Consider the following 70,808-nt stretch of genomic DNA (forward strand, 5'->3'; position numbering starts at 1 on the left):
ACTCTTGAGTCATAGATAAGTTCAAGTCTCCACATACCTTTTAGTCGATGAAGATCCACCAGTTCCTTGAGTAGTCCTTCGTCTTGTATGATGATTTCCATGGAGTTCTTGAGATCAACTACACTTTCTATCCTAGTCCGAGACCTTAGCTATGGTTGACTAGAAATCAAGACTTATAGTTTTGATCACTAACATTGACAAACATGCTTGAGATAGCAACGCATGCAAGTTCGACCGAGGAATGCTCTAACAATCTCCCCCTTTGTCAATTTTAGTGGCAAAACTATCAATACATGTGGAATACAAAAAATATATAAATAAACGTTTGTAACTCTTATTCCACATGCCTAATCTTCAACAATACTCGAAATCTTCATCACTTCCAAGTACTCCAATGATCCCAAAGGTTATAAGTTTAGCATCATCGTTGTTGAAAATCCTTAGCTATAACAACGAGAAAACAAGAGTTCTCAATCATTGTTATACAGTGTCATTGTATCATTACACAGCATCAAAGTTCAATTGTATCACAACTTTAACAACAATACTATGGTGATATGTTACTCCCCCTTAGTCAATACTCCATCTCACATGGAAACCACTCCCCCTTACATAATGATCCGAAAACCATATGTATATGTAGTGTGAACTACATATTAATTCCCCCCCCCCCCTTTTTGTCAATAAAATTGGCAAAGGTACAAGAACGGGATCCTAATGAAATTTCCGAAAGAGACATTTCATGACCAAAAGAAAGCATATATCATCTTATTTAGATGCAATCATAAATTCGAAGCTAAATGCATTCATCAAGGAGTTTAAAGATACAAGATAACCCCTATAATATTCCACAGTCGCACTCCCCACAAATATTTGGCAATTAAGCACAAGTTCAATTAAGAACTCTCCCCCATGAAATGTCATTCCCGAAAGAACAACAAGAGCGACCTTAATTTCAAAAAGAAAAGAAGGATTTCTTTGGACATAAAAAATCATATATGAGTATGAATTTGAATCCAAAAAATTCAATTAAATTAACCATAAGAGAACCCATGATTAAATTTAATCAAACATGCTCAACATAAGTAAACTTATGGAGACTTAAAAAAACACTCAATTAGATTAATCACAAGAAAACCCATAATTAATCTAATCGAAATACACAACTAAACTAATCACAAAAGTAATCAATTTAATTGGTCATGCTCGACACAAAGTATCTCATGGAACAATAACTATGTCAAAACAATGACTCAGTCGATAGAGCTCAACATAAGACACTTTATGGAACAACACGGTAATACATAATAAATTATGGATCATGGAAGATCAATACCGCGGAATACACAAGGATTCATTCTATTTTCCATCACTATTTGCATAACAACATACAATAGACATAGTCCTTGCAAACAAAAGATTTTTAACCTATCTTCCATCAATAATTGACATAATAGGCTTAACTTTTGTATTTGTCAAAAGTCCATTCATTCTTTTACCAATATGTGAATATCGACTTACGAAAGACTTTACTTTTGACAAAGTATGGGACAATCAAGTTCACGTACGTATACACACATATCCCATAACAATATTACAATATATAAAACCATAAATATTAATACTGCAAAAATCATCTTCCAAACAATTTTTTAGAATTTAAACAAATAAACCTAAAACACATGAAGATGAAAATGTTGGACATAGCTATGTATAATCACAATAATGGCTATTCCAAAATCTAGTTATTCTTCTAATTAAAACAAGAAAATAGAAGATTTACTAGGAAATGTAGAGCTTTCTCAAGGCATCTACCGAGAATTCCTTCTCATTATTAAAAAACCATTGATTATGGGATCATTCAATTCCTCCAAATCTTCAGAAATATCAGTTAACTCACTGAGTTATCTTTTTGATCATGCCTGGTGTTCTTGGTTAGAGACAACATTTCTTCATAGTGAGTTATCTTTTCCAAAAAGGAAACAATTTGAGATTTTAAATTATTTCTCTTATTGATGAAATCTTTCATCATGCCTCTAAAATTATTATCAAAATGACAACCAGATAAGAGACAGTTAGAGGAAGAACCTTCTCTATTATTTGTAACCTTCAGTTTCTTCACCCTTGAGGAAGAAATTACTTTACACAGATACACGTTATCTGCCTCGACTGCATTCCTGCTTGTGGTGCCTCTAGTTACAGGAGCCATGAAACTGTATCTTTTAAGAAAAGGGAAGTTTACAAATATTTTTATAGATAGACTAATGAACGACTAAACCCTAGAAGAACAAGTCTTTTGTGGTTTAATGATCAAATATCTATATTGTTAGGAGAATATTTTCTTAACAAAAAAAAATACAATACTTGAGCCAGAAAGAGGCAAAACCTCATTTTCTCAAGTTAAAGATGAGGATGCGAACGTCTCTGAGACTAGACAGTGACGTTGTGAGCCAAATTCTCCCCTTGTTTATCACATAGTGATTTATCAAGGTTTGTTGTATAAACAGAATTCCTACCTCTTCTGATTCTGGAAGCATTGGTTTTATGAGACCCATGTTGATTTTCCAGATTCATCTTTTGCATGTTTCTTTGCAGTCTGGAAATTCTTTTGTTGTTCCTCTTGAATCTCCAACACGTGCTTTGAACATGATTTGCATTTCCACAAAACGAACAAATAAAGGATTCTTTGTCTTGTTGAAGTGCCTTATGCTTATCACAACTTCCAACCTTTATTTTTCCAAGACAAGTAGAAACAACGGGGTGACAATGTCTGCAATCTTGCTTTTAAATCCTAAACCATTTGTATTTCCAAAGGATTTCTGACCAGATAACATTGCTGAGATTTTATCAGAACTTCTGGATAATCTTTGTAGATCATCCTTGAAAATATTAGTCTCTTTTTTCTTTAGAGCAACGGTTCTGGTAAGTTCATCATTAAGACGGTCTATCTCAAGATCTTTCACCTGGATCAATGATTCTAGTTTCTTCAATGAAGCTTTTAATTGAAGATTTTCTTGAAGAACCTCTCTATTCAAGAATTCGAAAATCTCTGTGTCAGACTCAAATTCTGAATCAGACTTTGAATTTGTGGATGTTTCTGTCGCATGACATGAGGGTTCATCACATTCATCAGACGTTTTCAAATCTCTGACACTTAAGGATTTTTCTTTCACAGAATCATTAGCAGCAAGAGCTGACAGAAGATGTTTATCACATCTAATGCTTCTTTTTACAATTTTTTTGATCTTTTATGTTATTAATGGTTTATTGAACCAAACACCATTTGAGCAACATTCATCAGCCCAAGACAAGTTAGAGGTTTCACTTGTGTCGGAAACAACGTTGAATGCGAAGGTTTGAACAAAATTTTGATCAAGAATTTTTACCTTTCCAAGGGAGGCATTATTGGAGAGGGTGTTGAGGTTATTTCCTCCATCGATGACATGCTTCTTAGAAACGTATTTATTGTCTTTAAATATAGTTTCTAAGATATACCAGACATCTTTAGACTTAGTGAAAGTAGACACATAGTGCTGAAGGTCTGTGGTAATGGCTTGTCTGATAGCATTTAATCTGTCAGAGTTTTGCAATGCAGTAAGAGATTCTTCAGGACTATAACTACCAACATCCTTAGGTATAGATACATCGCCTTCTGTATTAACCAGAGGATAATAGCCATTAACGACATGTACCCAGGTTCGAAAATCACGAGCTTGAAGAAAAGAACTCATAGAAATTTTCCACCTTGGGTAATTTAAGCCATCGAAGACTGGTGGTACGTTTATTGAGATAGCACCTCTGTCCATAGAGTTAGATCGCTACAAACACAGACTTGTAAGGTCTTAAACGTGTTTGCCTGCTCTGATATCAATTGAAAAAGCGGGGGTCTAAAAACCACACCCAATATTTCGTTTAGCAATCTGTATGGACAAACTCCAATATACTCTCTAGAGAATCAACTAGACAGTCAGACTCAATCTAGATAAAAAGCATATCAAAGATTTTATATCTCAATCTCTCTATTTGATATATACTCAAGCAAATAGAAATCTGCGAGTCTTTATCAAATACTAGAGAGATAACTTGGATGGTACCAAAGACCAATATCCAAGTGTCAATCAATTTAAATCAACAACCAAAAGGTCGGATATTCTAATTGATTGAACAACGCACAACCTGTGATATTTCAATTATATAACAAAATATAATGTGGAAAGAAATAACACATACACCAGAATTTTATTAACGAGGAAACCGCAAATGCAAAAAAAACCCGGTACCTAGCCCAGATTGAACATACACTGTATTAAGCCGCTACAGACACTAGCCTACTCCAAACTAACTTCGGTCTGGACTGTAGTTGAACCCCAACCAATCTCACACTGATCCAAGGTACAGTTATACTCCTACGTCTCTGATCCCAGCAGGATACTACGTAATTTATTCCCTTAGCTGATCTCACGCACAACTAAGAGTTTCTATGACCCAAAGTCGAAGACTTTAATAAACAAATCCGTATCACACAAAAAAGTCTATGGTAATAGATAAATTCGTCTACCTACAAGTTTTGTTCCGTATTTTGATAAATCAAGGTGAACATGAACCAATTGATAATCCGGAATTATATTCCCGAAGAACGGCCTAGTATTATCAATCACCTCACAATATTTTTAATCGACGTAGCGAAAAAAGATATTGTGGAATCACAAACGATGATACGAAGATGTTGGTGATTACTTTTTATCTTGTCTATCGGAGATAGAAATATCAAGCAAATTATTATAATTGTACTCGTACGATAGAAACAACAAGATCATATCACACAACTACGATAAAGTAGTATCGATCTGGCTTCACAATCCCAATGAAGTCTTTAAGTCGTTAACCCGGTTTGAGAAAAGAAAACCAGAGGTTAAAGGAGAATCGACTCTAGCTTAGCACAACTAGTATCACACAGAATGTGTGGGTATTAGGTTTCCAGTTTTTAGATTTCTCCCTTATATAGTCTTTCAAATCAGGGTTTGCAATCAATGTTAGCTTGGTAATAAAGCATTTAATATTCACCGTCAGATGAAAACCTGATTAGATTCAACCTAATATTTATCAACCGTTATATCGAAAACATAGCTTGTTATACACAAATGAAATGCACGTTTCTAGGCTTGTGTAATCGTACCCAAACTTTTACATTAGTTGGTTCAACAATATTTAACCAAATGGTTAGCCATATGATCACTTTCATATCAACCATATTCTTCTTCACCACAACTAGTTCAAATGACTCAAATGAACTAGTTAGAGAGTTGTTCAATTGCAAGGAAATCTCATGTACTACACAAGACACAATTGAAGCAAAGACGATTTGATTCACTCGAATCGGTTCATGAACTATATATCCACGGTTTGCAATTAGCATTCCTTAGTTAATATGAATAAGTTCACAATCATCATTTTTAGATATAACCTACTCAAGTTCGCGGACTTAAGTTCCCGTATGGAGTTCACAAACTCCATCCGAAATTCTCGGGTTTGAGAACTTTGCCAGTTCGCGGACTGGGTTCGCTGACTGAGTTCGCGGACTTAGCTCACACAGTACTCCGGTTCACTTGATCAACAAAGTTCGCAAATTTCGGTTCAAGGAATAAAGACTTATACATACATGTGTTTCCACAACAATGCTTATATCCTCCAATGGTTATATAATCTAAACTCTCATTTCAATCATTCAAACATTCTCAGAGGACGTTATATAGTTGTTATTCACAAACCATTTTTCGTCAGAGCAATTTTCAAAGTGATTGAAACATAACATGACTTTAGTCACTAGGTAAAGATGAACTTGGCTAAAGCGAAAGCTTACCAACACATATTTCGAGAAATAGATAGGCGAGATAAACTCGGCTCGAAATACCAGATGCGTATAATCTAAGTCTATATAGCAAAACGACTTTTGTCTCAAGATAGGAGATAAATAGACTCTTGAGTCATAGATAAGTTCAAGTATCCACATACCTTTTAGTCGATGAAGATCCACCAGTTCCTTGAGTAGTCCTTCGTCTTGTATGATGATTTCCATGGAGTTCTTGAGATCAACTACACTTTCTATCCTAGTCCGAGACCTTAGCTATGGTTGACTAGAAATCAAGACTTATAGTTTTGATCACTAACATTGAAAAATATGCTTGAGATAGCAACGCATGCGAGTTCGACCGAGAAATGCTCTAACACGTCTCTTGACTAGTCTAATAGCGTTGACGTGCTTGAGGGTCCTTACATTCTACCCACCTTATTCATTTTCGTCCTCGAAAATCAAACCATCCTTCTGGTCTTAAAAAAAAACTCCCCACCTTATAAATTAATCTCATCTCTTGTCCAAGCGCAAATACATAAAACAAAGCACAAACCTATATGGATATACAACTAAAATCTAAAATTTGTAGCTCTAGGTTCAACTATGCTGATTTTAAGTTCTTTCTATCCAATAGGGAAGCCTAAGTTCTTAACCTAATTTATACATTGGAAAACTATAAGTTTTAGTCACTAAGATCCATACACTAATTTATAAGATACTTCTCTAACTTCCAGGAAGAATCCGACGAATCTTTCTAGGTGAGGTTGGACTATCGGTTCTCTAAAATAACTAAATCATACTTCTATGATCGATCATCTCTGAATGCAGTTGCCCTGTCAAGGTTGTCCAGACCCAAATATGCCTTCCTATGAACAGAGAAACCATAACCTTTACTATTCCCCAGTGCTAGATTATTAAATGCTAACTTATTACAACTAACTAATCTCTATATTTTTATGTTAAATGGTTTAACCTGCAATTTTTACTTCATAATTTATAAAAGAACATACGAATACAAAACAAAGAATAAATAATCAACATGTTATACAAATCAATTCAATTCATCTTTTAGTTATTGATAGTTTTTAGTGAATTAAGATTTATCTCACATCCCAACCCCGTTCTAAACTAATCTAGTTCACTAACTGGCACTGGCTATTCCTATTATTTCCCATATAAGATCTAATAATGATCTCTGATACCAACACTAGCGCCCTCAAAGCTAGTTGCTGACTAATACAAGATATTAACTAAATAAAGAAGCACTACGAAACTAAATCAAATAATTAAGCAATCAATTAAGAAATCTGCTACAAAAACTTAACCCAAGAACTATCCCCTCTCTGAAATATATACAAGAATTCCTCTCAATTGATACATATACAATAGTCATTTGGTTTGCAAATAGAATACACAACATAATAAACATAGCAGAAGTTAACTAATTAACGAAGTCAATTCCTCGGAGCTTTCGCTGCACAACTCTGATCTGTCTCTGAAACTGAAAGTGGGAAAGGATGAGCACATCATCCCTAAAAGGGGTGCCAAGCAGGAATAACATTTAATTTTAAAGAAATCATGAGCAAGATTTGGAAAACAATTCATGTTTTCCCAAACATCAAAGTGACTAAGTCAGTGGAAACGCACAAACACTGTATATGGACAAACTCCTTCTTCAAACAATTTATATTAGTGATGCCGGGTTTTTCCACACCTACATAGCTATATTGATGCCGGGTTGTTCCACACCTAATAAGCATAAAATTTGAAAGTAAATAGAATATGAAGGAGCGTATCCTATATACCACACGTGGAAATTATCATTTCCCATAACAATTCATAATGACGAGAAACATTACAAGTCCTTTCCAATTCATGGAAAGATTCAAAGACTCAACAGAACAATCATAACATAAACTAAACAGTGCATGAAATGCACGAACAGACAATGCATGAGTTTGTTAAACATAAACTTTTGTAAAAGAAACAACAATGGTTTCAAAAGAGTTAAAAGTATTCCCACCTCTTTTGATGACAATCCAAGCCTACCTCGAGTTCCACGATCCACTGGTTCATCCTTGAATCGATCGTTGTTAATACAGACTAATTGTTAATCACACAAGAACTCTAAGAGTTTACCCAAAAGGCTCACATAAGAAATCACACAAGTCTTTCTGATTCTAGGCCCATTTAGGGTTCTACACATTTTATTTAGCATAACTAAGAGTTTACTAATCCAATTAGATTGATTCTATAGTCCATTAGCTAAGTCTTAAGAATGTCTATAACTTTGTAGAAGAATCCAAAGGCTAATTTGGACCATAAGGGGTCCAAAATATCGATTTAGGAAAAAAGAGACATCCTAGTCAACTAACAATCACTAACGGTCAAACTGACAGTCCAAGGTCAACTTAACAGTTAACGTCTAGGTCCCCCTCAGAGTCTAGTCAAGGTCAGGCCAAAGGGTTAACTCGGTCAAGGTCCACTGAGTCAAGTCTGGTCATGTCTAGTCACTGAGTTAACTCAGTCAGATATATATTAAGTCAATTAAACAGATTGAGTCAGCTAGACTGACTGGGATGACTAATCAGCCTAATCGTATTGCAGTTACAAGAACACAAGTAACCTGATTCTATTCATTACAACATTACACAAATACTTTACTTAAACAGAATTCCAATACATCTGTAATTTAAGATTACCTTGATCTGCATTTGCAGTACAATCTACTTCAGCTTGCACATCCTGAAACAGTAGTTGCGAGCTTTTAGTAAACTATCAACTACAACTTCACAACTACTAGCAAATCCACTTCAAAATAACACCACCAACCCAACACTACCTATGCAACTCAGATCAACAACAACCCAGTCCAACTACATCTTCTTTCAATACCACAAGTCAACATCTTTATCAAATCTGTAACTTCTTCCATATCCTGTAATTTACACAACCACTTCCACCATCCTACAGTTGAATACTACTCAGCATAAATAATTCATACACATATCAGTTCTTCTTGAGCAACACTAACACCTGCATAACTTATGTCTTAACACCATTTCATCTCAAATTAAACAACCAGACCAACTCTAATTTCATCTCCATTACTAATCACAGTACAACATACTTTAAATCTGCATCTCTAAACATTTAAAGCTCCATTGGTTATCTAACATATCTACTGCAATCATAATGCTAATAACCACAACACCAGACCAATATCATCACCGTTTGTACTTACCGACAACAACATACCAATACCTTTGAAATTTCATCACCAACAGCTCCACGTAAACCTTCAATCCAGTCAAGACTCAATCATATAATTCAATTCAATTACAAATTAAAGTATTACCTTAGACCCAAGTCCAATCTCAGCCAATTAAACAATCTGCACTTCTAACTCAGTTCGACTCTAATCAACACCAAATACCCGCCTCTTACTTTCTCAATCACTAGCTTCTCCATCTTAAATTCCATCTTCAACAGATTGTATTTGGACCCTAATTCCATTCTTAAATCTTCTTTTCTCTGATTAAAACTCAAACTTCAAACAAACTCTTCAAAACAATCAAACCTATCTTTTAATTCAATCCCCTAACCAACAACTTCATCTTTTGGTTCTTCATCTGAATTTCCAACTCAAACCCTGATTCACAGAGACATAATTCATCACCTGAAATCTTAATACGATATGTAGTTTCAACCTAACCTTCGATTAGTTCAACACCCAACCCCAATACATCTTCTAACTCCTCAATTTACTCTTAATTGAATTCCAAATCAAACTACAGAAAACCCTAATAATTTCTCATCAATGAATCGCCACTGAATCAACTTCAAACATCTAATTCAACTACAACCCTTTTATTCTTCATCTAGCAGCAACCCAAATCACCTCTCAGTTCTACACAAACCCTAACTTGATTTCTTCAATTCATTACTTCAAATAAAACTCTGATGATTCTTAATCATGCTCCTTGATGATCAAAAACACCACCAACTCCTACATCATCATAACATCTTCATCGATTAACCCTCTCAAATTGATTCTCACACTTCTCTCAGAATCAGCAGTCGTGAAGAACAGAGGAAATAAAGAGAGACGAGGAGAAGAAGAAGAAGAAGAATAAGAAGAAATATACGCTTATCTTCTCAACTTGGTCTTGATAAGTCCGACCAGATTCACTAAAGGGACCCGACCAAAATATAAGGGAAGCCAGGTCGGTAAAATCACAGAATGAGCACTTTGCTCTTCACATGGTTCTGAAGATATCTTCTTTGTACGGTATCTGAATGGCACGTTCCAGTAGTCCATACTGCGTAACTTTTCGAGCTCTATCTAATGATACTAGTTTCGCATCTAGATTGTTGTTAGATTAATTTCTATTAATTAACGTTCGTGTTATACTAATCGAGTTATTATCGGCTAATACTTCTCTTGACTAGTCTAATAGCGTTGACGAGCTTGAGGGTCCTTACAATACTCTCTTTCGCAGCATTCCTTTCGACTTCAGAGTCTGACTCGTCGGAAAGGTAGTCAGGAAAACAGTTGTCAATGCAGGTCTGTTTCATTGGAACACATATGGTAGTAAGGGTCACCACCGATACTCAACCTGCTTCACCAAATTTCCCAGAAAAAGAAAATGAACCTTACCTAGTTGCAGAAGTTATCTTGGGAGGCTACTACAAGCTCGTTATTACTGACAAGCTGGAAGGATACACGCGTGGTGGTTCAAGCCTTTCAGTTCCTAGAATGTCATGTCATCATTTCTCTAGTACTTCCTTGTTTTATGCAATATTTTTAATTCCTTCAAAATGTTTGCACCACCTTGCATTCATAGTTAGGATTTCAATTTATTAGTCAAGTAAAACATCATTTCATTCACAAAGCAAGAATCTTCTTTCAGAAAGCAATTATATGTTTGTTCAAAACCAAATCAAAACATCCCCTGTCTTCCAAAACATCTACGAAAAAAAATTTCTAAGCAGATAATAAAAGCATTCAAGGGATATCAACTAGTGCATCCTTCTTGGAAAACACACTCACCATGTAGAGAACGCTTCTTCAACTCCAGTCAATCTTATTGCCTCATGAAATCACTAGAGGGAATCATAACAGTTGCAGTCTTCAGCTCCCTGGCGATACTAATTTTTCAACAAAACCAAGGTGCATGGAGTTCAAATCCCTCACGCATAGTCAGGTAGTACACCCCGTACGTGACTGGTCTTATCATGTTACCCATCTCGGCCATTGAAGACGAGATCCCCTCTACATACTTCACCAGGTTGATGAAGTTCTTCGACTTTTGATTGCGGCAAACATACTTCTTCCGTACTTGGTCATACGATAAGAACATTGCCTGCAAGGGGAACATCAAATAAAAATTCGAATACCAGGTTTGTGGTTGAATCCTCAACCATTATCACTGTTTTCTCTACTTCAGATTTGTTGTCACTAGGGTTACTTGTATTAAATGTCATTGTGGAGATGGTACCCCATTCTCATGAGAAGAAATCACATGCCTCATAGTCTTGTTGGGTATCACTACTTTTGTGTTATCTTTCTATGTGCAACATCATCTCAACAAGTTTGAAGACTCGAATCACAAGATCAAGATATCGATCATGAATTTCATAACAATAAACATTACGATGGAACAAGACACTAATGTTCAAGCACCGCCTGAAGAAGCAAGCAAGTAGAGAGATGAAAGTGCATGTTCAATAATTCTACCTGACGTATTGCTACCGTATCCTATAAGGGAATGGGAACCAGAAGGATTTTATATGAGAATTATATAAAGATCCTACTGAAGGATGTTACGTCTGAAATTTCAAAATATTATGAAATCTTTCGTGAAATTGGATTCCTTAATCGGGAGAGATTCACCCATTCGATTGGAAAAAAAAAAATGATTAAAGAATTGTTATTCGAATAGGTCCTGACTCCATATGTATGAAGCAAGACTACTAAAATATTAAAAAAGCATCTACAAGATACGGAAGATAAAGATGTTCATTTACTAAGGAAATCGTGATAACAAAAGATCTAGCTAGCACGATCATCGCCACCTTCATTGGAGTTTATTTCAGAAACTACTTTGATATCCTCTTAAGAATTTTCTTCAGGAAGGGGTTCATCAACATCAAAGTACAGAATCATAACGCTGTTATGAATGGGATATTCATGTTTATCTAGAAAATTTTCCTGCTCAGCTCGTCACCGCTTCTGACAGGCAACGAATCTTTCAGCTCTGGCACTCGTCTACTGAGATGCTTCATCACGTCTCCACTTTTCTTCCATATTCACCGAAGCCAAGAAATCATGAACGGGTTCTGGAACGATATTCAGATGCGCAAGGGACATACTCTATATGGCTTGTCCAACTTCACGGAATGGGCGATCTATTTTGGCCAATGCATGTACTCAGTACACGAAACGAATTAGCTATATGTCGAAAAACAGATTTTTGGTACGCATATTATATGCACACTTTTGAAAGTCTGGGAACTCGTGGATCCGGATTGGTACGCGTACTAGAAAAGAACTGTGGGTTACGGAACCGGTTTGGTATCCACACCGGTACACGTACTGGAAAATTTCTGTGGAGTCCAGAATATGGCTATGTTTAAATGGTATCTATACCAGTACACGTACCACAAAAGTTCTGTGGACTCCGGAACTCGTTATTTTCAATGGTATCCATACCAGTACGTATACCGAAAAAGTTCTGTGAACTCTGGAACTTGGTTATGTCTTAAGGTTTACATATCGGTACACGTACCGTGACATATATTCACGATAGTACCTTGTACGCCTACTTACCATGTCGATTAAATTCATATGCACAAATTATTTCTCCGAGATAATTTGCATTTGAATAATCTCTAAAAACACCATGGACATATTTGATCACTTGATTGTGTTTCGAGTTAAGTCTTAAGTATTTATGATAATGCTCAAGCTTATAGTTCAGGTATATAGTTTCGGCTAACCATTCATGAGCGTGGACTTATACACGGTTCGGTTAAGGTTCATCCTAACCATTTGAGTGTATATCTTGTTATGTAAATCAGATTCAAAGATTCATCTAACGGTGGATATTGTTTGCTTGGTTCCAAATCTATCTTAGGTTAAACCTAAAGCAACATATGCTTTGAATGTCTATAAAAGGGGAACTTCAAGCAATTAGGATCTTTGAATCCCGACACTACTTTCCTTGGTGTGTTCTAGTTGTAACTAGAGTCTTCCTCTTCCTAAACCCTTTTATGGTTTAGCGACTACAAATACTTCATAGGGATTCGTGAAGCCAGGTCCAGCTATTGTTTATCTTGATAGCTCGAGTATCCTGATCGTGTCCCATTTTTAAGCTGCTCACTTGAACAAGATAGATATAAATCATCAAAGTTCTCTTCGTCTCAGACTTTGTTGATTCCACGAGTTTTATACTTGTAAGGTGAATAAATCTAGGTTGCACTTCGGGTTGCATAAGTCCGGATTTTGAGGTTAGCTAGACTTTGTCTATTGCTATCGATTTTCATCACCTTGATCTAACTTTTTGATCGCAAAAGAACTCACATATAGTCTTATCTGTGGGAGGAAGATTGGTTTAAAGTCTTCAATTGAGTTGAAGCAACTCTTAGTTGGTGTGACGTCAGCTAAGGGAATCAATTTCGCAGAGTCCTGCTGGGATTTAAGAGGCGTAAGGAGCGTGACTGTAATTGAATTGCTGGGAGGGTTTAATTTGGTCTCAAATACATTCCAGTCTGAAGTTAATTGGTAGTAGGCTAGTGTCTGTAGCGGCTTAATATAGTTTGGTGTTCAATCTGGACTAGGTCTCGTGGTTTTTTTGCATTAGCGGTTTCCTCATTAACAAAACGTCTGGTGTCTGTGTTATTTCTTTTTCCGCATTATATTGTTTATATTTATAATTGAAATATCACAGGTTGTGCGCTAATCAATCAAAGTAGATACACCCTTCCTTGTTTGTTGGATACGACTTGATTGATACTTGGAAATGGATCTTTGGAATCACCAAGTACTCTCATCTGGAAATCAGGTTCACGGACTTGTCTTTGTAAACGTTGTGATTGTGAAAGATAGAGATATAACTTTGGATATTCTTTCTTGATTGAGATTCATTAATTTGAACTCTCGGAGTTGAATTTGATTTTGTCCATATAGGTTGCCTAAGAAAAAGTTGGTGGTGTGTTTTGGTACCCCCGTGTTTTCAGTAACATTCTGATTGCGAGAGAAAGAGATATGAACTCTTTATATCTTTCCTGATTGAGATTCACTAAGTTGAACTCTCGAAATTATATTTGAGTTTTATCTATACAGTTTTCTTAAGAAAAAGTTGGTGGTGTGAGGGCTAGCTTTTTACTGTGAGGTTTATTTGAAATTCATCTTCTTTATTTATTTTCAGTGCTCTTTAATTATGAGTAGCTAAGCTTTTAATTGGTTAGGGATGATTTCAAAGTCCTGAACAATGAAGCATCATTTTCTTTAACCACGTTTATTTCGAGTTTTATTTTATTGTTGATTATCTTTATTATTTTTAGTGTCTAAGAATATTGCGGGGTTATTTAAAATGATCAATTAAATTAACCAATCAATATTTCTTCTACTAGTTTAGAGTTGTGTGATACGTGTAAGTGTCACAACAACTCTTTACACAGTAGTAAATCGCAAGAGCTAACAGAGGGATTTTGTTAAGCAATTGTGTGTAAAGATAACACTAGTAAGCAGACCGAGCCTATGCCTCTGATGCTGGGATCAACCTGATTCATAGAGTGTAAAGCATTCGACTAACTTACACCTTGAGAGATTATTCTTGGTGGGTTGGTTGGATAGAAGCTGGTAGTCAAGCGCTTCCGTATCCAGTGACAGTAGGAATCCGGAGGATAGCAGAGCTTATTGTTATTCTACTGTTGGTAACAATATAAATTTAATAAGAGATAAATTTCATTTAATTAAGCTTCGGTTCAGTGATGGCGAATGATTCCTTAATCATCTTTATTATTAATCTAATTTAGACCAATATTTACTATTTTGTTTTATTAGTTACTTTAATTTAAAATCTAAGACCCCCTTTTGGTTACTTTTAAGCAACTAGAAACTCCCTGCTCTTCGTGGGAAGGAACTCCTTGCCATTATATTACTAGTTAATTGTGTGGAAAGAAGTAATTAATTTGTTGCGTAAACGACGCGCACCAATTGGTAGAACCGATTGAACCCATATATGTGATTTGGTATTTGATCAATCACACAGTAGTATTGGAAAACAGGCGAACCAATTCTAAACTTGTTTGGAAGTGTGGTATAACCGATTCCAAGAATGCAAATCCATGTAAATATGAAATAAGAATTTGCAGTGAAAAGATGCCAACATACTTTGAACACGAGCAATAACTCTTATCATTTATTGTTCAAATATATTCCTTATTAGTCAAGGTGATCCTATACCGAAATATATTAAGAATATTTTGCTTAAGGTTTCTGATTTTATATACATCAATTACCAGCAACTAATGTATAGCTCCAGAAAATAAAAATTATTAATGTGCATTTACTAGTTGGAGATTCTCTATTGAGAGATTTCGGATATATTGGACAAGCATTTATTGGAATTATGAAAACTGAATTTTTCCATTCATTGCATATCTTTAGAATATTTTCGGTTTTGGAAATTCCTTGGTGTCCGAACATCCTTGGTTTACAAATACCTAATTTCTAGCAAACTATCCTAAGATCTATGCAAACTTCGTTTCTTGTTGTTTCTGGTGGAGCCGTCTATTCGGAGAGGAAAGTATCATAATTAGGTGAAATCTCTTACGAACGCTCGTATAAATACTTTTGTGGGATCAATAAGCTCTACGAGTACCGCTGGTGGGAAACTAGATATTGTGGTGTTATTAGTTTTCTATTGATTTGATTGATTAACGGTTGTTGAAACTTTGATTGCACCTAGTTTGTTTATGCTTGAGAATCTTCTCTTCCGATATAAGATTCACTCAAACTAGGTCAGAGTATCGACGAGATCTTTGGAACTGATTGTAGATCTAAAGATATCTTGTGATAATCCATTGTTAACATACTCCGAATTGCGTGATTGATCACAAGATATTCAAGTGGTGTTGTGCAGGTTATTGAAGATTAAAGAGGATTTGAAGACGAAGAAGATTTCTTATTAGTTTCGTATCTTGTGAATTGTGTACACAAACCTCGATCAGCTGGGATCCAACTAGAATCGAATTTATTCGATTGATTAGTTGTGTGAGATCGGCATTCTCTCTATATCTCTTTTAAGATTTATTTTGATTGAGTGTGAATCTAAACTTGACTACTTTCGTAGTTATTGGATAGATTGATCTAACCATACAAAAGAGATTATTAGATTAAACGGAAGATCCTTTGTCAACAACTAATCTAAATCTTGTTTCAAGATTGATTAGAGTGGTTACCAAACAGATTATTCCTTTGTTGTTCGGAATACTATCCAAAGGACCTGCTATTCACATGCGTGACTCTAGAAGTCGAAGGCGCATAGATACTGAGGGAACTAAGTGGCTCCGGGAGTCTGCTTGGTCTCAACAATACGAAATTGGTATTAGATTTTGTATAGCGGCTTAATTCTGAGAGCATTCAAAACTGGATTAGGTCCCGGGGTTTTTCTGCATTTGCGGTTTCCTCATGAACAAAATCTTGATGTGTCGTATACTTTGATTTTCGCATTATAATTGTTTATTATAATAAAGTAAAATGCATATATACGTTAACTCCGCATTACTTAATAGTGAGATTATAGAGTTTGGTTATCACCGAACCTATTATCAAGTAACACACTTTGTTGTAGTATTGTCTCGATCTTGTATCCATAGTCAATCATGAAAAGACGAGGGTGCCCAAATGTACCTCAATCTAGAACTTTTCCACCTATAAGTCCTTTCTCCGAAAGTGATTGCCTATGGACTGAGTCGAGACAATACAAAAAATCGGTTCACACTTCGTGTGATCGTTTATGGATACGAGATCGAGACAATACGGCAACAAGATAACTTGCATGGTTGACTATGGATACAAGATCGAGACAATATAACAACGGAATATGATTATTTGATAAAAGGTTCGGACTTAACCAAACACTGTAGGATTTCTATCAAGTAATTAGGAATTAACTTTTGTGTATTTTACTTCTAATTATAATAAATCAATTATAATTGGAAATAGAAAAGTAAAAGACACAACAAGATTTTGTTAACGAGGAAACAGTAATTGCAGAAAAACCCTGGGACCTTGTACAGAATTGAATACTCTCAGAATTAAGCCGCTATACAAAATCTAAACCAACTTCGTATAGTTGAGACCAAGCAACTAAACCTATAGTTCACCTAGTTTCCTCAGTATCCTTGCGCCTCCAACTTGCAATAAGTCACGCACTTGGAACAATTCCTTTGATTCGTATTCCAAACAGTAAAGGAACAACAAATCTGTTTGGTAACAACTCTTTTCAAACAACGTGATATGAGTTTGACAAAAGGCTCTTCCGTTTAACCAATAAACTCCTTTGTCGGGTTCTCAGATCAATCTATTTAACATCTACCAAAGTAATTGTTTAGACTATGCAATCAATATTATTTACCACAAAGAAATGTACTAATGTCGATCTACGCAACTAATTAATCCAATCTATCAAAAGATAAACCGATTATAGTTGGATCCCTATGCCGATCAAGTTTTGTGCACACCAAAGATTATGAACTCAAATAAGAAATATGCTTTGTCTTCAAATCTTCTTAGATCTTCAATAAATACCTGCACACAACAACTTGAATCTCTTGTGATCAATCACACACATAACGGAGTCTGTTAATGACGGATTATCACAAGACGTCTTTAGATCTACAAATAGTCTAAAGATCCCCGTCGATACTTCGATCTAGTTTGAGTGAATCTTATATCAGAAGAGAAGATTATCAAGCATAAACAAACTAGGTGCAATCAAATTTCAACAACCGTTAGTCAATCAAATCAATCAAAAACTAATAATAAACTGCAACTATCTAGACTCCCACCAACGATACTCGTAGAGCTTCTCAATCCCAAAGAAGTCTTTAAAACGAGCGGTCGTAAGAGATTTTGCCTAATTAGGTTACTTTCCTCTCCGAATAGATGGCTCCACCAGTAACAACACAACTAGGTAGTTTTGCTGGCTCTGAGGATTAGTTTGCTCGAAATGAAAACTTCAATGTTTATAGACCAAGGAAGTTTGGACACCAAAGAATTTCCAAAACCGAATATTCTCAAAGATATGCAATAAAGCCAAAATCGGTTTTCATAATTCATGGAAATTCTCTATCCAAATATTGACCGAAATTTCAGTAGAAAACTCGACTTAGTAAATGCACATTACCAATTTTTATTTTCTAAAGATATGCATTTAATTGCTGGAAATTAAAAGCATATAAAATTAAAAACCTTAATTAAAAGATTCTCAATTTATTTCGATCTGGGATTCTCCTTTAGTTATCAAGGAATATCTCTGAACAATAATAGATAAGAATTATTGCACATGTTCAAAGTATGTCGACATCTTTACTTTGTAAATCCTTTTTCATATTTACAATCTTAGAACTGATTTGCCACACTTCCAAACGAGTTTAGAATCGGTTCATCTGATTTCCAAGAACTATGTGATTTATCAAAACATCCAATCACCATTCATGGGTTTAACGGTTCTACCAAACACAACTTCGGTTCTACCTCCAAGTGGCTAATAGGATCGGTTACACTGGTTTCCATAAAATGGATAACCAAATACCAGGATCGATTACTACTTATCTATGGTACTTACTTGTGATCGGTTGCACAAGTTATAGGATCGGTTGCACCAATTACTAAAACTTGTAAACCTACTACAAGGATCAATTACACATCTTTTTTTTTAGTCCCACCAAGTTCTAGGATCGGTTACCCAATGACTAGGAATGGTCACACCAATTACAAATACCAATCATACCATCTCAGGTGATTACTTAAGATTGCTTCACTAATAAAAGTCATACTGATACATAAGTCAGGCATTGTGAATAGTTTTACCAAGATACATAAACAAGTTATAAACGGTTATACTAACACACATATTAGTAATCCAAAGATTTGCAATGAATAACAATACCAGTAAGCCTAGCGATTTCTCTTTCGATTCACAAAATAAGTTTATGAATGTACTTCCTTCAAACGAATGTAAAACATTGTTTCCTAGGACGGAATCTTCACCCATACTCATACATATAATCACAATAGCATTCATACGATTATGTCGATGTCTTATATATGAAGTTCAAAAGATAGGCGTTATACTTCGTATTATAATTCCTTAATACTACGTCTAACTAGAGTATAATCATTCACAACTTCGTAGTTATGTTTTCAATATAATACGACTTGAAAGATACGTAAGGAATGAAACAGTTCAAGTCAAAATATTACTAACCTCAATAGGAAGGATGATGTCGTCGGTGTATCTCTTTACTTCTTCACATTCTTCAAGTCTTCGAGTAATACTTGTATGTCTCATATCCTAATAACTTTCTAGCTAACCTATACGAAGTTGACTATAGTAGATAATCAAGCGACTCTTTAAATGATTTTTGCTTCACTAAAATATGACAACCAAACGTGACATACCAACGCTTGGTGGGTTCATCCGGGCTATGCTCTAATAATCTCCCCCTTTGTCAATTTTAGTGACAAAACTCTTACTTCATATAGATAAACAAATTACAAGAATTCATTATACATACGCTTGATTCCAAGTTTCAACTGCACGATAACCTGTATACATTCAATCCACAAACGTCGCTGTTGACATTATAATAACAAAGCTAATACTCCCCCTAAAGGTAAGATAGGTAGATTTTCAATCCGCACATCTTTGTTATTCCCTTTGTAGTTAAGATAACCACAAGTATCAATATATGGAGTAAACAAGTGATACCAAATCACTTGTTTACTCCATATATTTCTCCCCCTTTTTGTTACAAAATGACAAAGGTACGAGCAAATAAAGGACAAACCGAAAGGATCTTACAAATCTTAAAAGACTTGCAACCTATAAGAGTTAAGAATGAGGGTTCCACACACCATTTTAGATAACCAATATCAAAACCGAAAGTACAAAGTAATTTTATTTTGATATGTTACCAAGGAAACAATATCCCGAAGCAATTTTCCCTAATAGTTTAGCAAATCAAAAATTGACTAAGCACCCTAGTTCTCTTGCTAAACTGATTGTAAAAATACAATTGCTTGTTTGATAAGACCAAAATAAAGATCAAAATTAACTTTATTTTTCTCATCAGGTTCTAATTATTCGAACAATAACTTAGACCTTTCACTTTAAACAAGACAAGTACTGGGTTAGTTAACTGGTATTTCTTGTTAAGGCATTCGATTAGACTTGAATAACCGAATCCTACACTTTGATAAGTCTAACTTAGTTAAGACCAAAATAAAGATCAGAATTAACTTAGTTTCTCTTATCCAGAATCGAATTGGACTAAACAATTGATCCCGAAAACTCTTTTTGCTAAGCCATAAACAATGCATACAAACCAAATAAATCAACTTGCATAATTATTTATCTCAACCGGAAGCAATTGAAACAAACATAGACATTATAGCACCGAAATTTCGTTAAGCCTAAACAATTGATACCAAACAATAAAGCAAGATAATAATAGTTTTTCTCAACCGAAAACAATTGAATCACACACACACACACATCCATACACACATAATGAAATAAACATCAATTGTACCGAAATTTTGTTAAGAAAAAGCAAAATATATGAAATAAAATCAGGCTTTTCCTAAACAGGAAAACGATTAAATAACAAATTTGTTACCTCAAGATCCGCATCCTCTTCTCCCCCAAAAGATATGTCATTAAGCGCAAGTTCACATTAGAACTCTCCCTCATTAATGTTGTCATCCTCTCACAAGACAAAATAACAACAACAAAAGGCAACCTTTGCCAGAGAAAGGTTGAAAAACGGTTTTAACTAATACATAGCAAAAGTTGAAAACCGGAAATACATATGCTTTTATACTAAACCAAAAACGATTCAACATATTGTGACTTTTTCACACATGAGTTTCAATCGGAACCCCTTATGATCCTTTGATAAAGCCTACCAATATAGGCTAGAACTCAATCCCGCTAAATCAAAAAGTCATTCAAACCATAAGGGTTCACACAATATGAGATCGAATATTAAGGTTATGAAAACCGAAATCAAACATCCCATAAACAGAATTTGCAATACACCCTAAATATTCAACAGAAAATCACGCATTATTATTACCTCAATCTTGTAGGGAATTGAATTACGAAACCAACGCAAAAAGAATGAGGTCATTCCGAGTTCGGAGGAAGAAGTTATAGGTAAAACAATTTTACACTTCTTCGTATGAACCAATCACTAGGACTGGTTATCGTACCAGGTTATGATACCAGGTCATGATAGCAGGTTATACCAACTAGGTTATGATACCAGGTTATACCAACCACCAGGACCGGTTACAACATGAATCCATACACAAAACCTTTTTAGGCATAACTTTTGCATACGATGTCCGAATTCAGTGATTTTTGGCTCGTTTTAACCATGTAAACAAGATCTACACATATATGATCAGTAGATATCAACATCATAAAGTACAAATTACCGTTTCTATCAAAAGTTAAAATATAGATAGAGAAGTTATGAGTATAGAAGAGAAGAAATCTTCCTAGACATGTTAATTAGTCATATAATAACCGAGAGATCATGTGCTCAGTTTTCATGTGCTTCCTCACCTTTTCAAAAGATTGAGCACCAAGGTGAGCATGCACATTCTAAAACAACTAGGTTGTGTTGAGTTGAGCCATGTCTTGTTCGTCACGAGTGACTAAGACAGAATCATCATTCTTGACCTCTTGCTTGGTTTGTTTTCTCTTGTTTCATCTCTTGTTTTTATTATTTGACTTGTGATGAATAGTGTCATTATCACAACATCCACTAGTACAAGAGAATTCAGACATGATGTCTCTCTTTATTCTTTCAAGACAACTCTTGTAATTATTGTCACCAACAATTAACAGCTGAGAGTAATTCTTGTGACTAACTTTTGGTCCCTTTTTGGCTATGGAGGATTTTGGGACCCATTTAGAGGAGGGTTTCACAGGAGCATCTTTCTCCTTCATACCATTAGGACGATTGTACTTTTGAATACTTTGCGAAACAACTTTTTTCCAATTTGGAACATCAGATCTTGACTTAACATTTACAAAGTCATCCCTCTTTCTATATTCGGGTCTTTCATAAGATGACCTTGTCGAGCGATATGCAAAATTTGAATTATCATTATAATAATTCTTTTACCTAAACTTTGGAAAATATCGATCCGAGTTCCTTTTGGGAGCAATCTTAGCCAATTCGTTTGATATAAAAGAAAGTGTATCTTCTATCTTATGAATCTTCCATCCTCATTCCACATGACCGTTATTACCACAATAACAACAAAGCTTAGTAACATACGAAGTATGAGTTTTAATGTTACCTTTTTGTGGATCCTGTTGCATTGGAGCTCGACGAGTTTTCTTCTTCTTCTTCTTCTTCTTCTTATCTTTGTTGAACGTTGTTGCTTTCTTATCACTAGCAGAAGTGCTCTCTTTGATGGTTGCTCTTGATGATTCTGGTTGAACACAATTCTTAGGCATGACAGGCTTTTCTTCTTTAGAAGAAATAGGAGCATTAGTGGAAGCCTCTGGTTGAGAAGAATTTGTTGCTTTAAATTTTTTTACCTCTTTGCTAATATTTGAAGCATTTATTCTCTTATAGCCCAATCCTCGTGTATCACAATGATTTCTACTTGCTTCTAACATTGAGGTTATATTGTTTGAGCTATCAATGCGCTTTTTCAAGTGCAAATTTTCTTCTTCTAGCTTCTTGAATTTATCAAGAGCTCCTGTTAGATTGGTCTCAAGGTGTTTTTGTCGAGATAGGTATACACCTTCTTTCTCTTGAAAGCTTACTTGTTGAGAGTTAATCCTTGCTTCATATTCAACAAGTTTCTTTTCTAACAAATAGACTTTTTCAAGAGCAGCATTACGATTTTTCTCTAAAAGTTCCGCTCGAGAAAGACTAGCACTTACTTTGTCCTCAAGATTCTGTATATGCTTAGAATTATTTTCAACCTTTGAGGAGGCAAGATCAATAACAAATTGATCATTCTTGGCTTGCAGACATCTTATATTGTCTAGAAGCTTTCCTTCTCTTTCTAATGCATAAATTAGTTCGGTTGAACATGAAAGAAAATTTTCATATAATTCTTTTGACTGAGATGTTTCTATATTCGAAGAAAAAATGTTTTTCTCGTCATCCAGAGTTAATTCAAAACTCTTGGTGTCTTGTATTACGTTACCAGAATCAGTCATTAGATTCAATTCTTATATGTTGGATCTCACCAAACACAGATGGTTAGATCTTTTCGTGTTTTCCTGCTCTGTTACCAATTGAAAAGACGAGGGTGCCCAAATATGCCTCAATCTAAAACTTTCCCACCTATAAGTCTTTTCTCTGAAAGTGATTGTCTATGGACTGAGTCGAGACAATACAAAAAATCGGTTTACACTTCGTGTGATCGTATATGGATACGAGATCGAGACAACACGATAACAAGATAAATTGCATGATTAACTATGGATACAAGATCGAGACGATACAATAACGAAGTATGATTACTTGATAATAGGTTCAGACTTAACCAAACACTATAGGATTGCTATCAAGTAATTAGAAATTAACATTTGTGTATTTTACTTCTAATTATAATAAATCAATTATAATTGCGGAAATATAAAAGTAAAAGACACATCAAGATTTTGTTAATGAGGAAACCACAAATGCAGAAAAACCCCGGGACCTTGTCCAGAATTGAATACTCTCAGAATTAAGCCGCTATACAAAATCTAAACCAACTTCGTATAGTTGAGACCAAGCAACTAAACCTATAGTTCACCTAGTTTCCTCGGTATCCCTGCGCCTTCAACTTGCAATAAGTCACACACTTGGAACAATTCCTTTGGTTCGTATTCCAAACAGTAAAGGAACAACAAATCTGTTCGGTAACAACTCTTTTCAAATAACGTGATATGAGTTTGACAAAAGGCTCTTTCGTTTAACCAATAAACTCCTTTGTCGGGTTCTTACATCAATCTATTTAACAACTACCAAAGTAATTTTTTAGACTACGCAATCAATACTATTAGTCACAAAGAAATGTATTGATGTCGATCTACGCAACTAATCAATCCAATCTATCAAAAGATAAACCGATTATAGTTGGATCCCTAGCCGATAAAGTTTTGTGCAAACCAAAAATTATGAACTCAAATAAGAAATCTTATTTGTCTTCAAATCTTCTAGATCTTCAATAAACACTTGCACACAGATAACTTGAATCTCTTGTGATCAGAACAAAGTCTGTTAACGATGGATTATCACAAGATGTCTTTAGATCTACAAACAGTCTAAAGATCCCCGTCGATACTTCGATATAGTTTGAGTGAATCTTATATCATCAGAGAAGATTCTCAAGCATAAAAAAACTAGGTGAAATCAAAGTTCAACAACCGTTAGCCCATCAGATCAATCTAAAACTAACAATAAACTACAATTATCTAGTTTCCCACCAACGGTACTCGTAGTGCTTCTCAATCCCAAAGAAGTCTTTAAAACGAGCGGTCGTAAGAGATTTCGCCTAATTAGGTTACTTTCCTCTCCGAACAGACAGCTCCACCAGTAGCAACACAACTAGGTAGTTTTGATCGAAATCTTAGTAGAAAAACTCCAATTAGTAAATGCACATTACCAATTTTTATTTTCTAAAGATATGCATTTAATTGCTGGAAATTGAAAGCGTATAAAATTAAAAATCTTAATTAAAAGATTCTCAATTTATTTCGATCCGGGATTTTTCTTTAGTTATTAAGGAATATCTCTGAGCAATAATATATAAAAATTACTTCACATGTTCAAAGTATGTCGACATCATTACTTTGTAAATCCTTTTTCATATTTACAATCTTGGAACCGATTTGCCACACTTTCAGACGAGTTTAGAATTGGTTCATCTGATTTGCAAAAACTGTGTGATTGATCAAAAACATTCAATCACCATTCATGGGTTTAATGGTTCTACCAAACACAAGTTTGGTTCTACCTCCAAGTGGATACTAGGATCGATTACACTAGTTTACATAAAATGGCTAACTAAGTACCAGGATCGGTTACCACTTATCTATGGTACTTACTCGTGATCGGTTTCATAAGTTATGGGATCGGTTGTACCAATTACTAAAACTTGTTAACCTACTAAAAGGATCGATTACACATCTTATGATTAGTCCCACCAAGTTCTAGGATCGGTTACCCAATGACTAAAAATGGTCACACAATTACAAATATCGATCATACCATCTCAGGTGATTACTTAAGATTGGTTTCACTAATAAAAGTCATACCAATACATAAGTCAGGCATTGTGAATAGTTTTACCAAGATACATAAACAAGTTATGAGCGGTTATACTAAACACACATATTGGTAATCCAAATATTTGCAATGAATAACAATACCAATAAGCCTAGCGATTTCCCTTTCGATTCACAAAACAAGTTTATGAATGTACTTCCTTTAAACAAATGTAAAACATTGTTTCCTAGGACGAAATCTTCACCCATATACATAATCACAATAGCATTCATACGATTATGTCGATGTCTTATATACGAAGTTCAAAAGATAGGCGTCATACTTCGTATTATAATTCCTTAATACAACGTCTAACTAGAGTATAATCATTCACAGCTTCGCAGTTATGTTTTCAACATAGTACGACTTGAAAAATACGTTAGGATTGAAACAGTTCAAGTAAAAATATTACTAACCTCAAGAGGAAGGATGATGTCGTCGTTGTAGCTCTTTACTTCTTCACATTCTTCAATTCTTTGAGTAATACTTGTATGTCTCATATCCTAATAACTTTCTAGCTAAGCTACACGAAGTTGAATCTAGTAAATAATCAAGCGAATCTTTAAATGAGTTTTGGTTCACTCAAAAATGACAACCAAACTTGACATACCAACGCTTGGTGGGTTCAACCAAGCTATGCTCTAACAAATCACACAAGTTATCTTGTTGTTGTATTGTCTCGATCTCGTATCCATAGAAAATCACACGAAGTGTGAACGGAATTGTCGTATTGTCTCGATTATGTCCATAGACGATCACATTCGGTAGAGGACTTATAGGTTGAAACAAAAAGAATGTGGTGTATTTGGGTACCCTCGTCTTTTCAATTCTGATCTTGTATAATTGGGTACATACTAGGTTGATATTGGATATTGATTTTTGAGATCGTTTAAGAGCTCTTGTACACAATTAGTTAGACATATATTTGGTCTACACATAATGATTGCACAAGAAAAATAAAAAACTTTATATTTAACCATATACTAGGATCTTTATTGTTGGTTTACTTGTTAATTGTATTAGGTTTTGTCCATATAGGATCAGTCCGCCGATAATCAAAAATAAAGACTGCTTTTCACAAAAAAATGTCGTTGTGTAGGTCATTTAAATCCATCTTATCAATACTACACTAAATCAAGTATGATAAGCGGTAAATAAATAAATAAATATATGGTTGAGAATCAAAAGGATTTGCATATACATAATATAATTTATGAGACAAAATAAAGAGTTAGCTCATATAAATTAGATGTAAAAATAAATAAAATTGAACCTAATTAAAAAATTAGGATTTTAGTTTCCACAAAAACAATGGAAAACAACGAAATATTTTCTAGAAAACTAAAAAAAAAATATCGATCATAAAAACCTACTAAGTGATCAAAGCATGTTGGTAACATGTTATAAACTAAAAAGAGAAATAGAAAGTAGAAAGAACAAAAAAAAGAGAATTCTCATTAGATTTGTCTATTACAAAGGAAACGAGTCTCAATTTATAAACAAACATTCTCATTAGATTTGTCCATTACAAAGGAAATGAGTCTCAATTTATAGACAAACATAAGAGAATGTGGTAAAACTAACATTAACAATATAGGAGTAACGGATTGCATGTCCATTACTAGAGGTATTAAACTTAAGTTATGACACTAGTTGTGGAAGTTACAAAGTAGCGGAGAATGTAGAAGAATAAAGAAGGAGACATAAATTGGTGGTGGGTGGGGGTGTGGGGGGAGTGTGGTGTAAATCCACCAAATATTTATTTACAACAATAACATTTTATTTCACAAAGTTTTTGACGCAATGTCGTCCTTTAGCTGTAATTCTTACAAAGTTGAAAATGTATGGACTTTATTGTTTCCTAATAACAAACTTCATATGGATTCATCTAATGATGAATCAAATCCTGCTCCAAATCTAAGTAATGATATTCGTTGTGGAGATCTGTCATCTCTTCATGATAATCATCTTAAGAATCTTTCTCCAAAATTATATATGATTTTATGTGAGGTTCGAAACATGGAAAAGGATTTGCGGAGAGAAGTGAAGAAATTTAATAACAATCTTGTAAGTCTTAAATCAAGATCGGTGATCATTGAACAAGACTGGAATTCCTTAGGTTCTGTGGAGATTGCTCTGAAATTACTGAAATATCGCAAAAGTAGTTCTTGTTGAATTCACATCTTGAAATATAGATTACAAGTCTTGTGCTTATTGGAATTTTGATCCTGTACAATCAAAATTTGAGATGAAAAAGGATTGCAAACTTGCAATTCAAAATTTAAATCAGGTCTTGATTGTTGATCCTCGAAACTTCTATTTAATAGACGAGTCAAGTGTATGTTTTTGTCCCTAATTATTTATTGGTTTATTTTGACGAACTTAACTCCAAATTATTTTTATTTTATTTTTCTTTTGGTGCGCATATTTCAGTAAAAAGTGTTGAATTACCCTTTTGCTTTACAATAATAAAGATTTGAGGGAAAACTGAGTTCCCGACATCATACAATCAAGTACCATAGGTTGGACCCCAAACATCTTAAGGAAAACAACAACAATTTACATAGGTTGGACCAAACCAGAACCAGACTGGATCAAGATAAATACTGACGGAGCAGCTAGAGGACACCTAGGTATGGCAGTAGCAGGATCATATGCAGAAACTCAAGCGCGTCTACGGTTCTGGCTATTGCACAACCTTTAGGAATAACGGATGCAATCACCGCTGAGACGTGGGAGACGCTTCTAGCTACCAGAGCGGCGACAGAGAGACAATGAAACAAAGTGCTTTTCGAAATGGATTCAGAAAATCTCATGAGATTCATAAAGACACCAACTGAAGCTCCATGGTATATTTCAGAAATGATTGCAGAAATAAAGCAAAGAATGCGCCACATCCCAGTATGCGATATCCAACACACATATCGAGAAGGAAATCAAGCAGCAGACGGTCTAGCAAATGAAGCGGCGGATGGAAGACAATCAACAACCTTCTCGACCAAAATTTGGGACCAAGCTATCCCTCCGTGCATAAATCAAATTTCTTTAAATGATGCAGTGAGTATAAAATTCCCTCGTGCAATAACACTCTAGTCGTTTTTAAGTTTTGGATGCTTCTAAAAAAAAGAAAAAAAAAAATCAAGTACCAATATGCTTGCATTTTTTTCCAACCCTTGGCTTAGCCAAGGTGCACCATAAGTATCACCACCCATGGTTCAGACAAAGTCCATTCATAACCCACGGTGCTCTAAGGTTACTCACTAACCAGACTTCTATTTATAAGCCATCTCGCAATTTTTCAGCCGTTTGTTTCGAGCACAACAACAAACTCCCCTTCCTCTCTACTTTCACTCCTCTGTAATGAGTCACCGACTCCAAAGCATCACTACATTTAACCTAATAACTTGCCGGAACATTACTAGCTTTTCTAAACTAGGTATACTTCCGTTTCCCATCAAAACCAGGTTCGCAGTATACTTCTCCTTTTCTCTATCTTCTCCATATTTATTGGACAAACAACTACTGTAATAAAAATGTCTGATTTCTTTATGCTCGATAAATCTTTGTTTTACATTATCGCGGCATTAAAACATATATCTACTTGCATTTGAACATGAATACTGATATTAATTTATGATTCTTGCTTGGTTTGTGTTTATGTATCTAGGGTTTGGTCTTGTAAGAGTAGTTACAGAACTGGAGTTGAAATGGAAAAACCAACTTCTTTTCAAGCTTTTGATGTTGTAATTAATGAACCCGTTTCTCTAAACAAGAAGAAAGCTGCAATCCGTAATGCCGGTCCAGCAAAACTCCAGGTTCGAACCCATTACTCACTTTTTCTTATTTTCCTTTGTTATTCAGTAAATTTTTCGCTTTTAGTTCTTACATGTTTTGATGCTTATATGTGTAATAAATAGGTGATTGCTGATTTTGATGCTACGCTAACGAGGTATTGGGTCGATGGGAGCCGAGGAAATAGTAGGTTTTTCTTTCTCAATGTTTGAAGATAATATTGGATTCTGTATTGCCACAATTTTGTCCAATGGTCACTAATAACATGGTTAGGCAGTCATGGCTTATTGCAGCAGGAGAATCCTGAGTTTGATCTCAAGAGGGAGGAATTATTTAGATATTATCATCCATTGGAGTTCTCTCCTACACTTTCCATTGAAGAAAAAACAAAGCTCATGGAAGAGTGGTATGTAATTGTTAATCCTTTTCATCCATATTAACTGTGATTAGCTGATAATATTAAGCAAGGTTATCAAACATATATGAAGATTAATATGAGCTTGAGAGATTGTTTGAATTTATTATATATGTCAATTGTAGAGATGCTAATAACATTCGTCATTCATCACTGCAGGTGGGAGAAAACGCACTCTCTTCTTATCGAGGGAGGTGTTACTTATGATGCCATAAAGAAGTCTGTATCTAGTGCAAACAACATAGCTTTCAGGGAGGGGGTAGTTGAACTATTTGAGATTTTGGAGGTAAAGAACTCATCTGCTTGGAAATTTCTGTCATATGATCTAAACTATTAACATAGATTAGAAGTGTGTACCATCAACTGTTTGAAAATATGGGGCCTACAAGTAAGGGTTCGGAGGCATGGACATAGAGTATTATGAATCAAGTTTAACAACTGGCTCATGTTTAAGTTAGCAGAGGTAATTGGTGAATAAACTCAATGTTGATGTGGTTAAGATCAAGCTGAGGGTCTTTTCATTGTCTGTTGAGTGACTTAAGGTTGTGTGATTTCTTATCTGTGTGATCTTCGCTCAGAGACTTCACCACTTGGGTGTCGTATTTTGAATCACCACTTGGGTATCATATTTTGAATTATACTAGTGAAACCACAATCACTAGAATTTTTTCACAAGTTTTCTCCTTAAGAGTTTTAGTATATGACAACCTCCGAGTTCTAACAAAGGGAAAAGTAACTGCATACAAGTATGTTGCATTGTTTTGCGAAGCAATGATTGTTTATTTTGGTCCAGCCTATTTACGGAAACCAACTGATGCAAATGTTAAAGAAATATTAAAGCAAAATAAGGAAAGGGGATTTCCAGGAATGTTGGGTAGTCTTGACTGTATGTATTGGGTATGGACAGGTTTCCCTACCTATCGGGTCGTTCAGTATAAGTGTCACTACGCAAAACCAACTGTTATCTTTGAAGCTGCTTATTCTTGTGATTGTTGGATATGGCACGTTTTTTTTTGGTCTTTTGAGGTCTCAGAACGACATAAATATTTTGCACAAGTCACGTTTGTTTGGAGATTTAAAGTATGAAATTAGTCTTAAAGTAAATTTCACTATCAATGGTCATCGTTACACTCATGGGTATTATCTTGTAGATAATTTATCCAAAATTGTCAACTTTAGTTCAATATCATCGTCAGCCCCCTGCAGGTGAATTAGGTCCTTCATACACATATTTTAATATTATACAAATGAAATTGAGGAAGGATGTGGAACGGGCTTTTAGGAACTCTAAAGCGGAATTTCACCCATCATTTTTGGGTATTATCGTGTTTTAAGTGCTCGTGAAATGCATAAGACCATGCTCACTTATATATTATGCATAACATGGTAATCCAGGAAACCCGTTGTAATAAGGATTGGAATAACCATGAAGATGAAGATTTAAGGCCTAAGGTTCAACCAAAAAGAGGATTACCTGCAAGGATCTATGCACAATGACTAGTCACATTGAGAACAAATTTCTGTATGACAGGTTAAGGGACAATCTGGAATCGAATATGTGGGTTGAGTTTGGAAGAACAGGAAGGCGGGTGGATTAATTTTATATCATATTTTTTCTTGTAAAAATTGTTGTAAGTTTATTTGTTTAGTATTGAAATTGTTCGAATCGTTTTAAGTTTTCAAATATATGGTTAATACTACCTAAATTGTTTGAATTGTTTAAGGTTCTAGTTTACGTTTTTCACTTGAATGAGCAACCTAGCAGGCATCGAGCGCCCTAGGATGCATTGAGCGGCCTAGACTATATCTCCAAAAATCCCTATATATACCTATCAATTCAGCCATTTCAAAATCACACCTCCATTCAAGATTTTGTCTACTTTTTCTGTAATTTATGGATGATCCTGCTAGCTTTACTGAAGATGAAGATTTATCTCTTTATAGAACTATGTAATATACTACCCAAAGAAAGGTGAAAACGACATAATGGTTTACCCAGTATGAGTTATTGGGGTAAAATTCATGAAACTTTCTGCACATACACATGTGATCCTCACAACCTGGATCATTCTAGCTGCTTTGTTTTGTTGATTCATGACTATAAAAAAGAAGTTGTGGATTTTATAACTATGAGATGGATTGTCAATCGATATCCTCTTAGAGATGAAACCAATGCTGACATGGGAGTCCGAGCTCGAGACGAATGACGAAGATGGAAAGGATTTTTTTGAATAAGTAGCACATTTCCGAATTCTTAAGGAGAATCTCATAACTCGTAGGTGATGTTAGTTTTAGTGAGATGTTGCCAAGTTTAACTTTCAATGAGATGTTGTATAATTTTAATTTTATGTATTTTTTCATGCAAACCATTTATGTAATTCAAAATCCAAGTAATGGAAAACTATTACAACTTCATTACTCTTAACAACCTATTACATTTTATTAAATTAAAGATTGATACATTAATTAATGAAGTAGTTCTACTTAATTGTGTTTTGATTCATCATCATCTTAATCTTCATTTGACCTCCAAATTGTTGTTCCAAATTTCTCTTGTTACGTTTTTCTTCCAACTTTTTTGCTAACCTGTTGTTACGTTCTACTTCCAACTCTTTTGCTAACTTGTTTTGCACTGAGAATCTTATTCCTGTCATAGTATGAAACAAACCTGTCTTGAGTTTGACGATGTTTTTCATCTTCATAATCATGAATTTTCGGTCAAATGCTTTATGTTTTTCGATGGTTTTCTGATGATTCATAAAATTTTCTAAAAAACTTTCAGTTGCTTCTCCTTCTGCAACTTTTCTCGCTGCTTTTGTATTATTTCTTCCTAAATGTTGTTTCTTAATCGCAGCATTGAGATTCAAGTTGGAATTTTGATTTTTTGTGGTGTCTGGTGAAGAAAAAGGAGTATCTGGAGGGGGTTGAGATGATTGGGATGGTTGTGAACTTGGTGTTGAAGGAGAAGAAGTGCATGGTGACCTTTCAGGTACATGTTGTAAATTTGATAGCACATCTGGATTATGTATAGGTAACACTTATAAAATATGATAACAACTTTCATATGCAAATTTTTCCCCATGTTGTGGTGCCAATCATTTCGACACTTTCGTTCCACATCAACATCGACAAGACCGCTCGCTCGAGCACGAACAACTTGCATTATAATAGCAGCTTACAAGGAAACCTGGGCGTTAATTGTAACGAAGCGACCCGACAATCCATTTGCATCACAATCGTTGATGTTTATTGTTTCTTCACAAAATTTATGAAATATGTTATCCCTCAACTTGTTACTTGGTTGTTGGGCACCATTGATACTATCTTGTGTAAAAAAAATCATAATTTCTGCAAATGCTTTCATCTTCGGTCATGGTAAATTTTTCATTCCTAATTTTGTTACGCTTTTTGATTCGAGAATCGAATTGAAAATCCATATTCAGAAACTTACACAACAATAGTGAATTGTAGAGAACATGGGAGTTGGATGATGAAATTTGTGTTAGATTATCATAAATGTTAAAAATGAAAAAAGTAGAGAAGACGCGAATTGAAATGAAATTAGAATCGGGTGTTTATAGGGGATGAATTTATGGTCGTTGAATCAGATATACCAAGCGTGTAACTTGCACCGACCGGTCAAGTCTTTAACACTGGCCGCCTACACGGCGGCCTACACGTCCAGGCTCCACCGCTCGGTGAAACTAAACCTCACCTGACTAAGTAGCAAATTCGCCACTTAGCCAAATCTGCATCCCATTTTGCGGTGCGTATAATGGGTGCAACAGTGGCAAATTTAGGGCTTTGCCATGCCCATAGGAAGGGACTAAACAGGAGTTTATTTGGCAATTACCGTTACGGGTCGAACTCCTACCTCCGATTTTATACCAAATTGGGTTTGTGTTCTTCTTCATTAAGTGTTCTTCTTGCTTATACCGTGCTATTTTTTCGTACATACCTGAAGAAAACCAGAAGGATCAAACAGCACACAAAGAGGAATCAAAATTAACAAGGTTTAAACTAAATTTCAATCCTTATGTTCGTATTCCGAGTTCTATTGCTGTGTAATTATGTTCGCTGTTTGTGGTCGATTACTTTATCAATGGCTGAGTTGTGGAATAATTTAGGGTTTTCATTTAATTTAAGGTTGTATGAGTATTACAAGTTTATATCTTGAGGAGATTTAAAATTCAATGGGAGGTTTTGAATTTCGCCTGCTTGCATTGTTTTTGGTAAACTCTCTAGGGGTTTTATTGGTAGTGCATTGTTTTTATAGGGAATGCTTGGTTTTGTTGTGCTTCTTATCAGAATTAGAGTTGGTCAATTAATGTTTAAGGTTGCAGGTGTTTAAGCAGTAGGAGGATTGAGCTAATGGGTTCTCACACTTTTGTTGTTGTGCTAAATACAATCTAACATAAAAGAAAAGGTTAGGTGAAAATCCAAACTCTGGAAATAACTAGTTTCTGAAAAGAATTCCTTGTTGAATAGTGAATTTAACATGTTTCAGAGAACTAGGAGTTTGTGGATTTTGTGTCAACTGCCGTTAGTCTTGAATGAGATTAAGTTTCATTTTCTTGGAGGTGTATTATTCCCTTGCAAAACTTACTTTATAATGTTCTGTTGCCTGTTTATATTTCGTTCCCTTTTCTTGTGTAATCTTGAAAACATCAGTTTGTTCTTAACGGGTCCCGCTTAACTGGATCATTGTGTTTAAATGTCTTTGTTAAGTGACATATATATTTGTTCAGGTGAGGGTGAAAGATGAGGCGGCCGGGACAATTTTCTGAGCCTGGTTTAAATTCGTATGTTACTTCTCAAATGCAGCATATGTCTGCACAGAGAATGCAACAAGGTTCTGGAACAAATCATTTCTCAGGAAGGCCAGATGCTTTACCCGGTGATGAAGAGCATCCTTACGTGCCTTCAAAACCAGAAGGACCATGGCAGTCTCATGCTTTTGAAGGCAAGTGGTATTCATTTTAATTGTTGTTAGCTTTGTACTTCTACTATGTGTTTATACTTTCTGATGATATATTTAGGATTATGCATTATGGATCTGATTTTACCATTTAATTTGGCTGGGGGATGCATTTTGTAAGTTGAGCTAAAAAATTCATATCCAAACCGTATTAAGTCAACTCATATATTAAGTTTGCATCTTAACATTCAATCTCAAACTTAACACAAGGTCATTCAGCATGCTCAATATGAGGATTCCTTATATTTGTCCAATTCTCAGATTCATGCCTTCCACGAAAAGGTGGTGTAGTTAGTTCCTGTGAGCAAAACATTGCTGTAACTTCTCATGACTTATCAATAACTTGTACTACTTTTCAAGTACTTCTGTCACATATAGGTATCTGATATTTGCTCACTCCCCTTGTGCTGATTGTAAGTTGTGGAAAAGAAATCGAGTTTACAATATATTTTTAGTTTTCATCTGAAAATCAAATTCGGGATATTCAGCTGTATTGTTACTAACTGCCGAAGCCTCTCAAGTAGAGTGGCAAAATCAATGGGTGTTGATGCCCACAGTTGAAGTTTAAACTCACCAGCACACTTTTTCCTACCGTTGATAAAAAAAGAATAACCACTAACTTGTACTGTATTTGCAGGTCAACGAGGTGATGCACCTAGAGCCTTATATCAGGGTCAAAATAGGCTGGATTCACAATCGGGTTTACAGAAAGCAGTCATCAACGACCAGAGAGTGCAAATCCATGAGCAAGATACGGAAATCGGATACGATGAAAGTTCTCACTCCCAAACTTTTGAAGTTCTTGAGAACAAATTTCACGGCGATATTATAAAACTAACCAAGGAACAAGATGAAGCGGAAGATGCAGAAAATGCTAGGCATAAGGAGGTGAGTTATATCACATAAATGTATCAGTTCTTTTCCTTTTCTTTCCAATCATGAAACTTAGAAACTGGACATTTTCCTTTTGTCAACCTCAACATGATGGAACTCAATTCTTTTTGTTCTTGGTTCAGAAAATAGTTGAAATCAATGCGAGGTATCACGAGAAACTAACGGCTCTTCGAAGCCAACACGCCAGTAGAAGGGAAGATTTTCTCCGCAGAGAATCACAAGGACGACAAAGTCATTATAAGCAGTTGATATTGGATCATTTTCCAAATCAGACAGGACCAAATGACCCTCGTGGATATGGTGGGTCTGCAACTGCTGTAGCTGCTGCAGAAGCAGCAATTGGAGAAGGTCGCCGGGCCTATGCCGCAGCTGAAGCAGCAGTGGGGGAAGGACGGCGAGCCTATGCAGCAGCCGAAGCAGCAGCTGGAGAAGGACGTCGAGCTTATGCTGCAGCAAGTCAGTTTGACTCATACAGAGAGAGAGCTCAGTATCTTCAGGAAGCTAGAAATCATGGGGGTTTTGAACCAACGGCCAGGAATCCTTATCCTGGTGGCCGCGCTTACAACAATAACTCTCGATTATACTGATGTGACAGAAACCAAAGTACTGAAACACTGAACTTTTGTTTCTGCACCCTTTATTATCCAATGATGTTTGTTGAGTGTGAAATAGTGTAGCAATGGAATGCCTACCTCGTGTACCTTCAGTTTTCCAAGTTTGTATATTCATCATTCTGGTGCCAAGATGACTAAACCTCGCCCAATGATTTACATTATGGTTTCAACTTTAGGGGATGTCTCTGCAAAAATAGTTTCACATGACAGACAATGGACGTCCAAATCATACTTCATATGTGGCCTTGGCAATGTACCTGCCACTGGCGCCTACGTTGAAAGATGACGGCCACTGCTTCTCTTAATAGACAGACCATGTAGCCTCGGCCATTCTTTTTTTGCTACCCAAGCCACCATCAGTCTCAATGATTGTTTATTTGCATCGCTATTGGAAGTAAAAAAGTCTCAATAGTTGTTTTATTTGCATCGCTATTGTAAGTAAAAAAGTCAGAACAAATAAAAAAAGATCAAAAATTAGTGTGTACACGGTTTCAGAATGACTTTTAAAAATAAAAAAATAAATCTTTTGTCATGTAAAAACATTTTGCTTTTAACTTCCACACTTATACTTCTGGAATCCAAAAAAAACTATAACAGACAAATATATTCCATTTTATGTACTTAAGAAGTACTAGAAAGATGGGTAAAGTACTGGAAATATTGGTAAAGACTGGCTGTTGATTCTCCCATACCAATGAAATCCCATTTAACTACCTAATCCCAGTTAATGAACACTTTTTAAGTAGTTGAGTTGAACTAAATCCTTAAAAACGGACCACCGCAACTACAGTAACACGATATGAATCCAACGATCATCGTCTTACTGAGAATTCTAAACTCATCAAAATAACGGTAGATGATACAGCGCTAAGTAAGCTGGTGAAACTAAGTAGTACTAGATCATCATTATACATTTTAGGTAAAATTCATCTTACTCGTCCTCCATTTTTCTGTCCGTACATTTCCTCTCGTTTCCCTCCTTGATAGTTGAAGTTGATGATTCCTCTTCACTAATAAAAAAAACCCTTCACCCCCCTCCCCCTCTTTCTCTCTCTGTCTCTCCAAATCCGCCATTTTCTTCTCCTCTATCCGGCCTTCATATTCTGTCGAGATTCTAGAAATCCCCCTTTCAAATGGAGGTATCACCTTCAGAAGATTCAATTGATGGCTCCCAGCTACTCCCTATTACAGGAGAAGACAGGGTTTACGTTGTTCCTTATAAGTAAATTTCTCTATCCCCCTTGCTTCAAACTCAAATTTGATTGATCTGGTTAATAGATCTTTAGTTTTTTTTTTCTAGGTTCTGAATTTGCATACATAAATATTGCTTTCAGGTGGTGGAGGGAGGCGCAAGATTCTTCGACGTTTAGTAATGTAGATGACAATAGAGGGATCTTATATACAGCATCTTCGACGGCTTCATCTTATGGTGCTTTTAAGATCATTAATATATTTTACTCGGATCTTTCTTTTAATCTTAAGAGGGAAGAGGAATCTATGCAAAATGGTCATCCTGAAGAGGGGATCTCAGGGAGGGATTACGCGTTAGTTCCTGGTGAGATGTGGTTACAAGCACTTAAATGGTGAGAACTATATAATTAATTGTTTGATTCCAGTGATTCTATTGTGGTGTTCACTTACTCAGAGGATTATCTTGATTTGGTACAGTGAAACTGTCTGTACCCTAATCAATTTTCGCCCAAACAGAAACATAACGAGCAACATTACTTCCTTAGCGATATGATTTTGTGTTGTTACTTGTTTGATGCATTTGTACAGCTTGAAATTCAAGTGTTTGTTAATTTTATTAGGATTCTCAGATAGGTTTAGTCCACTCACTTATGCCTGTGTTTTGTAAGTCGGATTAGTATGATGTAGTGCTGAAATTGATGTGCTTGAGTGTAACTATCAAAAGGAATAATAATACGTACTTCAGTTGACACAAATTTAACAACTATCAAACGGAATAATAAGGAGTAAGTCAGAAACAAACAATGGGTGATTTCTTTCAGTTTTGCACAACAGCGGAAATCTCGTTTTGTTAAGTATAAGGGCTTCTTATTATTTTCTTTTCTTTCAGTTCATGGCATAGTATGTGTCATTCCTGAGATGCTTCCATCACATTTTTTTTAATGAATTGTATTCTTTTTCCTGTAGGCACAGTGACTGCAATGTGGCAGCAAAAAATGCAGGGAGTTTTTCAGGTGCAGAAGAAGATATGGCAGATGTTTATCCTGTACAATTAAGGCTTTCTGTCCTGCGGGAAACAAATTCACTAGCAGTAAAAATATGCAAAAAGGTCAGTTCTTGTAATCATGTTAGTGAACTTTCTTTTATGTTTTTGACATAGTTACTTTTGGGGATCATAAACATAGTTATGGGTTGTCAAATTTTGTCCTCCATCTATTGTACACCTATTAAAGTATTTCCTTTTGAGAAACATTGCCATGGATGTTGATTCTAGATGCACGGTTTTGTATGTTTGATCGAACAATTGGTCACCTTTTGTTATGGAAATGCAAACCATCTCTAAATCATATTAGTTTCTTTGGGTAATGATTTTTATAACTCAGTGTTTGGAGGTGAATGTTGGTTTGTTAATAGTGTTTTTGGTATCCACCTTCACAAACACCAATTTTGGAAGCTGAATAGGGTATCTCAGTAGTCCTTGACTGTTACCGAAAATCTGGTTATGCATATCATGTCATTCCTTGGTAGAGAAACTTAGCTATTCAGGAGATACAGAACATCCATGTGTCTATGTTTTATCAGTTTTCGGGCTACAAGAAGTCATTTTCATTTTTCAGTATAGTTACATAAGATTTTACATATTTAATAATAAGAGAGAGGGACAGCTGTACTGTTGGGCGTTTGCTTCCTCTTGGTGTGTTCACTGATGTGTATTAGAATTTAGGTACCTATCGAGGCACCACTAGTTTTGTTCAGTCCAGTGGCTTCTTATTTTCTTGACTCTGGTTGGTTTTCTGTCAGGACAATTCACTGGAGCTTTTCAAAAGAGCTTTGAAGATCTTTAGTGTTGAGTATGAGCAAGTAAGCATCTTAAGCGCCGTCGTACATTTTTTATTTACTTTTTCCTTAAACAAGGAATAAACCTTGACACTGTATGGCTGCTTTTTGTACAGCTACGCATATGGGATTTTTCTGGGCAGACAACTTTGTTTTTCATGAGAGATAGAAATAATTTCCCCAAAGATTGTCAGCGTCAGTCAGATTCAGAGGTAATTACTTGATGTGTTTGAGTTACTTAATAAAAAAGGGAAGTAATGAAAGAAATTATGCGTTAATATAGTTTTCTATTTTACTTTGCTTTTTCTTTAGCTAGCATTTAGCGGCAGTGTGATGGATGTAATCTACCCTGTTAAAGAGAATTACACAACTTTTAACAATCACTACTGACTGTCCAAGTTAACCTTGTCTCTAATAATTCTTCTGTTTTTTGGGTGATAACAATTAAGAAGATACATTGAAGGTTGTTTTCAGCACCACACTTTGAGTGATTTACAATTACAGTGAAGTTAGTCCATCTTTTTTCTTCTGAATGTGAGCTTTGTGTTTGGCCTCTGATGTGATTATGCCATTAAGGACATTTCATATGGATTCAGATCTCACAGTGAGGTATTAGATTTTAGTTAGGTTCCTAGAGAAGCATAATTTCCTACAGCGTTTGAATTGACCTTAGACACTTTGTTCAAGGGAGTGTGGTCGTATCTTCTCCTTCTAATATTATACAATGGTTGTGTCCTAGTTCAAAAATGTTCTAGGCTCCATTTGCTATAGACAGTAAGGATAATACTATAATGAAATAGACCGATCACTTGTGCTTGTAGATTTGTTTTCATGTCTTCCACCCTGAATGACTGGTATACATCTGGGCAGATTTTCCTGGAGTTGCAAGTGTACGGGTTGTCAGATTCCATGAAGTGCAAAGAAGGAAAGAAAGAGGAACAGACATTACAACAGTCTAAGATGTCACTTTCCTCTTATCGTGGTTCATTCATGAGCAATGGTAGCTCCGGAAATATGGACTTGAGTGGTACCAGTGCAACTGGTTCATTGGGTTTGACAGGATTACAAAATCTTGGGAACACGTGTTTCATGAACAGTGCCATTCAGTGCCTGGCACATACTCCAAAGCTTGTTGACTATTTTCTTGGGGACTATAGTCTAGAAATCAACCGGGATAATCCACTGGGCATGGATGTATGTTGTTGCTTTGCTATACTTTTTCATTTCTTTACTTCATGTTCTTGGAAGGGGGTAATGATTCAACGATAATAGTAGCTTGCTTCTTTAATTAGGTAGTTGCTCATCATCTTGGGAGAAGTATATTGTTGGTTGGATCACTTTCTCAGTCTCTTAAGTGTCCCACTTCTTGCTCAGGGTGAAGTTGCTTTAGCATTCGGGGACTTGTTAAGGAAACTTTGGGCTCCTGGTGCAACTCCGGTGGCACCACGTCTTTTCAAGTCAAAGCTTGCTCATTTTGCTCCTCAATTCAGTGGTTTTAACCAGCACGATTCACAGGTTAAAGACGTTCTCTTACTTTGTAGAAGTTAATCTTTAAATTCTTGATTTTCTGAAACCGAGAGAAAATTTGTACTGAATATGTTCATTGGCTGTTCAATAGGAGCTTCTTGCTTTTCTGTTGGATGGTCTTCATGAGGATCTGAATCGCGTGAAATGCAAGCCATATGTTGAAGCTAAGGATGCAGAGGGTCGTAAAGACGAAGAAGTAGCTGATGAGTATTGGCGGTACCACCGTGCTCGAAATGACTCTATCATAGTTGATACATGCCAGGTGAGTATCTGATAGTGTTTTTTTTTTCCTCGTGTTTCTTTGTTTTTTAATGACCTCTTTTATAAGAAGAGCCTGCTACCTACAAGCCCAGGTAGCTAGGCAAAGAAAGAAAGAAAAATGTCCCTGAACTTCGATGTAAGTGGGATTTAAACCCCAGATTTCTTGGTACAGCCACGCAGTTTCTGACCAAGTCAACTGTTGTTAGTAAAGTTCTATTTGCTTTGTTTATTATTGTATATCATTTCACAATCGTTTCAACTCAAGTACTTCTATCTCTAAATGCAGGGCCAGTACAAGTCTACACTAGTGTGTCCTGTTTGCAATAAGGTCTCCATCACATTTGATCCCTTCATGTACCTCTCTCTTCCGCTTCCTTCAACGATGATGAGGACAATGACTGTGACAGTTTTGAGCACTGACGGGAGTAGTGGACCATCTCCTTGTACTATAACTGTTCCCAAATATGGAAAGTGCAAGAATCTAATTCAGGCCTTAAGTGCTGCATGTTCGTTAAAGAATAGTGAGGCTTTATTGGTTGCGGAGGTATGAAAAGTTTTTCTATTTTCACAAGTCTAGGTCTCGCTGGAGATAACAAATGCTGACTGCATCGTCTTTTGATTACATTTCAAAACGGATTTTGTTGCAGATATACAACAATCGGATCATTCGTTACCTTGAGGAACCATCAGATTCATTGTCCTTGATTAGAGATGATGACCAGCTTGCTGCCTATCGATTGCCAAAAGAGCACGAGGAGCTCCCTTTAGTGGTCTTCATGCATGAAAGGCTGGAGGAGTAAGATATAAATTTTCTTTTTATTATCTCAACAGATTTGTTTGTTTTTCGGAGGAAACAGAGTTGCAATGTATTATTGATTTGAGTCACATGTGAAGTTGGTTTGTGTAAATGAAGATGCCATATCATATCTCATTCTTCTGTTGAATTACTCTGATCTTATTTTTCAGGCAGTGCATCTATGGAAAGATGACATCAACATGGAGAACATTTGGAATTCCTCTTGTAGCAAGGTTACACAACATTGCTAGTGGATTGGATATCAGGAACCTGTATTTGAAGTTATTAAGACCTGTGGAAGTTGCCTCAGATGATACTGATAAAAGTAGAGGCACAACTGCAGATGATGAAGTTTCTGGTATGAAGTTATTAAGACCTGCAGAAGTTGCATCAGATGATACTGATAGCAGATCCACTACTGCAGATGACGAGGTTTCGGGTATGGAATTATTAAGACCAGCAGAACAAGCATCAGATGATATTGATAATAGTAGAGGCGCCACTGCAGATGACGAGGTTTCTGATATGGAGACAGGGGATGTGAAAAACCCTCCGGATATTCTTGATGATGCATCAGTTGATTATTCACATTCTGAAATTGAATTGGACTTTTTCCTCACCGACGAGAAGGGTATAAGGATAAAGGATGCCAAAATGGAATTGATTGAACCAATAACGCTATCTGCAACAGGGTTCCCCAGGCGATTAAATGTACTCGTATGTTGGCGAGATAAAATGAATGAATGCTATGATACACGTCTCCTTAGTTCATTACCTGAGATTTCAAAATCAAGTTTTCTTAGTAAGAGACCGCAGGACTCTGTTGAATCTGTTTCTCTATACTCATGCCTCGAAGCCTTTTTGAAAGATGAGCCTCTAGGACTAGAAGACATGTGGTAAGTTTTATGGTTAACCCATCAGTAAGTCAAATTTTGCTCATGTATCTCCAGTGGTATTCTCTCATGTGCTGCTATCTTTACAAATAGGTACTGCCCGAGTTGTTTGAAGCATCGGCAAGCGAGCAAGAAATTAGATCTATGGAGACTTCCGGAGATTCTCATTATTCATTTGAAAAGATTTTCATACAGCCGATTCATGAAGAACAAGCTGGAGACGTTTGTGGATTTCCCGATCCATGACCTTGATTTGTCTAATTATATTGCATGGAAGGATGGTGAGTCATCATACAGATATGTGTTGTATGCAGTTAGTAATCATTATGGGAGCATGGGAGGTGGCCATTATACAGCATATGCCTATGTAAGTGGTGTTTTTCTTTTTTTTTTACTTTCTATGCGAACATTGTTTTCTACTATTTTGCCGCAGTGCATACCAATTGGGGTGTTATGGGACATCAAATACCCCATTTTAAAATGCCTGAGTTAGATCTTTGGGAGCTAAGGAGTAGTAGCTAATATCTGATTTGATTGTTTGAGCTTGAGGATCTTTTTTGGCCAACTTTTTCTGCAGCTGTATATGTATAGATATAGAATAAATTTTCCATGCTGAAGTACTAACATACTTGTTTGTTTGGTTTTAGTAGTGAAAGTGATTGCCTTCTTTCTGCTGCTTTTTGGGGCTACTGTGTTTCCTTTCAGTGAATTTATTTACGAATTTATCTATATAAAGACGATTATATTTGTTGAGGACTAAACAGCTTTGCTTTTCTCTTCTGTAGCACGGGGGTAATCAATGGTTTGATTTTGACGACAGTCATGTTTCTGCCGTAAGTGAAGACAAAATAAAGACATCAGCAGCCTATGTTTTATTCTATCGAAGAGTACGCGATGCATAATTAATCTCATATAGCAGTAGAAATATTAATTCATTAACCATTAACTAAGAAAATCTTGTTCTCGAAGTTAAAATTAACTTAACCTATTTTCTGGGTTATTGTCAGATTCCCTTTTTAAGAAACTTTAGGTAATATACTGAAACAATGTACCAGTTCCCAGAGTTATCATTCTTTAGTCATCTGCATTATCTAGATTGCATTTTCTTCTATTAGAGAGATAGAAGCGTCAAAGATCTGAGACAGGCAACAAGAAAATTGGAAATGTTATATTCAAGCTCTGGATGATGTCGAGGATGACTGTAACATAGTGGCAGACTTTATTTTTACTTAGGAAATTAATTTAGTAAGAATATTATTTTTTCCAAGTAATATTGTTTCATAAATAGCTATAATCTTTGTTGGAGGGTTTCTAGTTGTAACTGCTAAGTTGTTTTACCAATGTTAAACTTTTGCGATGCACCGACTACGTGGTACTGTTCTTCTTTTTTACTACCACATACATTATAATGATCTTGCAAAAGCTCTTTTATCATACGATCCTGATGTCTTATTTTGTTTTTACGAAAGATGAATTTATTGATGATAAAGAGATTATAAATTGGTAGAAATTGACGTTTAGTCCCTAAGTTACTGGGCATTGGACGTTTTAGTTCACTCATCTCAGGCCTAGTGTTCTCTAGTCCAAAAAAGCCCCGCCTCCAACAGTTTAGTCCAAATATGGATGAGTTAGTCCAAAAGTGGGTCACGATCCCGATTTTCTGTACTGCCAATATCCCGTAATTACCCTTGAACCGATTTCATATATATAATCAGGATTTGAAATCGAAAATTTCAGATCTCAAACATGAACTCAAGACAGGGAGCCGGGGAGAGAAGTATTGAGGAGGCGATTTAACAGTTTCAGAGAGAATTTGTTCAAATTCATCGTTTCTTCAACATAATTCAACTTCAGGTTACTGGTGAAGTGTTTTGAAATTGATTATTTTTGATCTCATATTTGAATTCACGACAGATTCAAAGATAGATCGATCCAGATATAGATTTCAGAGGTGATTTAACAGATTTATAGAGGTTAGGTTTCTTTTTGCTTCATCGTTGAATTTCGTTTCTGATATTTAGTTTTTTTTGATTTTATCAGTTGATGATATGAATTCGATCTGTTACATCTTATTGTTTGTATGTTCTTGATTTGATTTTTGTTATATTTTAGCTTTTGATTTTCGTTGAATGATTTTGATTATTCTTGACTTTGGTTTTATGTTGCATGATATGAAATCGAACTGATATTAGATTGTAGGCTTCTGATTTATTCAATTATGTGTTCTAGTATATTCTGAAGCTTATATCTTCGATTAATCGATGGAGTATCTTTGATTTTAGGTTTACTGAAATTTGATTTTTGGCTTCAATTAAATGTGTACTTTCCTGTACACTGTTCAAGTTTTAGGTTATGCAAATCTGAAACTATTATTATTTCTTTTGTTATATGTAGGGGTATCAAATATGTATGAGAAGTTTATTCATGCTGTTTTGAATCATGGTGAGCATTATGCTACTTTTCATGTTAATACTTTGAGCACCATTGATGAATTGAAGCATCTTGCCTGTAAGCAGTGTGATGGTTTATCAAAAGTGATTGTAGTTGAAGTGGTAAAACGGATTCGTATCAGACTTGTGAAGAAAACAATTTTTAGATTTAAATTAAACAAGCAAATAAAAAGAGTTGTTCAAAGTTATAGAGAAAAAACACCAAGACTTGGATTCCACCATTGACCCATTATTTGATAAATTCTAATAATTAATATTCATGCAATTTTTCTTTTAGAGTGATTCTAATTTTATGCTTTTTGTAGATTTTTGAAGTAATAAATGTAAACACCAAGCATGAAACATCAAAAGTCTTAAACTAAGCATGCTCCATCAAAACGAATCACAATTATTCAATAAAAATCAATTATCCAATATAAATTTCATGCAAATAATCATGTAAAAATATTGCAAATAAATATTAAAATTAGAATTATACCAATTAATGTGGAACAATGGCTTCCTCCGTCGCCTTGGCTAATGGGTTTAGCTCCTCATCCCGAAAACACACTCACAAGATGTATTCATGGCTAAATAAGTGCTTTTATTGATGAAAATAATTGATAATTGAAATTAGCAACGCTGCGGAAGTGTTACAGCGTCACTGTTACAAAGGGGTAAGTGTTTTTGAGACTGTTGTAAACGATAAGCCCTTTCTGCTGTATAAGAACGATACTTGTTCTGCTTTTAAGACTGTCGAAGAACGACGGACTTTGCGAGTCTGTTCTTCGTCTTCTTCTTCCTCCTCGAGCAGCAGCAGCAGGAGCAACAATACCTCCTGTAACTTCTTCTTCTCGTCTCTAAACTCCTCCTAACTCTCTCCTAAAACTTTCTAACCCTTCTTATGACTCGACCCAACCTTTTTATAACTCAACAGGGTTATCAAATCCCGATGAAATCTCCTCTTTTTCTTCTCTGAGGTTGAAGCGATAATCAGTTCTGTTTTCTTTTTTTCACGTGCTGTTAGCTATATAATAGCTACCAAACTCTTCCCTAGACTTGAATAGGACCATGTACATGTTAATCCAGCGTCAAAGTCCTCCAGAAATCTCTCAAAAATCTTCTAAACTCGAAACAGAACACGTCTCTCTGTTGGGACTTTGAAACCCTCTCTCGGCCATTCCAGCCCAATTGGATGGGTCCAATCGATTGTACTGAGCTTGTTATTGTCTGGGAAGTTCATCCCAATCGATTTGCAGCATTGAATCTCCCTGAACAGCTCAAACAATTTGCTTCCAAAATCAACAGCGTGAAACCAAGTTTTCCCGCCTTTTTTCCAGATTTGAATTATGAAGATGACCTCCCCCTTATCCAGTTCGAGAGTCCCTTTAGTACATGCCCTGAAATGGGTGCCCCTTATCCATAGTGAGAGTCCGAATAACACTTTCCCCTTGGGTGCAAATAGTAATTTTTCTGGGATATTTTCAACACTTTTTCAGGGTTCCTCCGGGGTATTTCTGGGGTGCTTCCAACATACTTCTGGGGTGCTTCTGGTACGTTATCTACGGAGGTTCAAATGCCACATTTTGAGCCAATTTCGCCGCAAAAGCTTATTTCTCCAAAAACACCTACAAAGACATAAAATAACCAAATAAGTACAAAATCGAGCACTAACAATATAAACAATTGGGACAAATTAGACACATAAATGCGTCTATCACAGTGGAAGTCTTTGTCTCCTTGGAGTATACGTTTTTCCTATATGGATAGTGGTCAAGTATTTATTATACAAGGTGATATACAACTGCAAGGTTTAGTTGCTCTCGTTATTCATATGAACAATGAAGTTTTCTATTTGAATGTCGATGTGATTCCAAAACATACTTCTCGTTCTAATTCTGGTTGTAGCACTAGTTCTGGTGCTAGTACTTCTCGTTCTTGTGTAAGTGAAAGTCCTAAGCTTGTAAGGACGGTCGATCATGATGCGGACAAGGCCAAGCCTCTCATTATCGATGAATGGAATTATATTTTTGACAAGATTGGTAGAGAATTTATGGGTGGTGTTAAAGCTGTAAGGATTGTTGTTGATAAGTACAAGATGGCTACTGGTCACAAGGTTGTTATTCTTAAAAATGACAGGACTCGTTTTACTGCGAAGTGCGAAGAAGATGGTTGTGGTTGGAGGATTCACTTTGGGCCTGTGAATGGTGACATTTCTCGGTTTGTACTGAAATATTCTAATGTTATTCATAGGTTAGTGGTGTTCATATTAGTCCACATTACATATTCTTGTTTTTGTGATCCACGTTATTTATTTTTAGGCTTTAATATGTAGACTTGTTTAGATGTACATTGTGGTGCACCTTACTTGTTGTAGGCTTTTTAGGTTTCACATTGTGGTGTAAATTTCATATTCTTGCTTCGTCCGTGCTTTCTTTTTGCATATGTGTTGTTGGTTTTGAGATCTTATTAGGTGTACATTGTGGTGCACATTACTTATTCCAGTTTTTTTTTTTTTTTGTTAGCTGTGGTGTTGGTTTGAGGTTGAAGAGTCCTGCAGTGCTAACCAAGTTAGTTAAGCATTTGATCGCTGACAATATACATGGTGATCCCACTTTAAAACCCAGACAGATCATGTCACTTTTTAAGAAGACTTATGGGTCCAATATTAAGTATCACCATGCCCGTAGAGGGAAAGAAGCCGTATTTGAAGAACAGTTTGGTGACGACGAGAAGTCGTATAGCGATTTAACTTGGTACGTCAAAGCCATTGAGCAAACTAATCCTGATAGCTTTGTGAAACTTGAAGTTGATGAAGAAACCGGAAGATTTCAGCGGATTTTCATTTGTTTCGGTGCTTGCAAGCATAGCTATATGTATCTCAGGCCCATGATTTACTTGGACGCTACTTTCCTTACTGGTAGATTCAGGGGTACTTTGATGGCTGCAACATGTATTAACGGAAATGATGGTTTTTACCCATATGCCTTCGCTATTGTGTCTACTGAAAACAAAGATAATTGGTTTTGGTTTCTAGATAATCTTAAACAAGTTTTCGATGGTCGTCCGATTGTTTTCCTTAGTGATCGTCAAGAAGGACTTTTGCAGGGCATTCCAAAAGTATTTCCTAGTTCATATCACAACTATTGATTTTACCACATCAAGTGCAATCTCCCTATTGGATCAGGTGATGCGAATTCCAAGGCCTCCATTGATTTTTTTTACAAAGCTATTTATTCTTACACAACAGCTAACTTTGAAGAAGCTTTGCGGGGCATGCATGCAATTGGTTGTGGACATGTTGCTAATTATATCAGGACTATTCCAAAGGAGAAATGGGAAAATTCATTTTTCCATGTATGCAGATATGCTGCTCACTCTTCATCTATTTCCGAGTCATTCAATAACTGGATTCTTGAGTTCAAAAAGCTGCCTGCTTTTGCTCTTCTCGATGCGATACGGTGAGTTTTATGTTTAGTGTTTCATTCATTTATTTTTTACTGTCGTACACATGGATTTTCTTGATTGTACATACTTGTACACATGTTTTATCTGTGATTCTGCAACTGCGTGTACATTGTTCTACACATGGATTTCCTTAATGTGTACATTGTTGTACACTTGTTTTATCTGTATTTCTTCTATATCGTGTTTTGATTTCATGTTCTATGTTTTTATTATCTTAGTTTGAAGGTTATGCAGAAGAATTATGAGAGAAGGATAGAAGGTCTTGTGAATTTCAACACTAGGCCCACTCCCGTATACGATGCTATACTAAAGGAGAACATCGACATTGGTCGTACTTGGACTGTTATTCAGTCCATGGAAAGATTATATGAAGTCAAGTCTCCCCAGTATCATTCTGTAGATCTATTGGAGAGAACTTGTACGTGTCACAGGTGGCGAGTAAATAGTTTTCCTTGTGGACATGCTTGTGCTTCCATTCAAGCTACGAGGGAGGACATTTATTCATTTGTTGATCCATACTTCACCACTTAATGGTACAACAGGACATACCAGGAGATCATCTTGCCAATCCTCAATTATGACAAGCCGCAGTCTTATGATCCTAGTGATAGGATTATTGTTCCTATTCTTGTTCCTCCACCCGGTAGACGAAAAGCACAGCGTTTCAAGAATGCTTGGGAGAAGCAAAAGAGACCTATGATGTGCACAAAGTGCTTCACCCTTGGTCACCACAACAGAGCTACTTGCCCCATGCTTTGATGATTTTTACTATGTTTGATTTTCTCAAAAGATTCTATGTTTTTGATTTTTACTTTTGGTAATGTCTTTTCATTTTTCTAGGCGTACCATTATGTACACCTTCCTGTGCACTTCCGTTTCCTTACCTGTCTTTTTTTACATGTGTACCATTGTGTACACCTTGATGTACAATGGATGCTACTAGTCTATTTTGTTTAGTGATATTCTATGTTTTTCACTTCTGTATAATTGCTACTTGTTTTTATTTTTCTAATAATGCATGTTCAATTCTATGTTTAGTGTTTCAGTTCTGCAAGCCTGGATAATTATAAAAATCTGTCAGTACATGTGTACCATTATGTACACCTTACAGTACCATTATAAATCTCTTCTGTGTCAGTAAATGTGCACAATCATGTACACTTTAATTTTTTTTACTAAACAGTAATATACACCTTAGTACTGACACAAGTATACTTTCAACACATGCATATCGTAACTAATAAAAAGATTAATTCAAGGTCTTAAGTATTTTTAGTAGTCATAAGTCTTAAATTGAAACTAATAAAAAGATTAATTCAAGGTCTTTATAGTATTGAAAACTAAAATTTGGAAAGTGTACTAATAAAAATATTGATTATCTGAAGATAAAAAACATTAGAAGCAGTTCAGAAAGTGATCTTGTAAAATGAAGCTTAAAAACTCTTCTTCCTCTTCAACAGATTCTTTTCCATACTCAGGCGTCACTGCTTGTGCTCTTCATCCTTTGCTATATCCCACACCTTTTCATACACTCCGACCTTTTTCAGCATCTTTGCCACCAATTTTGCTCTCATTTCCTGACAAATGGCTTCGGCCCTCTGCTGATCTCTTTCGATACTCTTTCTCTTCTTCATACTTCGTTTCATAAAGTAACAAGTGTACAGAAGGCAGTTCGGATTGATTCCTTGTGCAGGGAATTGCATGATGTTTATTTCGTGCGGTTCTATTGGTGCATCACCCTTTAACGCCCTCTTCTTGTTGAGTTCCAATTGCACCACATTTGCCAGTTGATGTGCATCATCTTTATAGTCCTCATTTGAGTGCAACGAGTTGTACCACTTCCACTATTCAGCTATGAAATCAAACTTCAAAAGCGACCAGTGAAGTCTTAATGACATTTGTAATGTAGAGTGATTGACGGGGATTACAAGAACTTCCAGATTGTCAGGCATGTCCCATATGAAATCAACCACAAGCCTTTGTACCTCGCCGATGATATTGTTCTTCACATAGTACTGCAATCAATAATCTGTTGAAAAATAAAATGAATTAGGTACACCTAAATCAGACCAGAAAAATAACAAGCATGTACACTACTACATATCAAACAGACGTATGATATAGATGTATCCATGGCGTATGATACAGGTGTACAACTATGTACACACCTATATAAAATCTAACAATCAATCATTCATGCAAAAACTTAACAGAGCATGTGTCAATCATATGGCATACTGGTGTATATTTATGTCCACTCCTAAAGAAATCTACAAACACATAGAACACGCCATGTCAATCAGGTGTACTAGTATGTACACATTATTAAAGTATCTATATATGACATTTTTGATTTTTTTTTGAGAAACCTACACATGCAGTAGGACTCATTATTTCACATCTCATGTACTTCTGAACATCTGGATGACGGAAGCTATCTCTGACCATTGCATCGCAACGTCGATGGACGTAAAAATGCAGTACCTCTTGATCCAGATACTTGTTGAACATCAATTCACGAAGTACTTTTCCCACAATCAGAATTTGTTCCCTGAATGTTGGATCTTCGAGTTTTGTTAGTTCCCAAGCTACAGAGTTGAAGAATCATAAAGGAAATGTTAACAAGGTGTACATACCTTTTTTCAATAATATTCAATCATTCGTATAGTGTGAGGTACTGTTTTGTGAACTTACGTCAGGCTTGCATAGTCAAAGAATTTTGGTATCCTTTTTTTGTCCTGTCCTGGTTCCATGGCTTGGTATAGTAGTGATTGACGAATATTTGGCAGTGGGCGATAAAGATGATACTCATTTTCCTTTCTCTTTATTGGTGCAGGATAACCTGGTTCTTATACCTCTTTCTCTTTTTGGATCCCCTTGCCTTTTTGATCCACTTTCATCCTAGCTTGTCTAGTTTTACCCTCGGCAGTGAAATCATGATCTATTTTTATCTTTGCAGCTCTCTTTGGTGGTGTCTTGGAAAACTTGCCAGCCGCTTTTGTCTTCAACATCTCTGTTTCCTTCATCTTCCCAGCTCTTGTCTTTGTTGGTGGTGTCTTCTGCTCTTCTACTTCTTGACTGCTAAAAAATTCATCTCCATGTTGTTGGATGAACTACACTGCTTCAGCAACGATCCTTTCTCGTACATCTTCATTGGATAATGATCTTTGCGACGACTCTTATTTTGGATCTTCTTGGATCAACAATTGAAAGCTTGGACAACCGTGGATCACGATTGCCATCTTTTCCTTCACGTCAGATGGTGCCGTTCTGTAACAACCTTTTTCAAGATTTATGAAAACATTTTCAGACAAGTTGTCTAGAAGGTTCTCAATTGATGTATAAGGATCATTCTGTTGATCTTCTCCACGTGTGAGTAAAAGCACATCTTCTTCAATCGGCAACATGCCTTTAGGGTCCAGCTTAGATATGGCTTGAACTTCGATTATCGTAGCTTCATCAATTTCAGCTGTTTGAGTGGTATTTCTCACATCCTGGTTATCAAGGTCTATCTGGTCTTGTTGATCTTCATTTTTCTGTGGCATAGAAGTGCTGCAAAAAATGCAATTTTGTTAGGTTGTACACTATTGTACACAGACACACAAGAAATCACTAAGGTGTACATCTTAGTATACATATACAGAAAATTAAATGAAATTCGAGCTGAGATCAATTTCTTTATACCTCGGCTTGTTAGCAGTTTCAGACTCAACTCCTAGGCTTGTTGCATCCTTACCATCCTCTTCTTCATTCGACTTTGACAGTGCGCTGCTGAGAAATACAATTTGATTTGGTTTTTATCAGTGGTGTACAAGTATCTACATATATAAAAAATGAAAAGAAATGCGATCTTAGATCATCATATCTCGTTTTGTTAGCAGTTTCAGACTCAACTACTTTGTCATATTCACTTCCATCCTCCATATATTTTTCTTCATTTCCCTCATTGGTCTTTGTTGAAATAGAGCTATAAGATGCAATTTTTGAGAAAAGATATGAGTTTTTAGTACACTGGTGTATAACTATGTACACACATAAAGAACATAAAAATAAATGACTTGCAGATTTGATAAAAGTGATGTTATACCTTGGCTTTTTAGGAGTTTCAGATGGAACTTTGTTCTTTTCGGATTCAGTTTTATCCTCCTCATCACCACCTTTGCTACCCTCTTTGTCATTGTCATCATAATGTAGGTCACCACCATTGCCACCTTCCTCCTCCTCCTCCTCCTCGTCATCACTATCATCATGTAGATCACCACCTTTCTTACCTTTCTCACCTTCCTCCTCCTCCTCCTCCTCCTCATCATCATCATCATCACCATCATCACTATCATCATCATCACCACCTTTTCCACTTTTCTCACCTTTCTCACCTTCCTCCTCCTCCTGCTCATCATTATCACGTTCATCCTCTCTTTTTAATTCTTTGTTAAATGAAATGATTTCTTTCGTGGTGTCAACAAATAAATCAACAAGATCCTTATCATTTTCCAAATTCCTCGGATCAGTTGCATGAATCTTTTTGCTTTTTTCTTCAATGAAGCTAACAAGCTTTTCATGTTTAACCTGCAAGTCAGAAATTTCTTCCAATGCTTCATCTCTTTGTTGTAGTGTTATGTACAGCTTTCTCTTCAGTGCATCTGTGCTATTTTCTTGCCTATTTTTCTGTACTCATCCAAGATCTTTTGTTGTTCATCACTGTATGCTTTTACCCATCCTGGTTGCGTCTGAAAATATTCTAAAGTATCAATATGGATAACATGTGTACATCTTTTTACACTTGTGTTACAGGTGTACATTGTTGTACACATGACAAAATTTTGAATTTTGTCACCATTCTGTACACCTTATCAAGGTGTATATTAATGTACACATCTAGGAAGAAATCAATACCGTAAGAAAGTTAACGAGTTACCTTTTTCATAGCTTCATTAATGTCTTTCTCCATTGTATTGCTGATGTCACTTATTACCCACCTTAGAAACTTAGGGAAACCTTGTTCATTGCTTGGCGTCCTGCTGTTGTTGTGTTCAGCAAACCACTACTGCATTAACAAATAGGTAAAGAGTTAGAAATGTGATAGGACCCAAAAAATATACACATGAAGCAAAGCATGTAAATTGGTACAACTTAAAGCTGGTGTAAAACAATGTAAACATGTAAACTCACCAACAGGTAAACCATACAACCATCAACTTTAAGTGGTGAATCGATATGTTTCCTAATGCTATCCATTAGATATTTATGTATATGAACTGGCCAGTTGGTTTTCTTCATTCTATCCAATGATTCAAAGTAGTGAGCAAAATGGCTCATGGTAAGCGCGCTCCCATTTGTTGTGGTAAAAAAAAACAGTGATGCACAGGTACATCCCAAACAACACTACCAAGTCCTCGGCATTTCATTCAATCTCTCTATCCAACTTTGGTTTTAACTTCATTATACGCAAGATTTCATTCTCCACATCTAGTTTCCACAACTTAGTTGGATCCTTCAGTTTCATTCGGGTTATCAGCGAACCATATCTCATCTCAGCTTGAGTTTTGGTACTTTCTCCTTCTATAGGTTCTGATTCCACCATAGGTAATCCAAAAATTAAAACCAAATCTTCTGGCATACTTTCTACTTCCACAAACTTTTTCTCCTCGACAGTATTGAAAACGAAAAAATTTCCCCCTGAATTATCATGGCAGAACTGGTTCACAACCTTCAAGATTGAATCTGGATTCTTAAACCACACATCTGTCTTCTTCTCCTTTTTCTTTTCTGACTTGTTCTCCTCTTTCTTTTCAGCTTTCTTGTGAACAAAGACATCTAATATAGGCCAAAAAGGGCTCTCCTTTTGCTTCTCTAATTGAAAGTCTGTGAACCAGACTTTTTCAGGATCCTTTTTCCTTACTTCTCCATCCTCCTCAAGGTGCTTGTTCACAAACTCATTGATTGCATGAAAACCTGATCTATAAGTATTGTTTGTATCTACGAAAATAGACAAATAGGAATAAGAAAAGAGAAGCATAACACATGATATTCATACAAAAATTCCGGTGTACAAACCAGTGCACTGCTACAGAAACATCTTTAAAATACACATAACATGCCATGAATCACTTCAATAGAATGCTTATGTACAAATCTGTACACACAACTGAAAAGAAACAACTCCAAAACACATATAACGATGCGATTAACCATAAAACCACTAACACACTCACATTACAGGACATGTTGGTGTACTAGTATGTACATACCAGCAACAAAACTCACAAAAATTGGTCAAAAATAAACATATCATGACATGAAACAGTACAACAACATGTTGGTGTACAAATCTGTACAGGCCAACAAAAATTTGTCAAAAACAAACATATCATGACATGAAACACTACAACAACATATTGGTGTACTAGTATGTACAGACCAGCAACAAAACTCACAAAAATTGTCAACAATAGTACCAACTTGATGTGAAGTCGGCCTTCCTGCACGATGAACACAGTGAAGAGGTGTTTGTTGCTCAACCTCCTGGATACCAGATAAAAGGTGAAGAAGAAAAAGTTTACAAGTTAAAGAAGGCCTTGTATTGATTTAAACAAGCTCCACGAGCTTGGTACAGACGCATTGAGTCTTACTTTGCCAAAGAAGGGTTTCTAAAGTGCCCATATGAACACATACTTTTCATCAAAGTGGGAGAGGAAGGTAAGATTTTGATTGTGTGTGTTTACATTGATGATCTTATATTCACTGGCAATGATGAAATACTTTTTGATGAGTTTAAGAGCTCTATGATGCAAGAGTTCGACATGACTGATATTGGAAAAATCAATTATTTTCTTGGTATAGAAGTAATGCAGAAATATGGTGGATATATCATCTGTCAGAAGAAGTATACAAAAGAAATACTTGAGAAATTTGGGATAGCTGGTTGCAAGTCAGTCCTTAATCCAATTGTTCCAGGTTCTCAACTTCACAAAGATGAGCAAGGGATAAAGGCTGATAGATGTCAATACAAACAATTGATTGGGAGTCTCATGTATCTCACAGCCACACGGGATGATGTTATGTTCGTGGTAAGTCGTTTGAGCATATTTATGGATTGTCCAACTGAACTTCATTACAATGCAGCCAAGAGAGTTCTGCGATATTTGAAAGGGACAATAGATTATGGTATTCTCTACAGGAAGGGAGGAGATGAGAACTTAAAAAGCTATACAAAAAGTGACTATGAAAGTGATATGGACGATCGCAAGAGAACCTCAGTTTATGCTTTTCTAATGAGTTCTGGAACTGTGTCTTGGTTATCAAATAAACAGGCTATAGTTACATTATCTACAACTGAGGCAGAGTTTGTTGCAGCTGCTGCAACTGCAACACAAGTAGTATGGTTATGGAGGATCTTGGAGTATTTGAACCAGATGCAAAGTAATAAGCATACAATTATTCTCTGTAATAATAGTTCAACTATTTCCTTGTCAAGAAATCCTGTTCTACATGGTCGCTGTAAGCATATAGATGTCAGGTTTCACTTTCTTCGTGATCTTACAAATGATGGTGTTATCAAACTAGTTCACTGCCCCAGTCAAGACCAAGTTGCAGATATAATGACGAATCCACTGAAGTTGAATGCCTTTGTAAGGCTAAGAGGCTTGATGGGAATATGCTCAGAAGCAATATAAATTGAAATCCAGGTTTCAGTTTAAGGGAGGAAATGTTGAGTTGTTAGTTGTTGGTTGTGCTTATTAGTCAAGTCAGTTAATCGAGTCTTTGGTAGTGAATACGCCCTATTATTCAGGGTTTAGATATTGATTGAGTGTGTCAGTAGTGTTACCAGTAACTCCACTACTGAGTCGTGTCGGTCTTTGATCCTATTTTCTAGTACTTGTAAGGCTATTTAAAAGCCAATCTCTGTTCTGCTATGAATAATAAGATATACAACTTTTTCAATATTTCTGGAAAAGGTCTCTAGAGGTTGCACTAGTGAGTGAAAGAGAGACAAAAAAAAATAGCGACGGCGTTGGTCATGGTGATGGGTTTGGGGAGGATGAGAAGATATTGATGATAGCGGTGGCGGTGACGATCTGGATAAAGAGGAGCAGGAGAAGGTGAAAGAATTAAGGTTAATTTTGAATGTGTAAATATTGGTAAAGTGAAGGGTATATTTGTAAACTCATTTAATTATTTAATTTAATATTAATTTTTTAATAATTATTAAACAGGAATCCGTACTTAACCTAGTCAATGCGGGTCAACGTCGGGTCCAGGTACCAAGCCCTAACGTTAGATAAATGTTAGACCAAAACCTAGTCTGGAGCTGAGAACCAAACTCTAATTATCCCAAAAAGAAACATATAATTCAATCAGAATTCATTTCATCTATATCGGTCCATAAATGATGAAATATCGTTATTATGGTATAAGCGAATCGTTAAATACCGATGAACGAGAATTTGCTACATTCTTTAAAGATATTGAGAAATTTTAATTCTTTTTTCACGGTAATAATCTCCAAATTCGTATTTGTTCCACTTGTAGTTGGAATCCGGTCGGACACTAATAGTACCTGTGGTGACTATATAGATCTTGATGTAATTTTCTTTGACAAAACATGTGCCGATAAATTTATTCTCATTGGCCCTATAGGTCACAAAATTATTGGAGATTTTAGTTTCATATTATGCATATAACCAACAAAATCCATGGTTGATCTTTAATTTGTATAAACTACAGCTTTTGGACATTTTTCAATGGCTCTTGAAGTCAATATCTACCGTCCAACATGGCGTTCTAAAATGCAGAAATTATTATGAGTATATGTCTCGAATTAATCGGATAATACTTTGCGAAACTTGTTTTCGTAGAAGATATGAAAATATTTCCGCCTTAATCAGGGGGAGACTATACATTAAATGTTAGTGTTGATTAACTTCAGTGTTATATCAAATGATCAAATTGATAGAGGCTTTCATTAAATTGATTGGCGCGAAATTTTTCATTTTGCTTTTATATAAAGCTTATGCCTTTCTGAATAGGCATACCCAATCACATCTAGCAAATAGGTAGGTAGCGTTCTATAATTTACATGTGGTGCTCCACTTGAAACTATCAAAACACCATTCACATTCTTAAAATTAATATCTCATCCCTTGATGATGATGAGATTATAACGTCCGCGGGCGCTGGTACCAGCAAATTTTGAAATTTTCAAAATATGCATATGCTTGAGAATTGTGTGGTATCGTGGTAAACAAAAATGATTGTCGATTATTCATTTACAGTAGCTACTGAAACAAATGATGGCGGTTGTGAAACCCTCTGCAGAGAAATATCGACATATGTGAATGGTTGGCATACAATCCAAATTAGATTGGATTGATTTCTGGATTAACGCAATTTTGGATCCAAGACATAACACCATAAATATGCCAAGACTATTAATTATAGGTTGGTGTAGTCATAATGTGTTATAAGAGAAATATGTTCGTTGTAAAAAAGATTTTGAGGGTTTTCTTTTTGCTCGGACTATAGGATTCAATAATTGTTATTCTTATAAAACACATTTGGCATGGTAGTTCTTGAAGGACTCGTATGTGGTCGGAGAATATTTTCGAATTTTTGATCCTTGGTGGATTCAAATTACATTCACGCAGCCATTTGACTCGACGGTGTCAGGTTTCACAATTCTTTATGTGTTTTTAGAAATTTGGTACAAAACCGAAAATATAGATGAAATAGTTGATGATTTTAACGTTATAGGTCTCTTTAGGAGTCCTTAAAAACACAAAAAATCCATGCTTTAGCAGCATAAATATTATTTCTCTTAAATCTGCAGTTAAAATATTATGCTTGCTTAAAACTTGTCTATATAAATATAGACCATAGTTATGATTTTGGTGCTTTTTTTGTATAAACACTCATATAGTTGAGTTAATTAGCATCCATATTTACGTCAAAAGTTGTACTTTTTTCTCTTCGTTTCAGGTTTTGTCCCATGTGGTTTTCCTGATAACGTTTTAACGAGGCAACATCTTGTTGATGTTTAACTTTCTTTCAAAGGTTTTCGTGAGGCAATTTATTCAACATGGTGGTCATCTAAGGGGGAGTTCTATCAAATTACGGTTATTTGGTGGATTCCCACCTTTAACTAGGTCATTTTGTTAGACCACATCAACATAAACATTTCCTATGAATTTGAATATCTTTATAATCCATATAAGGTATGATCACAAATTTTGTTCACTTATGCAAATGTAACTACATATTGGGCACTTTGTTGAAGAAATTACATCAACTACTACTGCAAGTCATCTTCGAGAAGCTAGCAATCTAAGAAGCAAGTCCTCAATGTATTTAACGAAGCATGAATACTTGAGAACACTACCATTAGAAGAATAACACAAAAGAAGACTTCATCAACTGACAAATTTCTCACGAAAGCATTGCTATCTCCAGCATTCAAGAAATCCGTTAATCGAAATTCGGAAATCTCGACTCGAAGATTTGCAATCCAAGATTTAACTGAAGTACTTACCAGGGGGAGTATCAAATTAGATGGTATTTTACTGGACTATCACATTGTACTCTTTTTTCCTTCACCAAGGTTTTTCCCGCTGGGTTTTCCTTGTCAAGGTTTTAACGAGGAAACACATGGATGTCCAATTATGTTCTAAGTTTTCTCATAATTGTACTCTTTTCCCTTCAATCAGGTTTTGTCCCATCAGATTTTCCTGATAAGGTTTTTATGAGGCAATTAGCTTAGATACGATGGTCATCTAGGGGGAGTATTATAAACATCACTTTATCATGTAGATGCATGTTAGAGCATTTCTCGGTCGAACTCGCATGCGTTGCTATCTCAAGCATGTTTGTCAATGATAGTGATCAAAACTATAAGTCTTGATTTCTAGTCTATTATAGCTAAATCTCGGACTGGGATAGAAAGTGTAGTTGAGCTCAAGGACTTCATGGAGATTCATCATACAAGTAGAAGAACTACTCAAGGAACCGGTGGAACTTCTCGACAAAAATGTATGTGAAGACTTGAACTTATCTATCACTCAAAAGTCTGTCTACTTTATCTCCTACTCTTTGAGACAAGAAGTCGTATGCTATATATATATATATATACTTGGATTATACACATTTGGTATTTCGATCCGAGTATACCTCGCCTATCTCAAAATATGTGTTGGTAAGCTTTTCACTTCGATCAAGTTTATCTTTACCATATGACGAAAGTCATGATATGTTTCAATCATCTTGAAAATTGCTTTGACGAGAAATGGTGTGACAACTATATAACGTCCTCTAAGAATATTTCAATGATTTAAATCAGAGTTTAGATTACATAACCAATGGTGGACATAAGCATTGTTGTGGAAACACATTTATGTATAAGTCATATTCCTTGAACCAACGTTTGCGAACTTTGTTGATCAAGAGAACCGGAAGAATTGCGTGAGTCAAGTCCGCGAACTGACGAAGTTCTCAAACCCGAGAATTTCTGCTGGAGTTGACAAACTACTTGAGTGAAGTTAAGTCCGCGAATCGGCGAAGTTCTCATACCCGAGAATTTATGCTGGAGTTTGTAAACTCTTCCCGGTAACTTAAGTCCGCGAACCTAGTCTGCGAACTTGAGAAGGTTATATACCTGAAGATAATTTCTGAACTTAAACTTAGAAAGACTAAATAATGCAGTTTGCAAACCGTGGCTATAAAAGTTCATGAACCGATTCGAGTGAATCAAATCATCTTTGCTTCAATTGTGCCTTATGTAGTACATAAGATTTCCTTGCAATTGATCAACTCTCTAACTAGTTCATTTGAAGTCATTTGAACTAGTTATGGTGAAGAAGAACATGGTTGATATGAAATTCTCATATGGCTAACCATTTGGTTAACTATTGTTGAACCAACAAGTGCATACGTTTGGGTATGGTTAACAAACCTAGAAGCGTGCATTTTCAAGTGTGTATAACAAGCTATGTTTTCGATCTAACGGTTGAGAAATATTAGCTTGAATCTAAATCAGGTTTTCATCTAACAGTGAATATTGAATGCTTTGTTACTAAGCTAACATTGATTGCAAACCCTGTTTGAAAGACTATATAAAGGAGACATCTAGTATTGTGCAAAACTAATCCCCACACCTTACATTTGATAATAGTTTGCGTAATAGAGTCAATTCTCCTTTAACCTTTGGTTTTCTTCTTCTAAAATCAGGTTAACGACTTAAATACTTCATTGGGATTGTGAAGCCAGACCGATACTACTTTTATCGTAGTTGTGTGATCTGATCTTGCATCTTCTATCGTACGAGTACAATCGTATTGATTGGCTTGAGATTGATATGTCCGATAGGCAAGATATAAAAAGTAATCACAAACATCTTCATCTTATTGTTTGTGATTCCGCAACATCTTGTTTCGCTGCCATACGATTAAGATTGTTGTGAGGTGATTGATAACTCTAGGTTGTTCTTCGGGAATATAAGACCGGATTATCAATTGGTTCCTGTTCACCTTGATTATTATCAAAAGACGAAAAAAAACCTTTAGGGTTCATCTGTGGGAGACAGATTGATCCTTTGATAGACTTGTCTGTGTGAGACAGATTTGTTTATTGTCAAAGCCTGCGATTTTGGGTCGTAGCAACTCTTAGTTGTGGGTGAGATCAGCTAAGGGAATCAAGTGCGCAGTATCCTGATGGGATCAGAGGCGTAGGAGCATAATTGTACCTTGGATCAGTGGGAGATTGATTGGGGTTCAACTACAGTCCAGTCCGAAGTTAGCTTGGAGTAGGCTAGTGTCTGTAGCGGCTTAATACAATGTGTGTTTAATCTGGACTAGGTCCCGGGGTTTTTCTGCATTTGCGGTTTCCTCGTTAACAAAATTTCTGGTGTCCGTGTTATTTCATTTTCCGCATTATATTGTTTTATCTTTATAATTGAAGTAATACATGTTGTGTGTTAGATCATCAATTAAAGCAATCCAACCTTTGGTTGTTGATTGTCATTGATTGATCCTTGGATATTGGTCTTTAGTACCATCTAAGTTATTCCTTGTATTTGTTTAGAACTCATAGTTCTTTCTTGAGTAAATCAAATCAAGAGAGAGATATAAACTTGTTGATATACTTTTAATTGATTGAATCTTGTTGATTCTCTTAAAAGTATATTCGAGTTTGTGCATATAGATTGCTAAGCGAAATATTGGGTGGTGTTGTTAGACCCCCACTTTTTCAATGCCCACTTTAGTAGGACCATATTACTTGGGAATAAAGTATATAAACTATATAATTATAGTCCTAAACCTTTGTATTTCATACATATGAATAAGAAATCGCTCTCTTCTTCTCCTCTATTTTTTGTCTCCTTCTCTATTTTCTAGTTTCACAACACTGTTTTTTTTCATTATATATTATCCCTGGAGTTTTTATTATATATGGTATGAATATAGTTATGCTGATCATTTTTTTTATATACATCTTCTTGTATTCTTCATTCTGTTGTACTTGATTCATCAACAGCTTCCGCTTCAATTTCAGGTGAAATATCGGAGAAAAAAGATTTTTCTTCGAATTGAACTTAGGGTTTAAATGGAAAAGTTAGTATTTAATCTAAATTCCAAGTTTTGGTCAGTCATTTAAAACATTTAACCAGATTATGTGACTATCAAGATGGTCAACCGCGGTCATGTACCCAAACTCTAATTAATTTTTTTCTGTACCCTAAACTCAATTCTGGTCACATTTTTGTGACACAAAGTCAAAATATTTCTTCAAATTCATGTCTTCCTGGAGACGGAGCTAGCCAAGAAGTAGGGCTGTAAATCCCTGTCTGAAGTCTGAGATCCGTTTCCTGGAATTCGAAATCTATGATATTTAATCCGATGTATCGGGATTTCAGATATGAGAACTAGACTCTTAATGGATTTTTCATCGTTATTGTAACCGAACCGAATTAGGACACATCCGGTCGACATCCGATAATATTAGGGATGTATCAGTAGTTTTCCATGACCCTGTATTAAATGTTGAGAATTGGGACTCTTCTTCATCATTTTTTCTCTTTTCATTTGTTCTAAACTTCTACTTCTTTCTGCTCTGACTTTTTGTAGAGATCTATTCTGCAGAGGTTATAGTTGTCACATCAATCAACCACTCTAAGCTGATGACTTTTTGTTTTTGTTCACACCAAATCAAAAATGCATCGCGACGGGAGGGGAGGGGACGAAGCTACGCGATACCAAATCAAAAATACATCGTGTTCGCCCCGCCACAAAAATCCTAAGCGATGGGCGAGGCGAAACCACAACACACCAAATAAAAAATGCACTGTGATGGGGCGGGGTGAACACAATACCAAATAAAAAATACAAAACGACAGGCGAGGCGAGAACACGTCGCACTAAATTAAAAATATGGTTTAAAGAAAAAGATGCCCGACGCGTAGAACAAAAATTATCTTTGTTATTGCTTTTCTTGATTATTCTTATCAATCAACTGAGAGTTGAGTAAACGTCAAGCATGCACCCTAGTTAAAAGGGGTATGGTGAATCGTATAATAAAGATTATTATATTAAATTTATGAGTCTTAATATTTTTTTTGAATGAGTGATTTCATTAAACATTAAGTATTACATTTTACAGTTCGAGCTGTTGGAACAGCATTTTGATCAACAATTACAATTCTAATAAGGAAAGATGGGCATCTGTGGTGCCAAATATGTGTTGTAGCTGTTGCTGATTTGTTTATAAGTTTCCTTACCGCTTCATTAGTCAGTTCTTCCGCAACTTGATTCGCTTCTCTGTACGCATGTGATACTTTGTTGTGCGGGATTTGCTGTGGTAGTTGGTGGATCTCATGTAACATTTCTCTTAAGTACCATGGCGTTGTTTGGTGTTGTTGGAGTAGTTGAGTCAGTGCCTGAGATTCAACTTCGAACCAAACTTTTTGCCACTGTTGCTGAGTATCCACTCTTGGAGTAGTTGAGTTTCCAAATAGTTGATGTGGTTTGGTTGTTGTTGGTTATTTATTGGAATTGCCAACGAGATTCAGGTAGAAATTAGCTTTTGGTATAATGTTTTTACATTGTATTGTCCATTTTTGGAAAATGTCCAAATGCTAGTATCTAGTATTAGATGATCTAGTAGGTGGATGCTGGTGATGTGTTGTGCAATTTGGTTGGGGAAGGTATTGAAGATGGTTTAATGATTCCAAGAGTTTGTATGTGGATGGATTACAGTGGATACCTTGGAGTTGTGATGTATGTTTGGATTGTTGTAGTTGGGAATCCAGTTGGCCGATAGGCTTGTTATTTGGCCAGCACCAATTTGGTAGCTACAATGTTCCTGAAAAAAAAAAAAAAAAAACGTTAACTAAATGTTTCTAGGTCAGGCTGGCCTTTTGCAGGGGTTTTAGAATCATTGGAATGAAGTTGTTGCATTGTCGTGGATATATTTTGCATTGCTCATGGTCGTCCAGATGTAGTCTGGTTTGTCTTTGGTTTGCCATACTCTGTTGGTTAGTAAGGAAATGTCGCGCTCCTTGCTTTTCCATATGCCAAGTCCTCCTATACCTTTTGGTGTTGAGAGTTTATCAATCCAATCGGATATATCTTTCTTGTTCCCATGTCATGGCCCCAGAAAAAATTCCTTGTGATTTTTTTTTTGTGGACGTGGGATGGGAGAAGTTGGGTGTACATGATATGGTTCAAGGTAGGAGTGAGAGAGGTATTGATGACCATCCATCTCCCATCTTGGTTTAAACATTTAGTTTTCCAACCAACGGATTTCCTTTCCAATCGGTTTAGCAGCTCTATAGAGATGTGTGCAGAATTCCTCCCTTGCTTAAATTGGATGCCAAGGTAAGTATGTGGGGTTGAGGTGGTAGATATTTTGAATTGGTTTTTGATCCAATCAGTGGTGGTTGATGGAATATTTGGATGGTGGATGATGGATGATTTTTATTTGTTGATTAGCTGGCCAACATAGGTAGAATAGGAGTGCAACGCATTCATCAGAGTGTCACATGTCATTTGGTTAGTAGCACAAGTGATGAGGAGATCGTAGAGAAGATGGAAAATTGGGATTTCATTATTGGAAATTTTCAGGCCTTTCAATTTCCTTTGTTGTTCCAGCATTCCTAGGTTTGTTGAGAGGACTTTAGCACATAAAATTAAAATGTATGGCGATAGTGGGTCTCCTTGGTGTAGACCACGTTTTGGCTTAAAATGCCCTTGAGTTGTGTCCTTGAAATTGATAGAGTATGTCACCGAGTTGATGCATGTCATTATGTATTCCCTGAAAGGTAGTGGGAAGCCTTTGTTATGAGATTTTTCGGATGACATTCTACTCTAGGCTATCAAAAGATTTCTGGATATCAAGCTTTAGTGAAATTTTTGGTGTACCCGATAGCTTGGTGGATCTGATGTGATGGAAAAGCTCAATTGCAATTGCAATGTTATCGTGGATGGCTCTATTTGGGACAAACACACTTTGGAATGGGCTGACGATGAACTGCAAGAGGGGTATGATTCCATTGACCAATATCTTTGAAATTATTTTATAGACGACATTGCAGAGTCCAATGGTCCGGAAATGGGTTGGGTTGGTGGGATTTTGATTTCTGGGTATGAGGGTGAGGGTTTGTGTGGTTTATTTGGGATTGGAGATAGTTATGAGTGAAGAAGGGGTTTACCATTGCAATTATTTCTGAGTTGGTTGTGTCCCATAAATTTTTGTAGAATTTACTTGTAAAGCCATCCGGCCCTGGTACTTTTTCTGAGCCAATGGAGAGTAGTGTAATGTGAATTTCTTTCTGTTTAATTGGGGCCATCAAACATTGTTGTTGCGAGCTTGAGATTATGCTTGTGACACAAGAGAACAAATCTGAGTCGATTTTTTTTGGAAGTGCTGAGTATTAGATTGAGTAATGCTTCACTAGTAATCGTCCCATTGCAATTGGGTCTGAAATCCAATTGTTATGTTCGTCTTGTAGTTGTTTAATTTGATTGCAGCTTCTGTGAATTGTTGCATATGTATGAAAGAAGGTTGAAAATATTGATTGATATTACAGAGACAGCGTTACAGAAGATAACCATATGAAAGACTATTTTCCTAAAATACTATAAGTCTTAATTGACTAATACATGAGGTTGAGAACTTTGACTGATTGTTGCTTGACAATATTTAGTCACTCCTTGTCTTGATTCCATGCCATATGCTTGTGCCTTGAAACTGTACATATACGACGTGGTCTCTGAAATCAAGGTTCAGGAATTAATTATAAATCTTTTTTTTTGTTCTTCTTATAACCTCACTAATAATGTCCTCAAAATCGGTATCAGTGTAGTATAGTGGTAAAGTCACTGGCTGATGATACCAGTGACTTGAGTTGGTTATGGAAATTAAGTCAATTTTCATGACCAATAGATTAGTTTTTAATTGTATCTACTCTTAAAGAATCAATTTAAGGAAAGACAATGCATGCATGGTTGTAAATGTATTCAAGACTCAAACGTTTAGTGTACCAATTTGCGTTCGGTTTCATAATTCTGCAGAAGCGAAAATGGAGAAACGCCCTTTATAATAGCTGGAATTTCCCAAGCTAAGTTATGAGCATCCTGGATGCCAGTATCCATTCATGTATAACTAAATCTATAGAAAGTAAGCTCTCATATGGTTGAATGTAAATGACGTGTATGATACCAAACATGGTATTTCGACACTTGTTGCCGCATGCCCAAATAAACCAGACTTGCTTAAACCTCTATATAAATTACATACTTATATGAAATACTAGAATAATATAATTAGGTAGTCTAATGAATTATTATGATCGGAAAACATTACTAATATAATATAAAAATTAGTGTAGATGGTGAAATTTGGATAAGGGGCAAAAGTGTCATTTCAATACCATAGACATAGTTCAACTCTCACGGGAGATATTAAGCCCTTGGTCCTCAAAGAACTCATAGCCACGATTTCTAGTATACGTCCCCTCTAGAAACTACTCATCGTGATGTCGTGGCTCCTAGCACACATCCTCGATGAGATACTGCTGGTCATGTAGGTTCTGTAGAGCATAAAACATCCCCAATAGACTTATGAACCAGAACAACCACAATTCCAGCATGTCTTCGCGAGAGCAGCTGATTGTGATGCCATGATTCCTGGTATATATCCTCGACGATAAACTGTTGGTCATGTAGGCTCTGCAGATGCGTAAAAAACGTCCCCGACGGACTTATGACCAAGAGCAGAGACATACATATCACATGTAAGCACGACTCACCCTATTTGAGATCAAGGTACATCATCGCGAGATACACTGGTCATGTCTACTCTAGGCTCTGTCTCGACTTACCGAGGCTTCCGAATAATTCCTAGTACATCCCTGCGAGATACATTGGTTATTTTGCCTCCAGGCCTTTTCAAAAGACTCCTAGAGCATCCTTTCGAGATAGACTGGTCTTGTCGGCCCCATAAATACGGACACAATTGATTCCCCGCACATTTTTGCAAGATACGGTGGTCAAAGACAAGTGATCCAAAGTCGCATGATGACATTAAGAAAATGCTTTTCTCTCTCTTCAAGACGAGTCCCAGCTGACCACAGAGAGATTCGGATTTGTTAAGAAAATATTCGTAGAGATTTTGATCCGTCTGCAAAATCTCGGAGAGATTCAAATCTCTCTGGAAAATATCGGAGAGATTCAAATCTATTCGCAAAATCTCGGAGAGATTCATATCTCGGGAAATCTCAAGGGTTGCATATTCCTCATGATAAGCACATGCCTCATGTAGGAATCGAGTCTCCTTTCAGACTCTCCGCACGAATTTTGAGGCATCCCATGCCTTTTCACGTGACTCATCCTAGTCATTCTTACAACTCAGAGAACATCTCTCTATCTTGGCCAACTCGTCTAAAGGGAATATTTCTCTCTCTCGACACATCATCACAAAGGCTGACTCAGCTTCACACAAATGGGGGGATATCAATTAGGTTTTTGGTCTGGCGGTCTACGGTACGTGTGAGAAATACCCTGTCTATTTCTCACTGTATAAGAGAGTAAAGGCGGTGGAATAATGAGATAAACTCAACCTAGTTTATATTTATATATTACTGAAGAGACAGGAGAAGTGCTCCACCCGGCAGGGCAAACGATCCCTATCTTCACCGACCTGAGATTAGTCGTTGATGTTGATTGGTAGATTTTTTAAGTTGAAGCTCTACTTGAAGAGAGTATTTTCCATTGGTATACTTCTTGAAAGATAAACCCTATGTATTTTTCATAGCTTCAGGTAAGTAATTTCATTACCTTATTCACTAGTTTGATAAAGGTGTGTGGTTGTTTTTTTTTCTTTACTTCGTTCGTTTGAGACTTTTATGGACTATTTGGGAATACCTTGTTAGTTTCTGTTTGAATGTGCTTGCTTCGTAAACCATGTTGCAAGGAAACAAAATTATTGTATTTGAAGTACAAGTTGAATAGCTTGTCGTTGGAAGAGGTAAATATGCAAAACTGAAGTCGTCAAAAATCATTAGAATTATTCCAAGTACCAAGGGGAACAATCCTGAATGCTATTGGGTTTCTTTAGTTCGATCATTTTGTCCTTAACATAGTCGAAGGAATTGAAGAAGAAGTTAAACTCAAGTTTGCCTCAATTGCATGGTGTAACGAGGATTGCATAAACCAATTAGTAGGTCTCATGTGAGAATTATTAACTGTTTGAATGTCTTAGTGTTGTGAGAGCACTAGTGGAGAGTTGATAAATTCTGGTTAAAGAATTTGATTTCACGAAGAAGTGCTTGAAGCAGGTTGCTATAAGCATATTGCATTATTAATGGTCGATTGAAGAAACGCGGTAAATTTAATTTTCTATATAGATATATTTTCTGCGGTGGATATGTATTTTCTTGTTATGTTTTGAAGAGAAGCAGCTAAAGATGAAGTCGACACAAAAAAATTTTTTGCCACCTTGGGCATATGATTGAAGAAGGGTTTGATTGAGTGTGTTGTGTTTGAAGCTTACTTGTAGAGTAAGATTATGAGAATTCGATTTCTACAAGATTTTGTTGTTCATACAACAATATACCGTTGAACATCGCAACTACGGTACGTTTGAGTCATCCATTCGGACATTTGTAGGCACATATTTCTATCGTGTTTTTTTTTTGGAAAGAAAAGCTAGGTGGTTTGTTACTTTGTTTCTTTGATGATATTTGGCGGAGGCGTTTACTTCATTAAGTTGAAGAAGAGTAAGACTGTGGTGGATAAAACAGATTGGTCATGTGGATAATTTTCATTTTTTTAAGGTGAAATCTTGGTTGAAAGGAACCAAATATCATTGTAGAACTTCAAAATTATAAGGTACAATACTGCAAGTGAAGTATATAGTTAAGTGAAGAAACCGTAAAATATTTGAAGAATACGGTATGTTAATTGAATTGAGTTTTATTTTGTCAAAAAACATTGGAAAACATGGAAATAAGTATCAAGTTCAGACGTAAATGTTAGAAAATGAAGATCTAGTGATGTTGAAGAATATGTGGAAGTTCCGAGTGTTTGAATGCTTAATTATTTCATTCTCTAGAAAATGGTTTTCTGACATCTAAGAGTTGGAGTTACAAGTTTAAGAGATAATCATTCGTTTGAAGTACTTAGGTGCAACTCGAGAAGTTTAAAGTTGTTCGATGTGTACCGAAATTTGAAGAAAAATCTGAAATCATTAGATCCATTTGACTCCTTGGGGTTTTAAAGTTGTTTAACATGTGGAGTATTGAAGAAATTTTTCTAAGGCAATTGCAGTGATGAAAATATTGAAGAATGGAAATATGCATTGTTAAATATGGAAGTAAAAGTACTAAATAGTGCGCAATCTAATATGGTTGAAAACTCAATCATGTAGTTGAAGAACGCAAAATCATACAGTTTAGGATTTTGCGAATATTGTGTGAAGGTGGAGAAAGAACCAATATTGGAGTAGAAAGTCCCAATTTTGAATATACGAAGATAATCACTACAAGGTATACTGGAATTTGTTCACACATATGTTTGGGAACTTACAAGACCGCATATTTGTAAGGTATGAATTATTTGATCTTTGAAGAAAACTTCATCGGTATGGTGGTACACCACACAGTTGCGTGTGATGAAATACTAAACTACCCATTTAAATACGAAGTGTTGGAATTTGCATAAGTACGATCGACTAAGAGCTCAAATTTGCCAATTGAAGTAGTGTGTTGGAGCCAAACATTATATCCTATAAGTTAAAGCAAATGTGCATGAGCAATAATATTGACGTAGCACTTCGGTGTTTCGGACAATGGATTCGGGTAGAATCCGGGATCGAAAATCCGGGTGTTATAATGCTAGTGTCATTGCAATTAAATGTTGTCTTCTAAAATTTATACATTTTCGAATTACCTACTTCAAGTTGACTTTTATAGGTGAAGAATCGTGGTTTGGCATTTCAGTATAGATGCCCATCTGCACTCTCTTGCGTTTTCCCCTGAAAAAATAATGGTTAAAAATTGTGTTATTTACGGGACAAGTTTCAATAAGTTCCATGAAAAGTGGACTTAAGTTTTGCAAATTGTCAACCTTCTTTTTACATATGTCAAAACCAGTGTAACTGCAGACATCCCATAAGTGGATTCTTATATGGGAGAAAATGCTTCTAGACCAGTACAACCAAGCAGGGGACATATCATACACTTCATGCATGTTCAATTAAAAACCAAGGAAGTGATATCGGAAGAAGACAAGAATACCCATATTTCACGGGAAAAATTGTTTGTTGGCGGCGTAACTCCAAGCAGAGACAATGTTCCTGGCATCACGAATGTTGTGAGATGGTACACTCTGTTAGAAAGTCAAGATGGACGGAACATAAAGAAGGGTGTTGAGAGCGGTAATCCAAAATGGGAAAACCAAAAAACTCTGTTAGAAAGTCAACAAATCAACAAGTTCTTACGTGATTTGTTGATTTTTCTCCCACTATGGATTCAACAAACATGAAAAACAGATGGGAAAATCAAAAAATTTGTTGATTTGTTGAGTGGGGACGATCATTAACTGCACGCTTAATCAATAGTCGTGCGAACTGAGTACAACCGCTGGAGGATTCTGGTAATCCGCCAGCACTTGATCATAAACCGTCAGCGGCTGATATCAAACCGCTACATTTGAACGGCTGCAAAATATGTTCATCCAATGGCTAGAATTTTGAGTTCAATAAATACTCCTCATTTCAACTGAAAATTCAC

The 70,808-nt window shown here is 35.9% G+C and overlaps 4 protein-coding genes and 1 long non-coding RNA gene across 6 annotated transcripts; 4 read left to right on the forward strand and 1 right to left on the reverse strand.

The window, feature by feature from the left end:
- Positions 1-7,200: 7,200 nt before the first annotated feature.
- On the reverse strand, positions 7,201-10,039 carry LOC113323540. The gene is made up of 2 exons (XR_003347685.1): positions 8,554-10,039; positions 7,201-7,352 (listed from the first exon to the last, which is right to left on the reverse strand). It is a non-coding gene; the product is annotated as an uncharacterized LOC113323540 (long non-coding RNA).
- Positions 10,040-28,761: 18,722 nt separating this feature from the next.
- On the forward strand, positions 28,762-31,237 carry LOC113320210 (7-methylguanosine phosphate-specific 5'-nucleotidase-like). The gene is made up of 6 exons (XM_026568146.1): positions 28,762-28,902; positions 29,106-29,253; positions 29,356-29,416; positions 29,504-29,636; positions 29,805-29,931; positions 31,177-31,237. Exons 1-6 carry the CDS (start codon positions 28,799-28,801, stop codon positions 31,210-31,212), a joined length of 609 nt encoding a protein of 202 aa, XP_026423931.1. The 5' UTR covers positions 28,762-28,798; the 3' UTR covers positions 31,213-31,237.
- A 2,261-nt stretch (positions 31,238-33,498) lies between these two features.
- LOC113323012 lies at positions 33,499-36,306 on the forward strand. Its single transcript, XM_026571238.1, has 4 exons — positions 33,499-33,658; positions 34,394-34,608; positions 35,261-35,511; positions 35,640-36,306. Exons 2-4 carry the CDS (start codon positions 34,407-34,409, stop codon positions 36,102-36,104), a joined length of 918 nt encoding a protein of 305 aa, XP_026427023.1. The 5' UTR covers positions 33,499-33,658; positions 34,394-34,406; the 3' UTR covers positions 36,105-36,306.
- A 788-nt stretch (positions 36,307-37,094) lies between these two features.
- On the forward strand, positions 37,095-44,041 carry LOC113322075 (ubiquitin carboxyl-terminal hydrolase 8-like). Of its 2 annotated transcripts, none has more exons than XM_026570088.1 (13): positions 37,095-37,353; positions 37,466-37,714; positions 38,289-38,430; positions 39,123-39,182; positions 39,275-39,370; positions 40,029-40,352; positions 40,455-40,673; positions 40,777-40,947; positions 41,233-41,490; positions 41,594-41,742; positions 41,913-42,638; positions 42,729-43,002; positions 43,421-44,041. In XM_026570088.1, exons 1-13 carry the CDS (start codon positions 37,265-37,267, stop codon positions 43,535-43,537), a joined length of 2,874 nt encoding a protein of 957 aa, XP_026425873.1. In that variant the 5' UTR covers positions 37,095-37,264; the 3' UTR covers positions 43,538-44,041. The 2 variants fall into 2 exon arrangements, with proteins under 2 accessions (XP_026425873.1, XP_026425875.1); XM_026570090.1 differs by having other exon boundaries at positions 40,533-40,673.
- Positions 44,042-46,826: 2,785 nt separating this feature from the next.
- On the forward strand, positions 46,827-49,291 carry LOC113324866. The gene is made up of 6 exons (XM_026573150.1): positions 46,827-47,317; positions 47,608-47,820; positions 47,950-48,184; positions 48,230-48,525; positions 48,751-48,963; positions 49,075-49,291. The coding sequence occupies exons 1-6, from the start codon at positions 46,827-46,829 to the stop codon at positions 49,289-49,291; spliced, it is 1,665 nt and encodes a 554-aa protein (XP_026428935.1).
- Positions 49,292-70,808: the final 21,517 nt, after the last annotated feature.

Source organism: Papaver somniferum, chromosome 11 (genome assembly GCF_003573695.1).
Source record: "Papaver somniferum cultivar HN1 chromosome 11, ASM357369v1, whole genome shotgun sequence".
Classification (NCBI taxonomy): Eukaryota; Viridiplantae; Streptophyta; class Magnoliopsida; order Ranunculales; family Papaveraceae; genus Papaver; species Papaver somniferum.

Excerpts from the sequence above, each read along its gene's own strand:
- LOC113320210 (XM_026568146.1), top strand. The coding sequence starts at position 28,799 with ATGAGTCACCGACTCCAAAGCATCACTACATTTAACCTAATAACTTGC. Across the intron at positions 29,417-29,503 it reads CGATGGGAGCCGAGGAAATA|GCAGTCATGGCTTATTGCAG; the intron begins GTAGGTTTTTCT and ends TAACATGGTTAG. Across the intron at positions 29,932-31,176 it reads AACTATTTGAGATTTTGGAG|GTTAAGGGACAATCTGGAAT; the intron begins GTAAAGAACTCA and ends TCTGTATGACAG.
- LOC113323012 (XM_026571238.1), top strand. The coding sequence starts at position 34,407 with ATGAGGCGGCCGGGACAATTTTCTGAGCCTGGTTTAAATTCGTATGTT. Across the intron at positions 34,609-35,260 it reads GCAGTCTCATGCTTTTGAAG|GTCAACGAGGTGATGCACCT; the intron begins GCAAGTGGTATT and ends CTGTATTTGCAG. Across the intron at positions 35,512-35,639 it reads AAAATGCTAGGCATAAGGAG|AAAATAGTTGAAATCAATGC; the intron begins GTGAGTTATATC and ends TTCTTGGTTCAG.
- LOC113322075 (XM_026570088.1), top strand. The coding sequence starts at position 37,265 with ATGGAGGTATCACCTTCAGAAGATTCAATTGATGGCTCCCAGCTACTC. Across the intron at positions 37,715-38,288 it reads TGGTTACAAGCACTTAAATG|GCACAGTGACTGCAATGTGG; the intron begins GTGAGAACTATA and ends TTTTTCCTGTAG. Across the intron at positions 40,948-41,232 it reads TCATAGTTGATACATGCCAG|GGCCAGTACAAGTCTACACT; the intron begins GTGAGTATCTGA and ends CTCTAAATGCAG.
- LOC113324866 (XM_026573150.1), top strand. The coding sequence starts at position 46,827 with ATGGATAGTGGTCAAGTATTTATTATACAAGGTGATATACAACTGCAA. Across the intron at positions 48,526-48,750 it reads GCTCTTCTCGATGCGATACG|TTTGAAGGTTATGCAGAAGA; the intron begins GTGAGTTTTATG and ends TTATTATCTTAG. Across the intron at positions 48,964-49,074 it reads AGAACTTGTACGTGTCACAG|GACATACCAGGAGATCATCT; the intron begins GTGGCGAGTAAA and ends ATGGTACAACAG.